Genomic DNA, 72,089 nt, shown 5'->3' with positions numbered 1-72,089 from the left:
ATGAGCATGGTCATTCAGACAGAAGCCAGGCCTTGATTCTTAGGACTTGTATGGAACTCAGTTCCACCCAAACTCACTTTGCTTCACTTATAAAATGTAGAGAATCAGCAGTTCCTGGGTAAAATATCCATTACAGTGTCTACCACCCAGTAAATAACAAATAAATGCAGCTCTCTTGCTGATACCTGGCAAAATCCAGACTCCTTGTTATATCATGCAAGATCTGTACACATGTCCTTGAAACCCATTTTAGATTTCTCTTTCATCTCTGTCCTAATGGACAGTGCTCTCCAGCTTTACTTAAGCTTTAATTGTCCCCTAGGAAAGTAAGTTTTATGATTGTCTTGCCTCTGCATGGACTGGCCTTGGTCTTGAATTCCACCTGGCAACCTTCAAAACCTAGATCAAAAACTATGTCAAGATGGTGGGCTGAATTCACTTGCGTTTTATTCCCTCTGCAAAAAACAAAAGAAAACAAAATATATTCCTTTGGATGACAGGAAAGATATTTAAATTAAGAAAACAATGAATGCTTAATAATGCTGGGAAAGCTAAGAATACATTATTAGTGGACCATGATTTTGAGTTCTATTTGAAATACGGAAAGCAGACAAAATATCTCTTTATCTGTCTCTCTCTGGAAACTGTTTGAAAATCTTGTGAATTAAAAAAAAACACATCAGTTGGAAATGATGGATAAAATGTAGCATCTCTTTCAAGTATATATCTGAGCTTCTGAGAAGATAAAATGTATCTTCAGGGATTTTAAACAGAGGATACCTGTAAATTAAAGCCATGGGGACACTCTTGAACACCCATGCAGAATATCCTGGAAGCATCTTCTATGCTCACTCATCCAGAGGTTTTGGGTTTAATAGCTTCTGGGAAAAAGAAGAAGTCCTTTGGTCCTTTAAAGGTGGAAGTTGGAACAAAGACCCTGAATAAACCTCAAACCCCTAAGGAGCTACAGTATAGATAAAATAATGTGAGAGAAAAAAGTCTCTGCTCACAACAGACAAAAAGAAGAAGTATGTCTGTTTCTGCATGAGCTTTGGGAGGAAGAGTATCTCCCCTGAGCATTTGCAACCACAGCTTCTCCTTATTAGGAATTGGGGTTCTTAGACTTCCCTCCCTCCCCTAAAGCATGGGAGTGCCCTAGTCAGTAGGGAATGGAAATCTCTTTGCAAAGAAAGATGTTTGGTGAATACTCCATAGGGTTCTCAAAGCTGAAGGTGCATTGAAAAGGATATCTAAATTTAAAAAAGAAAACATACAAATGAGAAATCAAGCCAAAGAACAAAATTCAACAGAAATGACAGAGGCAAGAATGAAACCCTCTGAATAACTAATAGAATTATTGGAAGAAAACTTAAGAGTGGAATTTAAAATGCAAGAACTAAACAATGTATAATAAAAATACAAAGTAGGAGCTCAATATCAGAAAAAAGTTTTTGATTCATTTATACATTAAATGATGATTAATTTGGAGTTGTTAGCAGAGCCAACAACTTAAACTCGCCATTTGGGCAGGGTGACTACATGCAAATACTTTTTTTTTCCAGGTGATTTACTTATATCATGTTTCTTAGATATGAGCAATTATTATGTCAATAAAAAATCATTACACCAGCCAGGTCCGGTGTCTCATGTCCATAATCCTAGCTACTCAAGAGGCTGAGATCTAAGGAGCATGTTTGGAAGTCAGCCTGGGCAGACAAAACTGCAAGACTCTTACCTCCAATTTTTTTTTTTTATCAGTAAAAAGCCAGAACTAGAGGTGTGGCTCAAGTGGTGGTGTTCCATCTGTGAGTGGAAAAAGTCAAGAGAGAGTGTGAGGCACTAAGTTCAAATGCACAAAAAGCAGTCTGAAACCTTCACAGACCTTCACTCAAGAAGATATATCACTGATAAAAAGAGATTTTTGAACACCTGCTCTAAGTTATGTGACATTGAAGAAATGTACCTTAAGACAATACTGTGATGCTACTACATAGTTATTAGAATGGTCAAAATTCAGAACACATAACATGGATTGCTGGAGAGGACATGTAGCCACAGGAACCCTCATTCATGGCTGGAGAGATGCCACATGGTGCTTCCACTTCAATGGCTTCTTAAAAACCTAAACCATTCTTACCATCTTATCCAGCAGTCATGCTGCTTAGTTATTGATCTCTAAAATGAGTAGACGACATGCTCCTACAAACATTTTCATATTTATGTTTATAACATCTTCATTCATGATTGCCAAAGCTGGAAGCAAGCAAGATGTTCTTTGGAAGGGAATAAATTAAGCTACATCTAGACAATGGATGGGATATTAGTCAGTGCTAATTAAGAATGTGTCATTAAGCCATGAAGAAGGCTGGAGGAGATGAACTTAAATACATGTTCCTGAGTGGAAGTATAAATCTAAGAAGTATGTGTACAGTAGAGTTTCAATGACATGACTCTGGAAAGGACAAAACTCCATGGTTAACAGAGAGCAGAGATTATTTTAAGGTCATTAAAAAATTTCATGATTTAAAAAATGCAAAGTAGGATGAACTGAGAATCAAACAGATCTTTTAAAAATAAGATGTACATACTTAAATAAGCCATTTAATAAATGGCTTTTAAAGAGAGCAGGTGAATGTTTTTGAGGTGGAATGATTATTTTGAAATGACTTAGGATGCAGCACAGAGAGTAAAAGAGATAAAACACATCAGGCATAGAACACATAATGACCTGAATGAGAAATTGATAACAGACAAGTATCCAATTTCTAGGGAAGAAATGGAGTAATTGAGGACGTGGAGACTGTTCAAGTTTTAATGGGTAAGGATTTTCTACAATTGAATCATATATTCAGATTTAGGAAACACAACAAAATCTACACAGGGTGCATTAAAAAAAAACTGTACCTGAACATGTTATCATAATGTTTATGGCTAAACACTATAAATAAAACACTATGTATAAAACACCGAGGAACTAAAAAGAACTGAGAAAAAATTTGTTTTCTTGGTTGGCAAGGAATGATAGAAGGACAGTTTTTAACCTAAAATTTGTAACTTAGTACTTTTTCAGAAAAGTAAAACAAATTTACCAATAAAAATCCCTTACTAAGCTGGTTGCCAGTGGCTCACTCCTATAATCCTAGCTACTTAGGAGCTTGAGATCTGAGGACCATGGTTCAAACCTAGGCTGAGCAGAAAACTCCATGAGATTCTTTTTTGTTTGTTTGTTAGTCATGGGGCTTGAACTCTGGGAACTCCATGAGATTCTTATTTCCAATAAACTACTCAAAAAACCCAGAAGTGGTGCTGTGGCTCAAGTGATAGAGCACTTGCCTTGAGAAGTTCAAAGTTCAAAGTTCAGCTCAAAGTTCAAACCTCAGGAATAGAAACAACAAATCCCTTACTAAACCAGTATCTGAAATACATTATCAGGAAAAAGTAATTTTGGCCTAGATGAAGAATTTTGTCATCAAAAGAGACAATGAATAAACCAACAGATACATATATAACAAAATAATGATAAAAATCAACAATTAACTTGAAAGAATGTTGAAAACAAGTCAGAAATAAAAACATATTAGGTAATTGTAAAAAATTAATAAGAGTATGTGATAGCTAATTTCTTCTAAGTTTCTTATATCTTCTGAAGATTAAAAATTCCCTTACGGGGCTGGGAAGGTGGCTCAGTGGTAGAGCGCTTGCCTTGCATGCATGAGGCCCTGGGTTCAATTCCTCAGCACCACATAAGCAAAAAGAAAAAAGCTGGAAGTGGTGCTGTGGCTCACGTGGTAGAGCTCTAGCCTTGAGCTGAAGAGCTGAGGGACAGCTCCCAGGCCCAGAGTTCAGGCCACGACAGACAAAAAAATTAAATTAAAAATTCCCTTACGGCTGGGTTCCAGTGGATCATGCCTATAACCCTAGCTACTCAGGAGGCTGAGATCTGAGGATCAAGGTTCAAAGCCAGACATGGCAAAAAAGTTCCCATGAGACTTTTAACTCCAATAAACCACACAAACAAACAAACATCAACAACAACAACAAAAACCAGTAGTGGAGCTGTGGCTCAAAGTGATAGAGTGTAGCCTTGAGCAAAATAGGTCAGGGATAGTACCCAGGCCTGGAGTTCAAGTCCTGAGACCAAAACACACAAAAAACCTACTTTATCAATTAAAACTGTCTAGAATGGAGATAGTACTTTCAAAGTAGGTGAAGTAGACAGAAAGACCAATGGAACAGCATAGAAGAAGAAATAAAACCAAACCCATATACATGTAATTTTTGACAAAGGGACCATAAATATATGCTGGAGAAAAGACTGAATCTTCAACAAATTGTTTTAGGAAAACTGGTTATCTACATGCAGGGGACTGAAACTAACATCTTTCACTCTATTAAAATTCCAGTGGATCAAAGATCTCAATGAAAGATTGAAAACTTTGAAATTAGTACAGGAAAACATAAGGAAAACTCTGGAAGAAAAAAGAACAGGAAGGGGAGGGAACAAGGAAAGGGAGGAGAGGAAATAGAATGATGGGAGATTAGTAATATTGAGACACATTGTATCTATATATTGAATAGCCTAAGGAGTCTCATTGAAAGTTACAGAAAAAGAAAGTAATAGAAGATGTTAATCTAACTAAATTATAATGTGCTTGTGTGAATTACCATGGTGAAACCCCTTTGTACAATTAATATACACTAATATTTTTCTTTTCTTTTTCTTTTATATTATTTTTATTTTTTCACATTTAGTTTATTTTTTATTTTTTTTAATTTATTGTAAAGGTGATGAATAGGGAGGTTACAGTTATATAAGTAAAGTAATGAGTACATTTCTTATTAAAAATTTTTAAAAAGAGAAATGACAGGAAATTAAAACAAGTCCCGTTGGCTAAAGGTACTAGGGAAAGAAGGCCAATGGGCCAGGTGAATGAGTGTGAATATTGTCAAAGTATACTATATTTATGTACAAAAATGATACAAGGAAACCTACAAAAATTGTCTTAAGGGGAAAGGGAGATGAGGGAAAATCATATAGAGAGTGAGTTTTGACTAGGGTGTATTGGATGCATGTATGGAAATGTTGCATTGAAATTCTCTTGCACAATTAGTATATGCGATCAAAATATTTTCAAGTAGACATAAACTCAAGTATTCATATGTATATATTCACATACATACATACATGCACACACACACATATATATGGATTTAAATTATGGATTAAATTATGGATTAAATTACCATCCACTGACCCATAATCCTCAGCACCTTAGAATGTGGCCTTCTTTGAAAATAGAGTCTCTACAAATGCAACACATTGAAATGTGGGGTAGAGTGGGCTGCCACTCCAATATGGCAAGTTCCCTTAGAGGAATGATAACTGTGGACACAAGGTAAAGTACACACAAGTGAACAGCATGAAAAAATGAAGGGCCAAGATTTCAGGTGATATTCCCCTAAGTCAAAGAATGCCAGAGCTCACCAGGACAGAACCAAATGCGAGAGAAGAAATATGTCTTTGCACATCTCTGAGGAGCAAACACTGCGGATCCTTGATCTCAGAGTCTAGCTTCCAGAACTCCAGAGCTGCATGAGCATCCAGTGTACAATAGTTGGCTAAGATGATCCTTCCAAACTAATATATTCAATGTCCTGTGTTTTTATCAGAGACATGAATAAAATGTAAGGGCAAGAAAGCATGAAGGAAAATAATTAGAAAAAAAAAGATGTATGAGATAAATTCTAGAAAAAAGACACCTTTTTTTTGGGGGGGGGGGGGGTCTGGTCGTGGGGCCTGAACTCTGGGCCGCTAGCGCTCTACCACTTGAGACACAGCGCCACTTCCGGCTTTTTTCTTTTTGCTTATGTGGTGCTGAGGAACCAAACCCAGGGCCTCATGCATGCAAGGCAAGCGCTCTACCACTGAGCCACCTTCCCATCCCAAAAAAGACACCTTTTGTTCATTATAGTAATATCAGAATAAAAATTAACCTTAAAAAGCAAAGCTTTGTGATGAAGAAGTGAATATTTATATGAGGCTAATAATGAACCTCACAGGACAATAAGGAAATTCCGAAACTATACATGTACACTTAGCTACAAGCACAATGCACGCAGGTATGTACACACACATAATTTACTGTTAAAAATAAGTGGAATTACAAAATTAAATTGAAAGGAAATTGTTGTGGATAACATTAGAATTTTGTAGTATGTAATTTTCAGTGCTTAATAGAAAAAGCAGACAAAAAATACAAGTGTATAAAACAGTAGGGTAGCTAATTGATATACGATCAACAGAATAAATAAGCTTTATTTGAAATTCCTAATAGAATCCTATCCCTCAAATTAAAAAATGATTTTCTGAAATGTATTATAAACACTTGTAGAAACTGATCAGTACAACGTCATAAAAATAATTCAACAAATTTCCAAAAATCGTTGCCATCTGAGTTACATCACCTGATAAAGTCTAATTCAGTTAGAACATGTTCAAATAGAAATATTTCAAGAATAAAATAATATAATTAAGTAAAAGCAAGCATTACATATCACAATTTACACATTACAGCTAAATGCCCAATTGAAGCAAAACTAATATTCTTTTTAATGTACTAAAAATCTGAAAATTGATTAGACTAATATTCATTTAGAAACTAGAGTAAAATGAAATAAAATAAAAGCAAGGATAATTCAATACAGGGACTAAGAAAGATCACATTCAATGAAATAGAAAGCAAACTTAAAATAAGAGATCAAAGCAAATAGTGTTTTGAATAAAATAGATAAATTGGCATGATTTATCAAGAGAAGAGATAAAGTCTAATAAAGAAGATGAGGGCTGAGTGGAGAAAAGGATACATTTATAGAATGAATGACAATTCAAAAGATAAATGAATGGAATGCATGGGTGTTTTTAGAAAAAGAAGTAAATAGATTGGCAAACTTCTACTAAACCATTAATTTTTAAGCAGATACACACACAGAGCTTACTAAAAATATCACAAAAAAGAAGCCAGAGTAGACTACTATTTTTCAGAATCTTGAGAATAAGTTGAACATATACCACTGCAGTCAGAGTTACAGATGAGTTATACCAAAAAAGAAAATCAAGAAAAGGTAGATCTCAGTATTTTAGGAACTCTTCTAGAAAAGCTAAAAAGGATTACGGTAATATCATTAGTTTTGTTTTAGAAAAAGAGTATAATGCCAATACTAGACAATGATTTTGTGAAAAGAAAATTATAGACCTGTCAAACACATGAACAGAGAGACTTAAAAATAATGCAAATAGTTTAGCAAATGAATATCATTCCTGGTCTGTGTGTCTGTCTGTCTGTCTGTTTCTCTCCACATACACATGTGATGAGTTGACTTCATAAATGCAAGGGGATTCAATTTTAGATAATCCATATTGAAACTCAAAATATTATAAGGTTATAGGGAAAATTATGTTATTGCCTCCTTAAGGTTGAAAGAATATTTGATAAGCCTAATACTGACTAGGAATAAAACCTGCAGTAATTAAGCTAGAATAGAATATGCTTAATTCCAAAACCTTGTAGAAGCTGATGTGGTGGTGCATGTCTGTAACCCCAGCTACATGAAACAGATAGGCACCAGGATCACTTTTGTGGTCCATCACGGGCAAAGGTATGAGACCCTATGTGAGAAATAAATTGGGAAAAAAATGAAGGCTTTGGGAGCATGGCTCAAGCAGCAGAGCTCACTTAGATTAATCTGGCAAGGACGAGACCCTGAGTTCCAATTTCAGTACCACCAAGCAAACACAAAAGCCTACATAATGAGTGAGAACAGACAGATGACAGAATGTTAGAACCCCTTTCTTAGAAAGCAATAAGATCAGGCAGCCTTTTTGCATTGCATCTACTAGATGTCAGAAGACATACAACTGGAGACACTGGGAACTAAAGGAAAATGGATAGTCTCCTGAAGGAAAGATACGGGAATATTTAATTATGTATTAGAGAAAATAGATTGCCAAATCTCTCTCTCTCTCTCTCTCTCTCTCTCTCTCTCTCTCTCTCTCTCTCTCTCTTTAGCTCACTGTTTCTCTTACACAAACATCACATTCCATATTTTGTGTGAATTCAAGACTGAATTTTAAAAGCCTTATATTAACCCTTTAAAAAGGGACTGGTAGAGATATTTTATTATAATAACATACATACAGAAAGAACATACATAAATTATATAACAGTAACTAAAGTCAGTATCTTTTACAATTTGAAAGCTACTATAGAAGAACTAAAGAGATAGATCACAAATTGGGAGGAGATATCTACAATTCAATTTGAGCAATTAGACGGACTAGCAAGAATATATATGGAACCTCTCATCACTAAAATAAGATAATGTTAACTTGTGGATGAGATAACAAAATACTCAATAAAAAATCATCAAAAATACCATTTCTCAGCAGTAACAAGAAAAATAAAGAATAAAGCTGAAATGAGATGTGTTTTCATACCCGTCAGTTAAGGCAAACTTAGCAAGGACGATGAAGATGCTAAACATTTTGATGATGTGGAAGAGTGTTAACTCTTATGTGCTATGGCAGGAAGGGAAATGGTCCAATCTCCATAGAACAATTTGACAGTATCTATTATAGCTGAAGATAAACACACTTGATGAGCCAGCAATTTTACTTGTGGTTGTAAATCATAGGCAAAGAAAATGAAACAAACAAAATACCAAGGAAAGAAAAGTTAAACAGATTAGCACAAAAGAGAAATAGGAAATTTATTTTGGAGAGAAGGAGCTGCGGAAGTTCCGTCCTCTACTCTCCATACAAAGGCCCCAGAGAAATACCAAGAGACAAAAGGAGGAAGAGCTGGAGAGAAACGTGAAGGGAAAAAAAAAAATCAGACAAACCAAGTAAAGGATTAAAATGGGGAACGGCTACAAATTGAGCTCAACGTCCTCTTCCTGTTTTATAACCCTTTGCAATGCCTTTGGCTCATTAGTTAAAACTCTAAGAACCAATACATAAACCAAGGAAAGAACTTTTCTTGAAAGTTTTCTTTTATTAAGGAAAAAATACGGAGAAGCTACCATTTTATGTCAGGTAATGAATATATTTCTCTTTTTGGACAATGTCACCTCTTTTTGGAAGGGTTTGTACCATGAGTATTGGCTCTGAAGGAACAAATGCAGGAAGAGAATTGGTAAGAATATATGTACTTAAGCCAGGCACTGGTGGTTAATGTTTTTAATCCTAACTACTCAGGAGGCTGAGATCTGAAGATCCTAGTTAAAAGTCAGCCTGTGCTGAAAAATGTGAGACTCTTATTTTCAGTTCACCCTGAAAAAGCCAGAAGTGGGGTGTGGCTCAAGTGGTAGAGCAGCAGCCTTGAGCAAAATAGCTAAGGGAGACTACCAAGGCCTTGAGTTCAATCCCCAGGTTCAGCACATATGCATACACGTACACACACACACACACACACACACACACGCATACACACACACACACACACACACACACACACACACAGTGTAGATATGTACCTAGAAAATAGTTCAGTTTTAAAGAGTTGGTGGCAACAAATCTTCAAAGAAACAACTGCCCAATAACTAAGTGGGCTAAAAACTTAAAGAGAAACTTCTCTGAAGAGGAAAGAAGGATGGCCAATAGACACATGAAGAAATGTTCAACCTCTCTAGCCATAAAAGAAATGCAAATCAAAACAACACTGAGATACCACCTCACCCCAGTTAGAATGGCTATAATCAAGAACTCTAATAACAACAGATGCTGGAGGGGATGTGGACAGAAGGGAACTCTACTGCATTGCTGGTGGGAGTGTAAACTTGTTCAACCACTTTGGAAAGCAGTATGGAGGTTCCTCAAAAGACTCCACATAGAGCTCCCCTATGACCCAGCAATCCCACTTTTGGGCATTTACCCAAATGTTCACAAACAAGACCACACTAAAGCTACCAGCACAACTATGTTTATTGCAGCATTATTTACCATAACCAAGATATGGAACCAAACCAGATGCCCCTCAGTAGATGAATGGATCAAGAAAATGTGGTATATACACACAATGGAATTCTATGCCTCCATCAGAAAGAATGACATTGCCCCATTTGTTAGGAAATGGAAAGACTTAGAAAAATTTATATTAAGTGAAGTAAGCCAGGCCCAAAGAAACATAGGTCCCATAGTTTCCCTTATTTGTAATAACTAGTATATGTGTGAGTCAAGGAGAAAAGGTCAGATAAGTTGATGTTAGAGAATGAACCCTAAGATATGTATTCAAATGTTTTTTTTTTCTTCCATGCGATTGTATGTCTCTCCCCCACGGTATAACCCCTGCTTTCACTGTATTTGATATTGGTATAATTTATGGAGGGGAAGGCAAAAAACAAATTGTTTAAATAGGGATACAGGTGGACCCATTGCAACAATGAGATGTACAAGTCGTTATGTCAAAAACAAACTTTACAACTTTGCGGGGGGGGGGGAAGAAGATTGGGTGGGGGGGTGGGAGGATGAGAAGGGATGGGAAGGGGAAACAAAGGAGGATGCTACAATGCTTGATAAGAAATGTACTCATTAGGTGCTGGAAAGGTGGCTCAGTGGTAGAGTGCTTGCCTTGCATGCATGAGGCCCTGGGTTCGATTCCTCAGCACCACAAAAAGAAAAAAAGCCAGAAGTGGCACTGTGGCTCAAGTGGTAGAGCACTAGCCTTGAGCTGAAGAGCTGAGGGACAGCGCCCAGGCCCAGAGTTCAGGCCCCACGACCGGACCCCCCAAAAAAAAAAAGAAGAAGAAATGTACTTATTATCTTGCCCATGTAATTGTAACCCCTCTGTACAGTATTTTTACAATAAAAAAATAAATAAATAAAGAGTTGGTGGTGGTTAATGATTCTAAAAAGATAGTCAGAAGTCTCAGTTTAACATGAGAGAACTATAGGAGAATATGGTTCATATCCAAAGAAACAAAATACTAAAGACGAAGTACCAAACTTTGGCTCTGCATCCCTCCTCTCATTTGTACTTACTGAAATGTTCTTTCAATATCTAGGTACACTGGATTTTGATCTGTGATAAACAAATCAAAGTATGCATTTGACTTAACAACAACAGAGTAAGCTGGGAGTTGGTGGCTCACACCTGTAATCCTAGCTACTCAGGAGGCTGAGATTTGAGGATCAAAATTCAAAGCCCAGCCCACACAGAAAAGTCCCCTTGAGACTCTTATCTCCAATTAACCACTCAAAATCCAAAAGTAGTACTGTGGCTCAAGTGGTACAATGCTAGCTTTGAGTACAAAGGAGCTCAGGGACAGTGCACAGGCCCTGAGTTCAAGCTCCAGAATCAACAACAACAACAACAAAACTCAAAACAAAAAATAGTGTATTCCTTTTCCAATACAGTTCAGTCTAGCTCTTAAGTACAATAGATGCAACCAAGAATGATCAAGTATTTTAAAATAATACACTCTTAAAGAAGCAGTAGTCTGAATAAAACCCAACACTTTCCAACGCAAATTTAACTGATGATATATTTTAAAAAGCTCAGAATAGGTATCCTCAGAGAGATGAAAAGCTGCCTTCAATGAAACAGACCATATTTCTGGAACTTAGAAGTAGGATAATTAGTAAAATATATATTAATAGATAAATCGCAGAATAAAAATAGCCAGTCAGTTAATGAGCTGAAAGATTCAGCAAAGTAATTAGCCTGAAAATATTATGTAATAAAAAAGATGAAAAGTATGAGAGAAGAGCTAAGAAGTATGAAGAATAGATGTAGAAATTCTAGTTCTATCTATTAACATTTCCAGAATAAATTTCATATGCAAAGAGCTTATGGTAGGAGCAATAATGGGTTCCACAAATTTCTGTGCTCTAATTTCCCAAATCAGTAATATGCAATGTCACACATGTGATAGGCTAACTAATGGCCTCCAAAATATGTCACATTGTAATCCCTAGACCCTGGGAATATTACCTTCTATAGCAAAAGGGATTTTGCAGATGTGATTAAGGATCTTGAGGTAGAAGATTATCTAATGGGATGGATGAATTTACCAATGGTCTTTGTAATAGAAATGTACAAGGGGAGTCAGAAGCAAAATAGAAGGTGATTTGACTAAGGCAGAAATGAGAGTGTGAGGGCCAGAAGCCAATGAAGGCTGGCAGGTTCAGAAGCTGGAAGGGGCAAGGAGCCGACTTTTCTTTTGGAGCCTCCAGAAAGAGCTGGGCTTGCTGACATCTTGATTTTAGCCTTACAAGAGTCATCTAGCACTTCTGAGCTCCACAGCTGTCGGTGACTAAATTGTGATTGCTTTAAGACACTAAATGTGTAGCAATTTCTTGTAGGAGATAAAGGAAACTAAAACACATGGGAATTACGTCTACAGATGGAATTAAGGCTGCCAATTGGCTTATCTTAAACGTGAAAATTAATGGGATTGTTAAAGTTTGGATATAAAGTCTCCTCCAAAAGAAATCACAGGTTAAAGTCTTGTTCCCTAGATGGAGCAGTCTTGAGAGGTAATTGGCTCAGGAGGACATTGACTGCATTAATAGATCAATCCATTGATGGACTCAGGGCTGAACGGACAATGGTGAACAGGTCTTGGTTGGAGAAAGTGTGACACAGGAGGCAAGTCTTCAAAGGGCACATCTTGTGTCTGTACCCTTCCTCTCTTGTTTTCTGTCTGCTTCCTGGCCACCATGAGGAGACAGTTTTCTTCTGCTTTGATGAGCTACTATGTCATTATAATCTCCGAAACCACCAGGCCAGGTGACCATGAGTGACCACGAGTGAACCAAAATAAATCTTTATTCCTTTATTGTTGTGGCAGGTATTTTGTCACAATGACCGTGAGTAATTGACACGGCCATTCCACAATATTGACAGACTAATAATGCAGAAAGACATGATAATCTGAAATGAAGAAAAACACTGCAAAATCTCATCCATTCTCAATAAAAGATCTGCCTCAGAAAACTAGGAATAAGTAGTAAATGATATTATGGGCTTTTTTTCTGGTAAATTCCTTTGTATCAGATTAAACTAGTTTGTTCTTTTAAAAATGTATCATTTGGGGGGCTGGGAAGATGGCTCAGTGGTAGAGCACTTGCCTTGCATGCCTGAGGCCCTGGGTTCAATTCCTGAGCACCACATAAGAAAAAAGAAAAAAGCCGGAAGTGGCGCTGTGGCTCAAGTGGTAGAAAGCTAGCCTTGAGCTGAAGAGCTGAGGGACAGCGCCCAGGCCCAGAGTTCAGGCCCCATGACCGGACCCCCCCAAAAAAATGTATCATTTGGGGCTGAGAAGGTGGCTCAGTGGTAGAGTGCTTGCCTTGTATGCATGAGGCCCTGAGTTTGATTCCTCAGCACCACATAAGCAGAAAAAGCCAGAAGTGGGGCTGAGGCTCAGATGGTAGAGTGCTGGTCTACAGCTGAAAAGCTGGGGACAGCGCCCAGGACCAGAGTTTAGGCCCCACAACTGACAATAAAAAATAAATAAATAAAATAAAAATGTGTCATTTAATTCTGAAAGACTAAATGATTTTCCTCTAAGATCAAAAATAAAATTGTCCTCTGTCAGCATTTCTACTCAACATTGTGTTGGCAGTTCTAATCAATGCAATAAAGTGAAAAAATGACATGAAAATTATCCTAGTATGAGAGAAAAAAGTAAAAAGTCTTAATTCCCAAGTAACATAATTACTTCTATTAAAAAAATACCAAAGGAAATACATATCCTCCCAATCAGAACAAATTTGTACTACCAATGTTGCAGGATATAATGACCACATACAAAATGAATTAAATATAAAATTTAATAAACAGTCAAAAAGAGAAAATACTGAAGCTATTCAACTTTCAAAGGAATCACAATATAAAGTACTTATAGGGAGATCTCATCTAGAAATGCTGAAGACATGTACATGGAAATCTATAAGACTTTGCAAAGAACAAACAAAAAGGACATAAAAAATATTTTATAGTTATGGATTGTAAAACTCAATAATTCAAATTATGTGTTTTCTCTTCAACTGACCTAGAAATGCAATCTATCTAGATAAAAATCTCAGTATGTTTTGGAGAAGTTTTTTGCCTTCAAACAAAACCCCAGGCAGGTGCTGGTGGCTCACGCCTGTAATCCTAGCTTCTCAGGAAGCTGAGATCTGAGGATCGTGGTTCAAAGCCAGCCCAGGCAGGAAAGTCTGTGAGACTTTTATGTCCAATAAACCACCAGAACACTGCAAGTGGCGCTGTAGCTCAAGTGGTAGAGTGCTAGCCTTGAGCTGAAGAGCTAAGGGACAACGCTCGGCCCAGAGTTCAAGCCCCACAATGGACAACAACAAAATCAAACCAAACAAAAAACAACAAAGTTCTCAAACCTATTCTGAAAAAGAACTGTGGGTAATTTAACCAACTTGACTTAAAACATTGCAAATCGATATAAATCAAGACTTCATGGTATTGGTATAAAGAGAGACAAATAGATCAATGAATCAGCCCCACACTTACCAGTTAACTTTAAATGAAGGCACAAAAGTGTACAAATAACTACAAAATGTAGTTATTCAAGCAAATAGTATGGTATCAGTTTATATCTATCTATCTATCTAAAAGCTCATAATCATATTTGGCACCAAATACAAATTATTCTCTAAGACAAAATATCACATTTCTAGAAGAAAATACAGGAAAAATGTTTGTGAGTTTGGGGTAGGCAAAAATTTCTTAGATATGAATCCAAATAACCAAATAGAATCCTTTTTTCTTTCCTCAGCAGCCATAACTCTAGGTATGAACCACAATGCTCAGCCTCATCTGTGTATTTTTCCATCACCCTTTGCATTTCCTATCAGAGTAGTAACTACACTTCATTACAATAGTCTGCCTAATTTCACTTTATCCCTTATTAAATTGGGAGCTTCGAGTCGGCAGAAATCATGCTGCTTATCTTTGCAATCATGGGTTCTGAGATAGTAGTTGTTAAATTAATGTTTATGGAATGAATAAAAGTGGGAGAAGAAGGGAAAGAAAGTACTAGCTCTATAATTTTACCAAACATAAACCTCAAAAACACTTGGAGAGGGAATTCCTCCTTTCCTCTAAGATCAAACAACATCTGGCAGGCATCTGTAAGTCCCCTCTGTTGAGGAGCTTGTGGGAAATCAGAAATGCATGTAATAAAAGGTTTGGGCTTTTTTCTTCCATTGGGTGTTCACTGAGCTCCACGGAGCAGCAGTGGGAGGGGCTCCAGAGAGCAGCCACGCAGAACCTGATTATAGATCAGCTGTCAGATTGCAGAAGAAATCTTTCTCATGCTGGACAGATTGCTTGCTGAGGATCATTAACCATTTAGGACACATTAAGTTTTTTTCTTTTTCCTCCCTTGAAATTGCTTTCTAACCTAGTCCTATGAAAATGAAACCCCATTATGATAAAATCATCTTTCATCTATTATCAGAATCGCATCCTTCAAGTGTGACTAGGTTGAGTCTGAGGTTGTCCCCACTTCGTGTATTAGGCCAGCCTGAAAAAAAAGTGGTGATTCAAGTTGAGAGGGGTGAGGATAAAGCTTAGAAGGAAAAAAAAAATCCATCTAATGATGCATATGGGTCCTTTACCGAGTGCAGAAAAAATGGTCTATCTATTACTAGATTTATTCTTAATATGTTGAAGTAGTTACCACTATGATGAGAAAAACAAATCTCCAGCACAGAGGTAGTATGACAGCCAGGACTTGGCATTAATGAATTTATTCATGCAATGAGTACATAATCATTGACTGTATAAGATACTTTTGTGTCCTAGGAGTATAGCACTGAGAAAACAATCACAAACCATAGCATGGAACAACTTCCAGCCCCGTAAAATCAGATGAGACTATGGAGCATGAATTACATCGGACTTGGGTCTTCTATCTACTATAGAGACATAGACTCAAGAATGCTTTTCTAGATAAGAAAAACCAGCAAGTGTAGGTCGTGGGATTGAGGAAGAATGAGCCTTGAGGATAAATGGGGAAAGAGAGGTTGAGAATCAAAGCTGAAGGACCAGAGACAGTCAGGGAGTGAGGGGGCGGGGAGATATAAGCCTGGGCATCAGCTGGAGGTCACACCCCCTTAATGAGAAGTCACTAAGGAGTTCAGGATAGCCGACATGATAATGTTCCAGGCACTTGACTTTTCCTGGGCATGGACAGACACTAGCACTTTAGCTTCCTGGTCGTATGATTCATATTCTAGTCAGGAACACTCCTGATAGCTCACTGTGATAAAACCAGGAGGTAATCATTCTCATGATCTCCATTTTGTAGAGGTGAATACAGAGGCAGCCCAAGGTATCTAACTTACCCATAGGCACAATTAGCCTCTCAGACCAGTGATCTGCCAGTTTTGCCTCTTTCCAGAGATATTTCCGGGGCGGAGAGGGGGGTGGGAGAGTGGGGGGGGGATCATACTAGGGTTTGAACTCAGGGCCTGTTTTTTCTAGGTAAATACTTTACCACTTGAGTCATGCCTCCAGCCTTTGGGGCTTTAGTTATCTTCAAGAAAAAAATATTTTGCACTTTTTGCCTGGGGCAGCCTCAGACTAACATCTTCCTGCCAACACCACCTGTGTAGTTGGAATTATATGCCTGGTTTGTTCTTTGAGACAGAGCCTCCCCTAACTTCTGGGCTGGCTTCATACTATGCTTTCCATCTCCGAAGTAACTGGGAGTGAGCTACCATGCTTGAAAAGATCTTTTAATTGAGACAACAAATACTGCGTTTCTACTCTGTGCAGGTCCTTAGGATACAGCAGTAGGCACACAAGACAAAGTGTCTGCCCTTGGGTAGCTTCAGTCTAATGGAACGCAGCTTGTGGAATTACAGAACACACAGTGCATGTGTCTAGCAGAGGAAATAAGTGGGTAACATAAAGTTAAGCAGCAGTAATTGCTAAACAGGTAATGAGACAGATCAGTTCTCATCCCTGCGGGATGTTTGGCAAAAGATAAAAACATGTTTGGTTGTCACAAGTGAAAGAGGTGGTTCTTGCCATAGAGGGTAGGGATGAGACCATGTAAGGAGTGCTGGACAGACACTCCCCACCCCATAGAAAAAGAATTTTCTAGCCTCAGTGACACATAGTATACACACATGCACACATGTACACCTACACACATACACCTACACATATACATGCATACATTCACAGACACATCTTATACTCACATATACACTCACACATTAGTATGCACACACAGTCATACAAATGTATATACACATACACATACAATATAGACAACGTATACAATATACAATATATATACAATATGCAATATATACACAATAACAATATACCTAGCCCATGTATTTATAACCAGCACCAAAAGCTATTAACCCACAACCAGAGATTCATGTGTAGACACCCCTCTCCCCTTCCTTATCTACTACAAGATTATTTTGGAGTACATTCTAAGCAGGATATTGTGATCCCTGAAATTTTAAAATATGCATTTCTAAAACGAGCCCCATTTAAAATACAACCATACCATAATAGTACTTAAAAGTAGTAGTGATCCATCTGGGTGTCAGTGGCTCATGCCTGTAATCCTAGCTACTCAGGAGGCCGAGATCTGAGGATTGCGGTTCATAGCCAGCCTGGGCAGAAAAGTCCGTGAGACTCTTATCTCCAGTAAGCCACCAGAAAACTGGAAGTAGCATGGTGGCTCAAGTGGTAGAGCACTTGCCTTGAGCTGAAGAGCTGAGGGACAGCGCCCAGGCCCAGAGTTCAAGCCCCATGACTGACAAAAAAGGAGTAGTGATCCTTCGGTATAATTAAATACTCAGCCTTAACATTCCTCAAATTCATGTCATATTTTATTTTTGTGTATAAATACAGTCTTGTTGAATCAAGGCCCAAAGATAGCTCTTCATCACTGGAGGCCAGAGTTTTGTGTCTAGGTGTTTGGAGGAACTGAAGCTGGAGGCATTGTTAGGATCCAAGGATGGGATGGGTGGGAATTCTAGAACCCCCTGGGAACTGTGACTGGGTGCAGTAAGTGTGAGTGGATCTGTTCATGGAGAATGCCTGATGTCCGTGGAAACCTGCTGGCAGTGTGATTACCTGGTCTTGTGTCTGAGTAAAGACACAGGATTCTGAGTGTTTGACATTCCACAGAGATCCTGTCAAAAGACAGCGTGCAGTGCATGCCTGTGTGTCACCTTACTGCTTCCTGGTGTCCAGTTTCCTGCCCACTGGAATGTGCCTTTGATCTGTAACAGAAACCTGCCCCCAGGCAAACCTGTATTTTCCGATCCCTTAAAAGCAAGAGGCACTATGTTGAAAGTGAACTATACAACTTGTGGGTGGAGCTGGGAGGGAAGCACTGAGAGAGAGCAAGGGCTCCCAGGCAGGGCTGGCATTGTCCAAAAAAAAGTCCTCTTCACCTGTCTTAAGTAACTGTAACCCCATCTGCGTATCTCCTCTATAGTAACAATAAAAAAGCAAAAACAAAACAGTTTTTTTTCTTAAAAGCAGAGGAAGGGAAGACTCTTGGTTTAATCCTATCTGCCAATTAAACTCATTCTTTAGCTTCCATGGTGATGTTAAGTAAAAAATACATGCTTATCACTGCATGGATGGACAGTGTGGCATCATGGCGTCTTGCTGGATAGAAGCAACGGGGCCTTGGACGTTGCTGATGGAAGTGTTGATACAGAAGGACAGGCAAGATTGACATTGTGGTGGGAGGTGGAAAACACAATGATTGGTGTTTTAATGGCCTGATGAGGCACTCATGTCAATATTTCCAGTTGGAAGGGAGAAGAAAACTTAGAAATGAGCCCTGAGAAGGAAAACATTTGAAGGAGGAGGAGGAGGAAGTAACGAAGCTGTCAGAGTTGTCTAACGAGATGCAGGAAAGGGAAAAACCAAGTGGAAAAAAATGTCATGGAGGAAAAAATATAGGCTTACATTTCATATGCTATAATTATATGCAATCAGCAGGCAGCCAGGACATTGATCTCTGATAGATGCAACACCAACAGTGAGCTTCACTGTCATTATAGCCTATTGACCTGTAGATAGAGTTGACAGGCCATGACACAGGAATAAAAAAATTAGAGCTCAGGGGTCCCCAAGAAACAGAGATGAGCAACCAAGGATGCTAAGATGAATGGGATGGAGAGATGCAGAGGTCCATGAAGAATCTCCCTGGACTTTTCAGCAAGGAAAATACTCAACAACCCAAACAGTCACTGGAAGAAGCACTGAGAAGAACAGAACCGTCCCTGACATAGCACACAGGAGTTCTGATTTCTACTAGCTGCAGTAGAAAAAGCCTGTCACTCACAGAGCACTGGAAGGGCATTGCCTGGGCTGGGCAGAGGGGGGATCAGCTATCAGGACTGCTGTTTGTCTAAAAAAAAAAGCTAAGAAAGAAGCCTTGAAAAGATTGAATTATTTTCAAATAGTTCAGTTGCATCCCAAAACACAGCCTTGGGAATATTGAGAGGAATATAAAAATTTCCAGAACCAAGTAAGGTAAAATTCACAGTGTATAGTATAAAAACTTAGCAAGCAAGCCAAAAAGTAAACAAAAGCAAACACAACAACAATGACAAGAGAGACCTATTTGGTTTACTCGCTACCATCCCAATCACTAACTCTCCAGCCCACTTTCTACTGGCCCACTTTTATAACGATTTCAACATTGACATAGGTTAACACTACATCAAGAAAGTTACATTTTCAACCAGGTTATACATGGTCTCATGTTATGACTGATAAATCAGAAGTAGATAAAAACTGGAGTTTATGAGAGGAACCAATGTTAAAATTCCTCTAAGTAATTTCCCATGCTGTTAATAATTACAAAGTTAAACATTATAATTACCTCAAGAAGTCAGAAACAGAACTGTGGGTTGGGATTGGAGACATGGCCCTGTTGGCACAGTGCTACTCAATGAGCCAAAGCTCAGGTACCAAGTTCAAGCTCTAGTATTGGACCAAAAAATAAAACAAAAATCTGTAGTGATTTTGTATAGTCTAAGGTGTTTTGGCTTGGGATTTAGAAGAAAGCTTTTGCTACGGGAATTGAAAAGATACCAAGGCTTTCCTGCCTAGAGGAATAGGGAACAGACCATTTTTTTGCTCACTTTATAATATATAACAAGATGAACAGCAAAAACAGTCCAACCTTACTTTTATATCCTAGGAGATAATCTTTAAAGAAAACATACAAACTGAAAATTATCTGGTATTAAAGTCCACAAAATGTTCATCCAATTCAAAACTGAGTAGTTACAAAAATCCAAAGATATTCATTAATATATGGCTCTATGTAAATGCATTCCTCAAAAATTACCCCAAATTCTCAATCATCTACTCTTGTGTATTGAAATAAATAGATGGTTCTAGAATGAAGTACAAATGGTGTTCATTCTTACATGAATGAGTTGAGAGTTTCACTGCTTGGGGAATAGTTCAGAATAAGGGCAAAATGTTACACAAAAGTATGCAACCAAAGCTTGAATACTGGTTCTGTCATTTTGTTGTTTGATTTTTATGAAAGTCCTTAACATTGTCTTTGCCCCATTTCTTTAATACAAATATAGTATTTTACATTTTTCTCATAAGTTGACATGTTAAGTTGAAATCCTTTTATACAACTACCTAAATATAATAAAGTATAGTATTTAGAGCAGGGATTATCTCATACTAGGTGTTATATAAACATGTATTATTGTTATAGATATTATTGTTATTATTATAACTAATATTAGTGCTAGTACTAGGGCTTGAACTCAGGTCCTGGGTGCTGTCCATGAATTTTTGTGCTCAAGGCTAGCACTCTACCACTTGAGCCACAGCTCTACCTCTCGCTTTTTTGGTAGTTTATTGGAGATTAAGTCTCAAAAGACTTTCCTGCTATGGCTGGCTTTGAACCACAGCCCTCAGAGCTTAGTCTCCTGAGTAACTAAGATTACAGGCATGAGCCACTAGCACCCGGTCTATCATTATTTTTTTCTAGCTAAATAAATTATTTAGTCAGTTTTAATAGAGTTGAGGTCTTTAACAGGACCGAAGAAGGCGAAGCAAGGGACTGGAGCCATTGTGTCTGAATTTGCCTCATCTGACTGGACCGCCTACTTTGATGAATTACCCATTCCTTCAACTTTTCGATTCCACTCCAGAAGAATGTTCTAAATCTGTACCATCGTCATTTCCAGTTTACCTCTTAGTGACACTCTGCCTTTGCTGTTCCACTCGCAGGCCCAGTTTCTGCACGGAAGCCTTTCCCACTGTTTGGGAATGCTGCTGGAGACTTCAGTGGGACAGCCCTGACCAGCCCTGAACTGCTGGCACCTTCATCTTAAACTTCCTAGCTTCTAGAAGGGTGAGCAATCCATTTCTATTACTATAAATTATCCAGTCCAAGGTGCATTGCTGCTGCTGCACACACAGAATAAAAGTGTGTATTCATTCACTACGTCATCCACAGTCCTGACCAATATGTCCTGTCTGTCTGCTGTGTTTGGGGCCCTGTGGAAGAGCAATGAAATTTGACCTCTGCCCCTTTCCACCTAACATTCCATTTCCATCCCATTCTCCCTAACTGTACAGAACTCTTTCAGACTCTGCATACTATTCCCAGTGAACAGTAATGAGTAATAACTATCTTTACTGAGTGCCCTGTTCTAAGAGCACTGTATGCATTTATGTCACTTAGCTTTTTATAACAACAGAATAATTTGAGTGCCATTAGCTTCTTTATGCTTACAATGGAAGAAACAAAGTCTCAGAATGGAGAAGTAAATTGCCTAATGTCATGAAGGTAGCAGCAACACATTTCTGATCTAAACAGAGGCCATTTGACTCTGACAATTGTCCTCTCTGGTAACTGCTGTACAATGAGAAAGCACCCATTTATACTCTTTAAACACACTTCATCTTACATGTATCTAAATTAGGATTTATGAATGCCACTGTATTCAAGAACCAGGTAGGCAATAAGAATATGTGAAAATTGGTAGGCAAAACAAAAGGTATTCAGCCAGCAGGAATTTGGAAATTTACCCACTTTTGTATACTACATGAGTCAAGCAGAAGGTGTTTTTGCTGGAGACAATCCACGGGTGGCGAATTGACAACACTGCTTTGGATATAACTCATATTTCCAAATAGCATTACTCACTCCCTCTTTGGTGTTCCATTGCTTTTGAGTTCGCAACATCTCATCTATGCTAGGATAGTACTGGATAGCAGTGCCTGACACATACAATAGAGTGTTGCCTCAGGGTCAGAACCATGGACTCCTGAAGCTCGGATTATACATAGAAAGATGCTACCTAATGGTCCTTAAGTGGTTTGGTGACAGTTTGTTCAGTATCACACAGAGAAACAAAGGAGGGAGGGTTGCAAAGTCCAGTAAAGGCCTCAAGAGGAGCAGAAGAGTACATCCCATGAGGTAATAGAGGGGACAGAGGCACAAGGGTATTCCAGGTATCATGTACTATGTCATGGAATATGCAGACAATCTAGAATTACCAGTGAGATTCAGGATCACCCATGTTGTGAGAACTAAGGAGCGATAGGGGCTAGGCCAAAGGATCAGCAGAGCAGGAGGAGAGGCAACAGAATTTTCCTGGTTATGTAATTGGCCCTGTTGGCTAATGAAATGAGTGCATGGGTTTATTTTTTAATCTATTTTTATTCTCTGGAGGTAGTTGTACAAAGGGATTGCCCTTTGACAGAGCAGTTTATGAGTTCAGTGCCTCTGGATCACCCCTCCCACCCCATCCTTTCCCTCCTTTTTCTTAATTTTTAGGTTATGTATTGAATTTAACACAGCGATGTATGCATACAATTCATCTTGATCTGTGGCATCCCTTCAACATCTTTACCCACCTTCCACCCAAGCCCTTCCTTTATTTTTCTCAGTTCTGTGGCACAGGAATCCTTTCTGCTCATTTCCCCCATTCATTCTTCTACCCCTTTCCTCTTAACCACTCCCTTTTGCAAGAACCTGTTTTCTAGTACTCATTTTGTTAGGTTTTGACTTAGTTTTTCTAAAGAATTATGCTATCTGAACTCTCCATAGTCTATTATACTTCGGTTAATTCATTTATAACCTCCTACATACTACCCAGTGTGTTTACTTATAGATTTATAGGCACATTCTAGCTCCCACAAATGAGGGGAAACATGCAACCTGTGTTTCTCTGGGTCTGGCTTACTTCACTTAATATATTTTTTTCCAAGTCATTCAATTTCCTTACAAATGGCACAATATATTCTTTCTGATGGATATGTAGAATTTCATTGTGTATATATACCACATTTTCTTGATCCATTCATTCATTCAGGGGTATCTGGGCTGATTCCATATCTTAGATATGAAAAATAATGCTGTAACAAACACAGTTGTGGTGGTGACTTTAGTGTATCTTTTTGTGTTCTATTAGATAAATGCCTGGAAGTGGAATTGCTGAGTTATAGGATAGTTCTATGTCTAGTTTTTTGAAGCCCCCTCCATTTTAATAGTGACTAGTAATACAACCAGGAAAGCAGGGCACAGAATGATTTCAATAGGTAGCTGGAGATAACCTAATTTTGAGCTTTTCTGAATGGGAAGGAAACATTGGGAGACAAATTTTAGAGGTGGAAAACATAGAATCTCAAGGATTTTCTAATTTCTTGTGTCCAAAAGAGGGTGAAGAAGTCTACAATGATGGCCAGATTCTTGGTTTAGTCATATACAAAGTCAGAGAGCTTGATTGGGAAAGAAGAAACTGATGGGATGCATGCTGAGATCAGTGGAACTTGAGGTACATGAAAAATTACCTGGGTGGAGATTCCTAACAGACAATCTTCGGTACATAGGTCAGACACTCAAAATAAAGCTCTTAGTAGTTGAATCTGTAAGAGAGGAAGGTTAAGGTGCATGCAAAATGGGTCAGGAAGGATAAATAGGGCAGGATGGGATGCTGGGGGAAATAAGATCCATAGAAAAAGGTAAGCAAGCTTGCAAAAACATCTGAAGAAAATATGCCTAGTGGCAAAAGCAGAATTGTGACAGTAGGACCTAAAATAGCATTACTGAGGTTCCTGAAGTAGCCATTCCACTGGTCAACATAGTGCTCAACATGACTGCTGCCAAGGCAATGCCAGTCAGTAGAGAAAATGAAAACAGCAAGAGTTGGGGATTCTTCTGGATGAAAGACAGAAGTGATTGGAAGGGACATAAAGAACTGAGAATGTTTTTTCACCATGGATGCAATTTGAACAGGTTCCTTGTCTAAGGGAAAGCAGCCAAGATGGCAGAAGAGTGTAGAACTGCATATTTTCATTTTAATTTTCCCCTGGATTTCAACTTTTATTCCGACCTTCTTCTGTGTCAGCAGCCCCAAAGAAGCAGCCTTAGCTGTCCCCGGTATTAGCCTGGCGACTCTACAAAACCCTGCTGGCATATAAATCAGAGTAAGAGCAAGGAGAGAATAGAGGTGAAGAACATGTTTGAATCTGAAGTTAAGTCGTATGTGGAACTGACATGATTTTGAAAGAAAAAAAAACAGGTACAGAGCATAGCATTCTTTTGGTAAATATTTATAGAGCAAAATCTATGTACTGACCATTGGTCCATTTACCAGAACATAGTAGTAGACAGGACAAAGATCCTGTTCTCCTGTAGCTAATGTCCAGGTGAGGAGTGACAGCACATAAATTAATGAGCTAATGAGTTAACCGTGCCAGAGGTGACAGGTACTCAGAAAAACTATTAAGTGGACAAAGGGCCTGGAGAATGATGAAGAGCACTCTTTCATAGGAGATGATTCAAGAAAGCCTTTCTGAGGGGGCCACGGTGGAGTAGAGGGTGGGCGGGAGTGATAGAGCACACCGCGAGCTAGTGTAAGAGGGGGTGTCTTGTGGAAAGAGGAGCCTTGATGTGCTTGAGTAAGTTAAGGAAGCTGGTGTGGTGGGCATGAATGGAAGACAGTGGATGTCAGTATAACTTGTGGAGGAGATGGGGAAAAACAAGTTGTTTAAGGATTCAGGTGGACCTGTTGCAACAATGAGAAGTACAAATTGTCATGTCAAAAACGAGCTTTACAATGTTGGTGGGGGGGAGAGGGGGAAGGATTGGGTGGAGGGGGAAGGGGGAGGCTGGGAAGGGAGGTGAAGGGTAAACAAAGGAGGAGGCTGCAATGCTTGGTAAGAAATGTATGCATTATCCTGCCCATGTAATTGTAACCCCTCTGTACAGTATGTTCACAAATACAATAAAAAAAAAGAACTGGAATCAGGAAACATAATATACATAGCCCAAATAGGCTGTATAAAGACTTGAGATACTATTTTGAGTCCATGAGGGATCAGAAGACGGTCTTATTAAGAAAGTGTCATCAACTGACAAGTATTTTAGAAGGACTTTTCCGTTTGCTGGGTAGAGTGTAGATTCTTAAAGAGCATGAATGGAAGTCAAAAAAAACAATCCGTCAACAGCCAGTGTTGATGGTGGTGGAGACGGTGAGAGGCTGTCATATTACAGACACATTCGGGTCAGCGAGGGCTTAGTGCTACCCTGGAACAGAGTGTGAGTAAAGAAAGGAGCCAAATATAATTCCAAGGTTTCTAATTTAAGCTTCTGGAAAGATTAAACCCTCACAACTCCCTGAGAAAAGATAAAGAATATAGAAAGTGCCCACTGGAGATGGGGGTCAAGGGCAAGTTATTGCAGGTGCTAAATCTGACGTGCCTGCTGGATTTCTGAATGGAGTCAACAAGTAAGCCTGGTACATCCAAGTCTGGAAAGAGAGCTCTGAGCTGCAAGGCGAAATTTAAGAGTTTATCGGCCTACAGATTATGTTTAAAGCTTTTGGTGAAGTAGAAGCACAGAGAAAACATATAAAAGTGAGTCTAGGAGCCTCACGGGAGGGAGAACCTGACATCTAGAGTTGCGAAGTAGCGAAGGATCCCACAAGGCAACAGAGATTTGAATCTTCTGTCCTATAGCCCTAGTGAAATGGAAAAGGCAGGGGCTGGGAATGTGGCTTAGTGGTAGAGTGCTTGCCTAGCATGCATGAAGCCCTGGGTTCCATTCCTCAGTACCACATACACAGAAAAAGCCGGAAGTGATGCTGTGGCTCAAGTGGTAGTGTGCTAGCTTTGAGTACAGATAGTCTCAGGGACAGATTCCAGGCCCTGACCTCAGTCCCCAGGACCAACCAAAAAGAAGGAGAAGGCAGAAGGAGGAGAAGGGGAAGGGGAAGGAGAAGGGCAAGAAGAAGGGGAAGAGCAACAGGAAAAAAGAATAAGCAGAAGAAGAAGCAGGAAGAGGGGGAGGAAGAGGAAGAGGAGGAGGAGGAAGAAGAAGGACTGCTTCGCTGACCTCTATGTTCCGAGTTGACCAGCATGTGGTGAGGAAAGACAATCACTCTATGGTGTATCCAACTGCCAGGACTCAGGGGACCAAGTCCATCTTCTCTATCAGGAAACAACCAAGGCACAGAAAAATCAGAACAACTTATCTGACTCATAATCAACCACCTGGAGCAGAGCCCTGGGGACTTACGATTCTCTCGGGATTACTCCTGCTCTCATGAGATTTCTAAGACCAGTGGTTTCCAAGCCAGTCCTCAAAATATCCTCCCAATGACAATGAAAAGTGTATTCAGGGGATCTGAATATTTTGGATGAGACTTTGAATCCTACTAAACATCATTGCTATCAAACCTTTCAGGTACTTCAGTTTCCATCATCTAGAGTCTCCTAAGTGCCAAGGAAGAGTTTAAGATCTGTCTTTGACCAAGGATGGGCAAAGGAAATAGGAAGATTCTGACCATCACCGGTGAATAACAGAAACAGGATGGGGATGATCTGGAAAGCACTGAACTAGTCCAAGCTTGAATCTGTTTGGATGGGAATGCCAGCCAAACACTAGACCAGGCATATCTGGCTTCTAAGCCAGACCACGTGGTTTGTACACTGATTTATTTTTTTTCATAGCTATGGAAAGCAAATGCAAGACCTCAGGCAACCAAGCAAGTGTTCTACCACTGAGATACATCCCAGACACGCTAAGGATCTTGGATCAGTTTTGTGCCCTCTTCACATGTTCAAGATAAAAATGGCAATCCCTTATAAAAGAGTTGTTCTCAGAACAGAATACTATTTAATATTTGTTCAAAATTATTCAGTAGAACTGTTTTAGGAGGGGCTGGGAAGATGGCTCAGTGGTAGAGCGCTTGCCTTGCATGCCTGAGGCCCTGGGTTCCATTCCTCAGCACCATATAAGCAAAAAGAAAAAAGCCTGAAGTGGTGCTGGTAGAGCACTAGCCTTGAGCTGAAGAGCTGAAGGACAGCGGCCAGGCCCAGAGTTCAGGCCCCACAACTGGACCTCCCCCCCCAAAAAAAAAAACAAAAAAAAGAACTGTTTTAGGAATTGGGCACATATAGAATTGTGTCCTGAAGTCAAATAGTGGATTATAGTTCAAGTAATAGCCAGTTTTGAATATCATCCTCCTCCTCTTCCTCTTCCTCCTCCTCTCCTCTTCTTCCTCCTTTTCCTCCTCTTCTTTCTTCTCCTTCTTCTCCCTTTTTCTTCTCTTTTTCCTCTTCTCCTCTTTCCTCTTCTCATTCTCCTCCTCCTCCTTCTCCTTTGTCACCATCTTCTTTCTTCTTCCTCCTTCTCCTCCTTTGGCTTCACATTGAAAGAACAAGAGGAAAAGCATCATTTGGAATTTCTAAGCCATTTCAAGTTGGCCAATTAGAAGCAGAACTTTGTAACTTAAAGTTTCTTTTAATTGACAGTCGGTCTGAAGAATGAACTACTCTGAAACTGAGCTTGAACCATATAGGTGGAAAATGTGTAGTCACTTTCAACTGGCCTAGCAACATTTAATGGGTAAATTAAAGCAATCACACCTTACCGCCCCTCTTTTTACTTGTATTGATTGCTTCACAAAGAAAATATCCGAATTGGTGTTTTATTTATTTGTTTTTGCTAATCCTCCACTGTAAGTGATAAATATAGTTTTTTTTATAAAACACATGCTCTAATTAATTCTTTTGAGAATTGTTCTTTAAAGATCTGGTTACCTCCAGTTACTCTGTAATATGTGACAAATTCATACACCCTAAGGAAGTACAGGGATGAGGGCATTGAAGAGCACCAAGCATGTCTTGCTAGGAGGGAACAGAATGGCACAATTCATAACAATACTTAGAAGAACCTGCAACTGGAAAGAAATTGTTCATCTCCAGACAACAATGGAAGCACCCAGGTGCACAGGCACTATTCTAGCCTGTACTACCACTTAAATTATTTCACTTTCATAATGACCTTCGAGACAGGACTTCTTTATTCTATAACCAGTGAGGTCTGTGAAGCACCTATGTTAACGTCAGAGCTGGACAGTACCAGAAACCAAAATTTAAGTATGCAAGCCTGAGTCTCTCCTCTTTGCCTCTGAACTCTCTCTCATGCCTAGATTGAGATAAATTTGTCCTCAAAGGAGGCTGTCTATCAATCACTTCTATAAATCAGATCACATTGCTTGCCTTGAAATCTGTCATTCAAGTTAAGGTTGTCCCCTAGTAATAGAGAACTTGCCTAGTATGTAGAAGTCCCTAGATTTTTATCCCAAGTGCTATAAAAATACAACAAAAATAATACAAAACATCATGGAAGAATTCACAAATAATGCTTATCACCTTTGAGGTAGAATACAAAGTTCTTAAGTTGACATTAAAAAAAAGGCCAGTGTTTATCTTCAGAGCCTCATCTCTTTTCCTATTGTCCCACCCCAACTCTCAAACTCAGAGGAGTAGAAATCAATCAAGATTCCACTTTCTCTCTCATTTCAGTTTATCAATTCGAGAAAGAGAGGTCTAGCCTTCCCTCTGGGCATTTGGCTAGGAATCAAATACTGATAAGTACTGTGGAGACTGTTAGTGCTAATGACAGGCCTTTATTGTAAGCAGCTACCAGCGTGTATTTCTCCTTTCAAATAAACTAAGTGGCACAAGGCTGGCCAATTTGATTCTTAAATTTATAGGCCATTTCTTTGTGTGTGGCTATCTTGAATGGGGGGTTGTTGGTTGAGCAGCTCCTCGTTGGCCTGTCATCATGATATCCCCACTGCTTTGAAGGTTTCACTGACAATGTGAGGGAACTCTGTACCAGCTGCAGGGAATGCTGACATTGCTGTTGCTGAAGCCATAGGCTTCTGCTTCTGTAGGTCACGACTTCTCTAGGCAACTTACAGTGGCTTCAAAAGACTCCACCTGAAGAACATAAAGTAACTCGGCTCATTCTGTAGCTGTTGTCACTCAAGGTAGGAGAAAAGACATCTCACCAGTGAGTAGCCAAAAGCTGGTGAACTGAGGATTGTGATTGGTTCGTAAGTGAGGCTTGTGAAAGGTACATGCATGAGGCACATAAGCTGGTAGAAATGGAAGCTGTGCATGTGCACAGTTGTGGCTTATGAGAATGATGATTCATGCATAGGCACACCGGGTCTCTCCTCTGGTTACACAAGCAGGATGTTCCCCACTGTTTTCAAGTCTATCTAGTGAACTTCCACCCAAAGTTACCACATTAAGTCAAATAAAGCCTTTTCCCAAATGGCATCCCAAATGATCTTTATCCTAAGGAGGGCAGGCCAAGGTGGTTCCATAGATAGCAGACAAGACTCCGGGCAAACAGCCCTGATGGAGGTAGTGGTAGCAGCAGGAAGAAGGGGGCTGAAGAGTTCCAGACAGTGATGGAGGGCAGAAGCTAAGTAGCTATGAAACTTCTGCAAAAAAGCAAAGACCCTGAAGGACCAGGGAAGAACTAAGAAAGTGAAAGAAATCTGAAGAGCCAAAGGGAGCAGCTGAGAGTGCAAAGACTGTACGCACCAGTTGGTGGAAGGGTTTGAGAAGAATCGTCCAGGTTCTCAAAGATCTTAGCATCCCAAGCTCAAGAGCTGTATTTCTAGCAATAAGTCTCTGACCCTGACAGGAAAACTATAAACCTCTTGTTTGCAACTAGGGCCATTTGGTATGAAAGCCCAGCTTGTGAATCTCTGGAACTCAGGACCACCTGAAGGGAGCTGTTTTGTGTCTATCCGCAACTTCTTTCTGGCTAGAGCAGAACCTCAGCCAGTCCTTTGTGAAAACATGACCCTCTCTTCAGCCTCAGCACCCCACTTCCTTCATCGAGGTGGAATAAACTACTGAATTAAAATAATATTATTGAGACAAAAAAATAAGAAGTCAAGGTGACCTTCAGTGCAGGAGTATCTGTTCCCTTTTTTTCTGAGAGTCACACGATGTGCTACCAGTTTGAATTTGTTATCCAGATTTCCAGCTTGCTCAAGTGCCCATTTGACTGACAGATTGCTTCTTCATCCTCTGCTCCTCAAAGCTGCCTATTCCTGTTTCTCTTATTTCATTGGGGCCCAGTTCAGTTAGGCATCAAAGAGCAGCAGGCAAAGGAAGCACTTCCTAACAGGCAAGTGCTGTTTCATTCATGACTGCTTCTTCCTCTTTCCTGCCTTTTCCTGGCAGCAATTCAGAGGCTGCGGAGCACTACCTAGAGCCACATAGTCGCTGATCAAATCTCAGAAAGACCAGGGCACCTCAGCCTTATGGACAGAAAATGCCTTTATCTTATTGGGTGCTCTTGAAACTGCCATGTGGAAATGGAGTTTGAAGAATCGAACTAATTTCCTGTCCAGCTCTCGGTCATGTCAGGGTAGATATAACAAGGGTCATCTCCACTTATAACTAAATTTCTGATTGGTCTTCAGTGTCATAGAGATCACATTCAAAAGCAATGCTATTTGTATGTGTGTGGTTTGGGGATCAGCTCCTTCCATTCATCATGGCTTATCTTCGTCATCCGTAAAATGGGGATAAACTAATATCTTCTTCATAGTTAGACTTAAATGGAGTAAAAGGTATAAAGTGATTAGAAAAGTACCTGGTATATAGTAAGTGCTATTGCTAGCAGTAGTAGTAGCAGTAGCAATAGCACTTACTAAAAAAAATTTCAGGTTTAGTTTTCTCTTACCTAGCATGTCGGATAAATTCTTTTAAATGCTTCAAATTGGGCTGTACTTCATAATTTGCAGGGTGGCAACAGGCATCTTGTAAGAACTAGGGGTATATGTTTGCTTGCATTTAACCATTTAACAAGAGCTCAAATAAGAGTCACTGAAGCAAAATGAGTTTGATCTCTTCTCACATAAATATTGGAGCTAGAATAGCTTTTCCTCGAAACCAGCGGTATGGCAGGCTCTTGTTTCTTTTTATTCTGTTTCCCCAAGGATGTCACTTATGTGTGCCCAGTCCAATGAGTTCACTGTCCCTTCATCCTATTCCAGCCTGGAAACAGGAGGAAAGAGGAAAGGCAAGCTATAAGTTGGACATCGTGTTCATTCACTCTGCTAGCCTCCACCCGCTTAAATTTAGTCTGTGGTGCTAATTCTTTGTCACCATATGCCTGTGCTCAAAGTTTATTATTCTGGAAGAAAGAATGAATGGACCAAGTCTCTTCTGCCAAATCCATGGAGTTAACAATAGAATATTCATTTCCAGATTTCATACATATGGACCATAAGGCAGAAGCGTCAGAATCTGGAGCCATACGGCCTAAATTTTAATCCCTAAGTTGCCACTCGCAAGATGTGTGACTTGGCCATGCTACATGAGCTCTCCATGCCCTATTTCTTTCATTTTTTAAATGCACAAAATGGCTGAGCACTGGTGGTTCATGCCTGTAATCCTAGTTACTCAGGAGGCTGAGATCAGAGGATCATGGTTCAAACCAGCCCAGGAAAGAAATTCCATGAGACTCTTATCTCCAATGAGCCACCAGAAAACCAGAAGTGGAGCTGTGGCTCAAAGTGGTAGAGCATTGGCTGCTAGCAGAAGAGCACAAGGACAGCACCAGGCCCTGAGTTCAATCCCTATGACCAACAACAACAAAAAATTGTACAAAGTGATAACACATGATTCATAACAACTAATTATATACACATTGACATGCTGTTTTACATGTAGCTTAGGATATGCACTATTTATAGGCTATTTGTCAAATATTATTGGCTTAATTATTAGCATATATTATAAGCTTATTAAATAAAGGCACACAGCGAGCCTCTCCCAAGGCAATGGTTTTGTTGGTGACATATGAAGTGTGGTGTACTACATAGCATAAGCTTTTTACCAAAGATATATTAATATATCGTCAAATAAACCCCTAGGTCCCCAGATTTTGTGGTGAAGGTTTTTAGACATGAATGTCTTATTCATATCATCTTAAATGCCATCATTGTAAGAAACAATATCTAACCTACAATCAGAAGACTGATTCCAGTTATTTCTTTTCTTGTCTTTGTTTGATCCAAGACCAGGACTTGAATTCAGTACCTGACCCTTTTGCATGTTGGCTAGCATTCTACCAACTGATCCATGCCTCTGACACCTTAGATTCCAATAATTTACTATGCAACCCTGGCTGTCTTTTCTCCATTTTGAGTCTTAGTTTCCTCCACTGCTACTCCAGGAGATTGTATAGTCTCAGGGAATGGCTGAAAATACGGAATAAAAGAATGTGAGGGAAGAAAGACATCAGGGCTTCTTCCTGGCAGTGAATGGGTGTGTGGCAAAGTCCGGCTACATCTGTATCCTCCCCAAAGTCAGACTATGTCCCTGTAGGTCTCCAAGAGAAGCCAACAATTGGCAACTTCTTCATGTGAAGAATCTTGGAGAGTATGTAGCAGTTTCAGGAGTCAATGGCCCCTGATAATTACCCTTGCTGAATTCGTTTTTAAATGAAGAGCATTTCCCTTGAAGAGTTAAATACTCAACCTGCCCGTCAGTTGTCTGCTTCTGATGGACAATGAAGATCAAGTGCATGGTGACATCCAGAGATGAGGATGACCTTGAGGTCATCTGCCTATCTTCCCCACCTCTCACCTCCGTTTCCTCCTGCCTTCCTGCTTGGGTTTTGGAGGTAGATTACATCTTTCATGACAGAGTTTTTCTTAGCATGGAGGAAAATGCTTTATTAGAAAGAAGCAGCTGCTTATCTCAGTTCTGTCTCTGTCGCCTCCACCTCATTCTTATTGCTCCCTGGATGTCCCTGTTCTCCATCTCATCCCATGTCTTTTGATTTCTTTCTTCCTTTATTCTCCCTCTGCTCATGTCTCCTGGGTTTGCTTTGCAAGCTTAAAAGAAAGTAAGTTTACTGTCATAGCCCCAATGTGACATTTGAGTCTCCTCTGTCTTTTCAAGGAAGTTTAGTTCATTTCTTTCAATCTTATACTCTCATCAGGTAACTTCCAAAGTTAGAGAGGGAAAGTTCTGGATTCTAACCACTGCACTGGTTATGTGTCCTTGGAAAAGCCATATTACCACACCTCTCAGAGACCCTATGTTTTATTCTGTAAAAACAGAGGACTTTGATCCTCTATTCTAGGTGAAAATAACATCAGGAGATAGACTTAAGGGATTTAGCACAATTTCAGAGTAGGCATTCAGTCAAAGTTTTGTCTCACCTTTTCCTTCTTTCAGTTTTGCTCTCTCTACTTCTCATTCCTCATGACCACAAAAGATATAGAGGTTATCCACAAATAGCTGAAGTAATTGGGCAACCAAAGAAAGAGATGAATTCTTGTTAATATCAAGGAATCTGATCCAAGGATACTGTGCACCTTCTATGTGCCAGGTCATTTATGTATCATGTAAACTCACTTAAAATCCTCCCAATGAACCTCAGAAATGTATATCCCTGTCACTGGCCAGAGTGGGTTGGGGGAGAAGACTCTTTATTCAAGAGAAGCAGCTGATCTGCTGGAAGCAAAGGTCAGAACTTGACCTAACCCAAGGCATCTTTTATGACTCAGGTGAATAGCTGGCATACTCCAGGTATTCAAAGTGGAGGAAATTTAGCATAGTGAGTTGGTTCCAACAGGGATAGGACTGAAGAGTAGAGAGGGTTGTAATAGCAAGAAGCTGCAGGCAAGAAGTTTCAACTGGGATTTAAGGTTATGGGGAAATGATGGTGCTACTAGTGACCCTGCAGGGCAAATGAGAACCACACCAGGAAAATCCTTGTAGAGATGAATCCCAGAAGAGATGGTACTGCACTTAAAATGTCTGAGAGAGAAGTGAGAGGAGAGAAGAAAGAAAGAGAAAGAGCACAGAAAGAGAAAGAGAAGGGGGTGGCTCTAGGTCTTCTCCATCTTTGGCTCAGTGTCTCCCATTGGCTAAAACTAACTGGTCTTCCAAGGACAAAGGGACAAGAAGAAGGAGAGCGAGTTTGGAGTGAGTTTTGAGGGGGGAAAACAAAAGGTTGGCCAGGGTGCCCATGATGGAAGAGGAAATGAGGTTAGAAAGGTCGCAGGGATCATGAGGAGCATGTAAGTGGAGGCACAAAGGACAGGCGTTTGATAGAAGAGGGAGGCCCAGTTGTGTTTCAAGTGATTCTCAGCTGGCCTGTGGGATTTGACTGGAATCCTAAAGACCAAGCAGTAGCGGGGAGGCACCGCTCAGGGGAACTCCGTGGGAAGGTGCTGTATTAAAGAAAACATCCAAACCTACACATAATGGGGGTATGAATACTGGAAGAAAGGCTTGCTATGGACACTGGGGAACCACTGAGGGATTTGGAGAAAGGAAGAGTTGGTCAGAGACGGACAGAGTCAACTTTCAGGACTGCAGTGGTAATCTTTTATATTCATTGCAGTTTAAAATAAAACAATTGGAAAACTTTAGGAAGACACCATGCACTCAGTACCTCCTATGTAAGAGTGCAGAGAGGGGCCTTTCTTGCAAGGGTTAGACAAATGCGGGACTAGATGCTCTCATAAACAGAGAGGGAGCTTCAATTCTTTCATAGTGAGTCATGCTACAGACAGCATTCCTCTATTCCCCTTCAGAGTTAGTGAGGGTTGATTATATCAGAAGTGACATAGGTTTATATCTAGAAAAGAGAATACAAGGGTATGTATGAGAGAGATCTAATATATGCCTTGCCCATTGCCTTTGGTTTCTTTCTTTTTTCTTTTTGTCAGTTGTGGGGCTTGAACTCTGGGCTTGGATGCTGTCCCTGAGCTCTTCAGCTCAAGGCAAGTGCTCTACCACTTGAACCACAGCACCACTTCTGGTTTCCTGGTGGTTAATTGGAGATAAGAGTCTCTCATAATTTCCTGCTGGCCTGGCTTTGAACTGTGATCCTCAGATCTCAGCCTCCTGAGTAGCTAGGATTACAGGCGTGAGCCACTGGTGCCAGTGCCTTTGGTTTCTATTTGTGCCTTTAGATTATGGTTCTGATAGTATCTTCCTTAAGTCCTCATGTATTGAGGACTTAGTTCCTGATGCATGTAGTTTTCAGAGATGGGACTTTAGGGGAAGTGATTGTATCCTAAGGGCTCTGTCTTCACCAGTGGGTTTATCCATCAATAGCTTCAATATCTGAGTAGACTAACGGGAGGTAGTGGAAGTATGGGCAGTGTGGCCTGATTAGAAGTTAGTTACCTTGGCTTCTTCTTACTTTTTTCTCTATTTCCTATCCACCAAGAGGTGAGCAATCTTGACATATGTTTGTACTTTCATGATACTTTTGCTTTGTCGCAGGCCCAAAACAACAATCATGGAGTTAAGCCTCTGAAACCATGAACCCAAACAAGACTTTCTTCCTTTAAAAAACTAAAGCCATTTCCTCTTAACTCAGGAACAAGACAAGGATGCCCACTCTCTCCACTTCTCTTCAATCTAGTATTAGAATGCCTAGCTACAGCAATAAGACAAGATGCAGACATAAAGGGGATCCAAATAGGGAAAGAAGAAATAAAACTCTCCCTCTTTGCAGATGACATGATCTTGTATTTAAAGAATCCCATAGACTCCACTCCCAAATTACTCAAGCTGATTCAAAACTTTGGCAAAGTAGCAGGTTATAAAATTAACCCCCAAAAATCAATGGCTTTTCTGTATGCCAACAATGAGAAAAGTGTGGCTGAAATTAGGAAAGCAACTCCATTTGTAATAGCCCCACAAAAAATAAAATACCTAGGAATTAACTAAAGAAGTGAAGGACCTCTATGATGAAAACTTTAAAATCTTGAAAAAGGAAATCAACACAGAACTTAAAAAATGGCAAAACCTCCCATGCTCCTGGATTGGAAAGATTAACATCGTGAAAATGGCAATACTTCCCAAGGCTATCTACAAATTCAACGCAATACCTATCCAAATTCCAACCTCATTCTTCAAGGAAATAGAAGAGGCAATCCAAAAATTCATATGGAACAATAAAAGACCCCGAATAGCAAAAACACTCCTGAATGGAAAGAACACTGCTGGAGGAATATCAATACCAAACTTCAAACTCTACTATAAAGCCATAGTAATCAAAACAGCTTGGTATTGGCATAAGAACAGACCTCAGGACCAATGGAATAGAATTGAAAACCCAGAAATGAACCTACAGACCTATAGCCATCTAATCTTCGATAAGGGAGCTAAAACAATAGAATGGAAGAAAGACAACCTCTTCAGTAAATGGTGCTGGCAAAATTGGTTAACTACATGTAGAAAACTTAAGCTAGATCCTTATATATCACCCTGCACCAGAATCAACTCCAAATGGATCAAAGACCTTGAACTCAAAGCAGACACTCTGAAAACATTACAGGATGGAATAGGAGAAACCCTGGGTCTCCTTGGCTCAGGCCGAAATTTTCTGAATAGAGACCCGGAAACACAACAAATCAAAGAAAGGTTGGACAAATGGGATTGCATAAAGTTGCAGAGCTTCTGCAGGGCAAATGACATAGCTAGCAAGATCAATAGAAAGCCCACGGATTGGGAGAAGATCTTTACTAGCCATACAACGGACAAGGGTCTCATATCTAAAATATACTTGGAACTCAAAAAATTAAACCCCCTAACAACAAATCCTCAAAGAAACAACTGCCCAATAAATAAGTGGGCGAAAGACTTAAAGAGAAACTTCTCTGAAGAAGAAAGAAGGATGGCCAATAGACACATGAAGAAATGTTCAACATCCCTAGCCATAAAAGAAATGCAAATCAAAACAACATTGAGATATCACCTCACTCCAGTTAGAATGGCAAAAATCAAGAACTCTAACAACAACAGATGCTGGAGGGGATGTGGACAGAAAGGAACCTTACTTCATTGTTGGTGGGAATGTAAACTTGTTCAACCACTTTGGAAAGCAGTATGGAGGTTCCTCAAAAGACTTCACATAGAGCTCCCCTATGACCCAGCAATCCCACTTTTGGGCATTTACCCTAATGTTTACAAACAAGACCACACTAAAGCTACCAGCACAACTATGTTTATTGCAGCATTATTTACCATAGCTAAGATATGGAACCAACCCAGATGCCCCTCAGTAGATGAATGGATCAAGAAAATGTGGTATATATACACAATGGAATTCTATGCCTCCATCAGAAAGAATGACATTGCCCCATTTGTTAGGAAATGGAAAAACTTGGAAAAAATTATATTAAGTGAAGTAAGCCAGGCCCAAAGAAACGTAGGTCCCATGGTTTCCCTTATTTGTAATATCTAGTATATGTATGAGTCAAGCGGAAAAGGTCAGATAAAGTGATGTCAGGAAAATGAACCCTTAGATGTGTATTTTAATGTTTTTTTCTTTCATGCATGTGTTTCTAACACATTTATAAGATTATCTCTTTGTTGTTTTGTATGTCCCTCCCCCACAGTATAACCCCTGCTTTCACTATATTTGATGTCAGTATAACTTGTGGAGGAGATGGGGAAAAACCAGTTGTTTAAGGATACAGGTGGACCTGTTGCAACAATGAGAAGTACAAGTTGTCATGTCCAAAACGAGCTTTACAACGTTGGTGCGGGGGGGGGGGGGGGGAAGGGGGGGAAGGGGGGGAAGGAGAAGGATTGGGATTAGGGGGGAGGGGGGAGGCTGGGAAGGGATGTGAAGGGTAAACAAAGGAGGAGGCTGCAATGCTTGGTAAGAAATGTACACATTATCCTGCCCATGTAACTGTAACTCCTCTGTACAGTATGTTCACAAATAAAATTAAATTAAATTAAAAAAAAAAGACTTTCTTCCTTTAAACTGTTTCTCTCAGATATCTGTCTCAGTGATTTTTTTTAAAGTCTGAAACATCTACCACCCATTTTATAGTAAACCTCATATAGACTATACAATAAACCCACCTCATTCATGCATGTATCACATGTTAGTTTTGATCAAGAATGGTCCAAAAATAAATAAATTTCAATAAATCAAAAGAAGTTTCACAAACAAAAGCATTTTAATTCCTACACATGCATTCCACAGCCAGTCCTGTATGATTGGCAGTTGTGTTTGAATCATTACGTAACTCCCTTCCCTTAACTTCATTATAAGAAATATGCCTTCCCCAAAGCAACTGATATCTCCAAAGCAAAGCAAAAGTGAATGTATTGAAGTGAAAAAGTGAACATTTTAGATCTGTTTTTGTTCTGGTTCTGGGGCTTGAACTCAGGGCCTGGGAAGACTAAGAGTCTACAGTGGAGCCACAGTTCCACTTCCACCTTCTCTCTCGGTGGTTGTTTGGATCTAAGAGTTTCATAGAATTTCCTTCCCTGTCTGGCTCAAACCTTGATCCTCAGATCTCACCTTCCTGAGTAGCTACAATTGCAGTTGTGAGGCATCAGCACCCACCAGAAATTTTAGGTTTGTTGAAAGATGGCACGTCTTTAGCAGAAATACAGTGCTGAGTCCTGTGCATCTGGAGTATTTTTCTACAACAATGGTCTCCTTGGAATCACACCTGAGGATACCACAGTAAAAATATTGCCAAGGTTCTCTTATATCCTGGCTTCTGGGCTGGTTCAGACACTGGAAGTTATCAGCCTTGGTGTGGTGACGGAGGAGAGGATGGTATGCAGATAGAGACCCTTCTTGCCGCCTCCCTGTCAGCCACACATGGCTCCTGGTCCTAAGGTTACAGCTCTTCAAGTCTGGCGCAGTAGTGTTCCAGCCTTTCTAGTTTCTAGATGCTTTACTTGTCCTTTCTGGTCCTTATAACTTCACCTCAACTTCTTTTTTTTTATTGTGAAGATACTGTACAGAGGGGTTACAATAACATGGGCAAGATAAAGAGTACATTTCTTATCAAGCATTGTAGCCTCCTCCTTTGTTTCCCCTTCCCATCCTTTCCCATCCCCCCCCCCGACCCCCCACCCAATCCTCTCCCCTCCACCCCCCCTCCCCCACACCAAAGTTGTAAAGTTGGTATTCGACATAACAACTTGTACATCTCATTGCTGCAATGGGTCCACCTGTATCCCTATTTAAACGATTTGTTTTTCCCCTTCCCTTCCACAAATTATACCGACATCAAATACAGTGAAAGCAGGGGTTATACTGTGGGGAAGGGACATACAAAGCAACAAAGAAATCATCTTATAAATGTGTTAGAAACAATCACATGAAAGAAAAAAAAAACATTTGAATACATATCCTAGGGTTCATTTCCCTAACATCAACTTGTCTGACCTTTTCTGCTTGTCTCAGACATATACTAGTTATTGCAAATAAGGGAAACCATGGGACCTATGTTTCTTTGGGCCTGGCTTACTTCACTTAATATAATTTGTTCCAAGCCTTTCCATTTCCTAACAAATAGGGCAATGTCATTCTTTCTGATGGAGGCATAGAATTCCATTGTGTATATATACCACATTTTCTTTTTTTTTTTTTTTTAAATTTTATTTTATTTTATTTGAGAACATACTGTACAGAGGGGTTACAATTACATGGGCAGGATAATGCATACATTTCTTACCAAGCATTGCATCCTCCTCCTTTGTTTACCCTTCACCTCCCTTCCCAGCCTCCCCCCTCCCTCCCACCCAATCATACCCCCCCTCCCCCCCCCTTCACCGACATTGTAAAGCTGGTTTTGACATGACATTTTGTACTTCTCATTGTTGCAACAGGTCCACCTGAATCCTTAAACGACTTGTTTGTCCCCGTCCCCTCCACATGTTATACTGACATCAAATATAGTGAAAGCAGGGGTTACACTGTGGGGGAGGGACATACAAAGCAACAAAGAAATAATCTTATAAATGCATTAGAAACACATGCATGAAAGAAACAAAAACATTAAAATACATATTTGAGGTTTTGTTTTCCTAACATCACATTATCTGACTTTTTCCGCTTGACTCATACCTATACTAGATATTGCAAATAAGGGAAACCATGGGACCTATGTTTCTTTGGGCCTGGCTTACTTCACTTAATATAATTTTTTCCAAGCCTTTCCATTTCCTAACAAATGGGGCAATGTCATTCTTTCTGATGGAGGCATAGAATTCCATTGTGTATATATACCACATCTTCTTGATCCATTCATCTACTGAGGGGCATCTGGGTTGGTTCCATGTCTTAGCTATGGTAAATAATGCTGCAATAAACATAGTTGTGCTGGTAGCTTTAGTGTGGTCTTGTTTGTGATCATTTGGGTAAATGCCCAAAAGTGGGATTGTTGGGTCGTTGGGGAGCTCTATGTGGAGTCTTTTGAGGAACCTCCATACTGCTTTCCAAAGTGGTTGAACAAGTTTACATTCCCACCAACAATGAAGTAAGGTTCCTTTCTGTCCACATCCCCTCCAGCATCTGTTGTTGTTAGAGTTCTTGATTTTTGCTGTTCTAACTGGAGTGAGGTGATATCTCAATGTTGTTTTGATTTGCATTTCTTTTATGGCTAGGGATGTTGAACATTTCTTCATGTGTCTATTGGCCATCCTTCTTTCTTCTTCAGAGAAGCTTCTCTTTAAGTCTTTCGCCCACTTACTTATTGGGCAGTTGTTTCTTTGAGGATTTGTTGTTGGGTGGTTTAATTTTTTGAGTTCCAAGTATATTTTAGATATGAGACCCTTGTCCGTTGTATGGCTAGTAAAGATCTTCTCCCAGTCCGTGGGCTTTCTATTGATCTTGCTAGCTATGTCATTTGCCCTGCAGAAGCTCTGCAACCTTATACAATCCCATTTGTCCAGCCTTTCTTTGATTTGTTGTGTTTCCGGGTCTCTATTCAGAAAATTTCGGCCTGAGCCAAGGAGACCCAGGGTTTCTCCTATTCCATCCTGTAATGTTTTCAGAGTGTCTGCTTTGAGTTCAAGGTCTTTGACCCATTTGGAGTTGATTCTGGTGCAGGGTGATATATAAGGATCTAGCTTTAGTTTTCTACATGTAGTTAACCAGTTTTGCCAGCACCATTTACTGAAGAGGCTGTCTGTCTTCCATTCTATTGTTTTAGCTCCCTTATCGAAGATTAGATGGCTATAGGTCTGTAGGTTCATTTCTGGGTTTTCAATTCTATTCCATTGGTCCTGAGGTCTGTTCTTATGCCAATACCAAGCTGTTTTGATTACTATGGCTTTATAGTAGAGTTTGAAATTTGGTATTGATATTCCTCCAGCAGTATTCTTTCCGTTGAGGAGCGTTTTTGCTATTCGGGGTCTTTTATTGTTCCATATGAATTTTTGGATTGCCTCTTCTATTTCCTTGAAGAATGAGGGTGGAATTTTGATAGGTATTGCGTTGAATTTGTAGATAGCCTTGGGCAGTATTGCCATTTTCACGATGTTAATCTTTCCAATCCAGGAGCATGGGAGGTTTTGCCATTTTTTAAGTTCTGTGTTGATTTCCTTTTTCAAGATTTTAAAGTTTTCATCATAGAGGTCCTTCACTTCTTTAGTTAAGTTAATTCCTAGGTATTTTATTTTTTGTGAGGCTATTACAAATGGAGTTGCTTTCCTAATTTCAGCCACACTTTTCTCATTGTTGGCATACAGAAAAGCCATTGATTTTTGGGGGTTAATTTTATAACCTGCTACTTTGCCAAAGTTTTGAATCAGCTTGAGTAATTTGGGAGTGGAGTCTATGGGATTCTTTAAATACAAGATCATGTCATCTGCAAAGAGGGAGAGTTTTATTTCTTCTTTCCCTATTTGGATCCCCTTTATGTCTGCATCTTGTCTTATTGCTGTAGCTAGGCATTCTAATACTAGATTGAAAAGAAGTGGAGAGAGTGGGCATCCTTGTCTTGTTCCTGAGTTAAGAGGAAATGGCTTTAGTTTTTCACCATTGAGTATAATGCTGGCTGTAGGTTTGTCATATACAGCCTTTATCGTATTGAGGAATGTTCCATGGATTCCTAATTTTTCCAAAACCTTCATCATAAAGGGGTGTTGGATCTTGTCAAATGCTTTTTCTGCGTCTATTGAGATAACCATGTGGTTCTTATTCTTGCTCCTGTTGATGTGATGAATAATATTAATTGATTTGCGTATATTGAACCAGCTTTGCATCCCTGAAATGAATCCTGTTTGATCGTGGTGTATGATTTTTTGGATGAATTGTTGAAGTCGATTGGCCAAAATTTTGTTGAGAAGTTTCGCATCAATGTTCATCAAAGAAATGGGTCTATAGTTCTCTTTCTTTGATGAGTCCCTACCTGGTTTTGGGATGAGGGTTATGATGGCTTCATAGAAGGTGTTCGGTGGTGAGCTTTCTCTTTCAATTTCATTGAAGAGTTGGAGGAGAATTGGTGTGAGCTCTGCTTTGAAGGCCTTGTAAAATTCCGCTGTAAAACCATCTGGTCCTGGACTTTTCTTAGCTGGGAGGTCTCTTATTGCTGTTTCTATTTCAATGCTTGATATGGGCCTGTTAAGATAGTTTACCTCATCTTGGTTTAGTTTTGGCATGTCAATATTTGCTAGGAAGAGGTCCATTTCTGTCAAGTTCTCAAACTTATTAGCATAAAGTTTTGAGAAGTATTCCCTTATAATGTTCTGAATCTTGCTTGTTTCCGTGGTGATGTTTCCATTCTCATCTCTGAGTTTATTAATTTGGGTGTGTTCTCTTCTTTTTCTGATAAGATTTGCTAAGGGTCTGTCAATTTTGTTAATTTTTTCAAAGAACCAACTCTTTGTTTTGTTGATTCTTTCTATAGTTTTTTTGGATTCTAATTCATTTAATTCTGATTTAATTTTGATTATTTCTTTCCGTCTACTGGATTGGGGTTTATCTTGCTGCTCTTTTTCAAGGAGGTTTAGATGTGTCATTAAATTGTTAGTTTCAGATCTCCCCAATTTGTTGATGTAGGAGCTCAGAGCTATAAACTTGCCTCTGAGTACTGCCTTTCCTGTGTCCCAGAGGAGCTGGTATTTTGTGTGTTCATTTTTGTTGAATAGCATGAACATTTGAATTTCCTTTCTAATCTCTTCCATGACCCACTCATGATTCAGCAGTGTGTTATTCAGCCTCCATGTGATACCGGACTTTCTTTGGTGGCTTTTGGTGTTGAGTTCTAACTTTATTCCCTTGTGGTCAGAGAGAATGCAAGGTATAACTTCAATGTTTCTGAATTTAGACAAGTTTGCTTTGTGGCCTAAAATGTGGTCTATTTTAGAAAACGTTCCATGTGCTGCTGAGAAAAACGTGTATTCTGATGCTGCTGGGTGAAATGTTCGGTAAATGTCTGTTAAGTCTAATTGATCTATGCAGCTGTTTAGATCTGCGGTTTCTCTGTTGAGTTTTTGCCGAGTTGATCTATCTAGTGGGGAGAGTGGTGTGTTAAAATCCCCAACGATTAATGTCTTTGGATCTATATGGGATTTGAGGGAAAGTAGTGTTTCTTTGATAAATTTGGGTGCTCCATTGTTTGGCGAATAGATATTTAGAATTGTAATATCCTCCTGAAGGAGAGATCCTTTAATTAGTATGTAGCGACCTTCTTTATCTCTTTTCATGAATTTTAATTTGAAGTCTATTTTATCTGATATTAGGATTGCAACTCCCGCCTGTTTATGCGGTCCGTTTGCTTGGTAGATTTTGTTCCAGCCTTTAACATTGAAAATGTGTTTGTTTTTATGGGCAAGATGTGACTCCTGCAGGCAGCAGATAGAGGGGTCTTGTTTTTTAATCCAACTAGACAGTCTATGTCGCTTAATTGGAGAGTTCAGTCCGTTAACATTAAGAGATAGGACTGAGAGGTATTTGGGAGTTCCTGCCATGTTATCTACCTTCTTGGGGGCTGCGAAAACTGGGTTCTTCCTATGGTTCTTGGATTCTCAGTTTGGGTGCAGTTTCTTGGCCTTTATTGAGGTCTTGTTGGTTTTCTATGTGTAGGACATCTTTAAGAATCTTTTGTAGGGCTGGTTTGGTGGAGATGTATTGTTTCAATTTTTCTTTGCTATGGAAGGTTTTTATTTGGCCTTCAGTTATGAAGGAGAGTTTAGCTGGGTACAGTATTCTTGGTTGATAGTTGTTTGTTTTTAGGGCATGGCATACATCATTCCAGGCTCTTCTTGCTTTGATTGTCTCTGCTGAGAAATCTGAGGTGATTCTAATTGGTTTCCCTTTATAAGTGATTACCCTTTTCTCCCTGACAGCTTTAAGGATCTTTTCCTTATTCTGAGTTGATCCTGTGTGGATTATAATGTGACGGTGGGATGTCCTATTCTGGTCTGGTCTATTTGGGGTTCTAAAGGCTTCTTGTATCTGGACAGGCCTATCTTTTTGCATGTTTGGGAAGTTCTCTGCTAGGATCCTGTTAAACAGATTTCCTAGACCATTAACTTCTGTTTCTAGGTGTTCCTCTACACCCATTATCCTTAGATTAGGCCTTCTGATGGTGTCTTCCAGGTGTTGGATAGATCTATCATATTTCTTGGACTTGTCTTGGATGGTTGTATGTTCTTTCTCTATAATATCTAGGCTGTCTTCAATCCCTGAGATTCGATCTTCTGCATGGTCTAACCTGCTGTCAAGACTCTCTACTTTGTTTTTTATCTCTTTTCCTTCTAGTTGGTCAGCTTTGATGGCTTCAAGTTCTTTGTTGAAGCTCTGTTTTAGGTCTTGTATGAATTTCTTTACTTCCTTAATTTGGTGTTCAGTGTTTGTCCTCAAATCACTTAGTTGATTGGTTATGGTTTCTTTGGGCTCCCATTCCTTCTGTTGGGTTCCATTCAGCATTCCCTTTGTGGTCTCCCTGACTTCCTTCAGCTCTTTGTTAATGGATTCCATGAATGCCTTTAGTGATCTTTGTGTGTTCTCTACCTGGTCTCTCAATTCCTGTATTACTCTTTGATTAGCTTCCTCCCGTTCGTGGGATTCCTGCAGATCTCTTTGAGTGTTCTCAGCCTGCTCACGCCATTCCTCCCTTTCTCTTTGAGTATTCTCAAGTTGTTCACGCAAATCCTGTATCAGTTTTTGAGTAGCTTCCTCACGCTTATGATATTCCTGTATAAACTTCTGGGATGCCTCCTCTCTCTCCCTATCACGCTCATACAGAGTCCTTTGTACGTTGTCAAACTTTTCATTTATCATGTTTGCCACCAGTGTTTGTAGAGCTGTTTGGGAACTCTCCTCTGGATTATTCATTATCTGTTCTAACCCCTGATTATCAGGATTGGGAATTGAGATACCCGAATTTGCCATTTTTCTTGTGTTTTTCCGGCTTACTCTGCCCATTTGAGATGAAGATAGCACCAGTTTTGTGCTAGAACACTATCTTAAGGCAACCATCAACCAAAGTTTGCATTTGTACAGTCAATAGTCTACAGATACAATCTAGTTCAACAGATACATCTATTCGACATCAAACAACTATATGTTAAAGAACTTCGAACCGCAGAGAAGAATTTGGAAAGCCAGAAATTATTAGGGTTAGGAAGAGATGTATACCACATTTTCTTGATCCATTCATCTACTGAGGGGCATCTGGGTTCATTCCATACCTTAGCTATAGTAAATAATGCTTCAATAAACATAGTCGTGCTGGTAGCTTTAGTGTGGTCTTGTTTGTGAACATTTGGGTAAATGCCCAAAAGTGGGATTGCTGGGTCATAGGGGAGCTCTATGTGGAGTCTTTTGAGGAACCTCCATACTGCTTTCCTAAGTTCACCTCAACTTCTATAACTAATTTTTTCCTTCAGCTTCTCAGTAATGCAAACAGAGTTTCAGTCAGTTCCCATCAGACCAGTCCAGTGTCTCTTAGGTACTGGCCCAATCACAAAATCTTTATCAACAGGACAAGGGAAAAAAATTCCAGATGGTAGCAGCAGTAAGAAGGAATGTGAGCGTTCATCATGGGGTCCACCTTCTTCATTTTGCTGTTGAGGGAGCTCAAACCCAGGCAGGAGAAGCCACTATCACAGCTAAGTCACGGTCACATAGAAAAGAAAAGAAAAACATAAAACATCCCAGAATGTTTTCCACAACATTACACCATTTTTTTGGCTTTGACTTAAGTAAAAATATTTTTTCTGTATTCAATTACCTCTTATAACCGAAAAAAAATGTTTTCTTACCATAGCAGAGGTGCCTTACATAATAACACGGAGATTCAATAAGATGCTATTAAGCAAAACATGCTCTGATGATAGCAGTCATTTATGTGATGCCACATCTCCTCGTTTACACTGAAATTTGGTGTGTTTATATAAATATAACATTCAATTTATATACTCTGTGTCTGTCCAGTCTTTTTTCCTTGACGGTGTAATTTGAAAAGACATCTAGCATTATAAGTGGTGGTCATTTACTAGGATCACAAAGTAACAGGATCCTGATCTTATCTTGCAGCTTCTGGGAAAGATGACTCTGTACTTGAGGGGGAAGCTTGATACTTCTCCCCTATCCTTATGAATATTAATATCTCTGTAGGTATGAGAGCTGTTCCGACAGCTCTCAGTGAGCTCTCCTCCCTCCCACTTTGTCTGGGGAACCTGGGTCTTGGCCATGAACAATAGACTGAGGGATGGGAGGTGCTTAACTGCAGCCAGCCAATCGATTTAGGAATTTGGAATAGGAGGAGATTGTAGGAGAGAGAAAAGATGAGAGAGAGAGAGAGAGAGAGAGAGAGAGAGAGACAGACAGACAGACAGACAGACAGACAGAGACAGAGAGACTAAGCCAGAGAGAGCAAGAGAGAGACAGAGACAGAGAGGGCCAGGGTATGAAAAACTCAGGTGGGAGGCTATTTTCCATAATGTGGGAAATTGGCTTCACAAGGTCACAATGGTACTTCGGTGTCTGTTAACAACAGTTCCTGCTGGGTTTTGACTGCCTTCCTGCCCCAAGATCATGGTGCACATTTTGTATCTCAGGATTTCTAATTTTATTTTGTTTAAAGTTTTGGGTGGTGTCTATGGTGGTTTTTTTTTTAAGTGTCCTTATTTTTCACATACTCTTCATTCAGCTATGAGGGGATACAGCTTCCTTGAGAGAGAAATTCAGAGGCTCTGGGCTCAGAAACAGCTCAGTATTTGTCCCATGGGTCCAGGGAGTGTTGATGATCAGGTTGACCTGAATAAAGAGGATCACCAAAATCGTAAAGAGAGATTTCTTTTCCTTTAAAAAATTTGTAATATGTCACACATATTACACCTATGAATATATTAACATGCATATGCAAAATAGAATATGCATAAGCATTACATTTGACCATAAGGATGAGATCAGAGATTTAAGAGGTGAATCAATTTATCAAAAGACAGCCACTTCTCACACCTTGCATCATTCAATTCCCAGAAAGCTCAGAAGTTAATGACTTTAACTCACTTTACATCTCGTAGATGGGGAAATGAAGGCATGAGTTCAGGAAATACAAGCCAAGATAAGCAAGTAGTAGAGGCTGACCGTGAATCTGGACACTCAATGAATGAGACACTGATTCATCACTCGGCTGCCAGCTTTCTGGAATCACTTGATCATCCTTTCAATTTCCAGCCTTACACGCTGCTTTGGGCTGATGTCATCCTGACATCCACACCTGTCAGAATTTCTCCCAGAATTCTATGTGCTAATGGTGCTAGTCCATTGACTCTCAAACTTCTGCATTGTGAGAATTGCCTGGAGTGTTTAGTTAAACATCAATTGTTGGGTACCACTATCAGAGTTAGATTCAGAGGTCCAGGATGGCTTTCTATTTATTTGTAACTTCTTCAGTTTTTCTCATGAATATTTTATTACATTTTAGTGTTTAAGGTCTCTCCTCTCTATGATATAATGTATTCCTAATGTACTTCATTTTCTTTTCTGTAGCTTTTGTAAATAGGACTGTTTTCTTGATTTTTCAGAGAGCTCGTCATTAGTGTACAGAAACACCGTTGGTTTGTGTATGTGGACTTTGTAGCCGCCAAGCTCACTGAACTCGTTTATTAGTTCTAACAAAGCTTTTTGGTCATGCAGTCTTTGAGGTTTTCTGCATATAAGATCAGGTCGTCTGAAAACAGGGACAATTTCATTTCTGCCTCTCCAATTTGGATGTCTTTTCTTTATTTCCACTAAGTGTTCAAGAGAAGAACCTAAGGCCAGAACTTGGTGAGGAAACTTGTGTTTCAGTTTGGCACACTCTCCCTGCATCTCCTGAAATATGCAAGGCAATGCACATGCACACGTGGCTGAATTTGGCCTGGGGAACACCAGTTTACACAGCTTTACCTGGATCAGATCCTAGATGTTAATTTCCCTTTGGTAAGGACTTGAGTTTCAGAAGGGAAGCTGTGAGTGAGAAACAAATCGGAGGTAATATAAAAGCTGGAAGCTGGGTTTCCTAACTCCTGGATCTATACATCCTTTCTCTGTTTTGTCATGAGAGTACTGAGTTCTGGGAGGGAAATCATTGTACTTTTGAGAAGTTGGACAAGTATCCACTTCCCTGATTCCATGTCCTCATCTTAATTTAAGATGGTATAGATCATCATTCACCAGCAATCTGAGTGTTTGTTTAGTATTGGGCATTGGGTTTGTATATACAGTAGGAGCTGAAATACATATATGATTCATAAAGGTAATGCTTACAGTTTAATAGATCACCATAACCTTCATCATCATCACCACCAGCACTTTTATCATCAGCATTTTCATCAAACATAGAACATCTATTATATTTCAAACACTTTACTAGTTAATTTTTATCCACTCATAAGTCTTTGTGTTTGTGTGTGTGTGAAGGCCTACTAGGTGGAAAGCACTGAGCAAGGCACTTGGGAAGAGCAGAAAAGGTGCACACCAAAGCAAAGAAAGTATGTCTGCCCTTCTGAGTACTTAGGCTATTTGGAGAATGTAAGATGTATATAGCTATATGTGAGCAATGGCTCCTAAATACTTAGCATGGTGAGTATTTTTAAAAATCTTTTCTCTCATTTTATCCTACAGCAGCTGTGTAGAGGGCATAAGCATTCCAACTTTATAGATGAGATTTGGTAACTTGCTTAGACTACTTAGCTGTTAGTAGAAAGGACTGATATTCAAGTTGAGGCACTCTATCCCCTTTAAAAAGCCTCACTGTCTACTGTATGTATTGTAAAATATTATCAAAAATCATCATGAGGTATGGATAACATCCTGTTCTACTGGAAAATGGGAGAGTAAAAGAAAAGTGTTTTTCATTATCATGATAGAAGTACCAGCATTACACTCCAGTCAGAATGTCAATAATCAAGAAAACAAATAAGAAATGTTGGCAAAGGTGTGGGAGGGAAAGGAAACCTTATACGCTGTTGAGGATGATAAAATTAGTGTAACCATTATGGAAACCAGTATGGTGTTCCTCAAAGACACTAAAAATATCTTACAACCCAGCTATACTCTTTCCGGGAATATATCCAAAGGAATGTTAGTCTGCATACACAAGATACCTGCCATTCATATTTAAAGTAGCATTACTCACAACAGCTAAATATATAGACACAGCCTAAGTTTCCATCAACCGATACATGAATAAAAATACTTTTGTACACACGCACACTTTAAAGAATGAAATTTTGTTGTTTGAAGAAAAATGAATGGAAGCAGAAATCATCCTGTTAAGTGAACTAAGCCATACTAAAACAGCAAATATTACATATTTTCTCTCACATGCAGAATATAGCTCTAAAGGAAAAAATACCTGATATAATCATAAAACAGAGATGGGGAATGTTTGGGGATGAGAGCCAGAAGGAAAGGGCAAAGTGAAAACAGAGGGTGAAGGGGTTGATAAATATGCTCAAAGTAAATCATGGGCATGTATAAAAACACAATTATGGAACCCATTAAATGTTTTAAAAGGAGGGAGGATGGATAAGAGTAACGGGATGAAATTGATCAAAGTATAATAAACACGTATAAAATATGGCAACGAAACTTTATGATTGTGTATCATACATGCCATAAATCATATATTGATATGATACATTATACCAGAGAGAAAGATATGGAGGGGAGGCTAATGTCAGACTGAATTCTAAGGAAGATGGTCAATGGAAGCCGAGATCATCCAGGATCCAAATGAATGAATATACAAGTAAATATACAAGCGAATCTGCATTGCTGCATTCTAGAGCATGAGGAAATCTTGAAAGCATCAAATTAAGTGGAGAAATCCAGTCACCAAAAGTCACGTTTGTGTCTTTTTAATTGAAGTTCTCACAATAGGTGAAACTGCAGAGATAGAAAATAAGTTGTGATTGCCCATCGCTGAGGGACAGTACCATGCATGGTTGGAGACTTGTCTTTAAGGGCAATGAAGATATTCCAAGATCAACTGTGAAGATGGTGGTATAGTTCTTTTCTCATTCTTGAAGACATTGAAATGTGTACTTTACCTGGATAGATTATATGGAACATGGATAATATCTCAACAAAGCTATTTAGGAGAGAGGAAGAGAGAGGAAGAGTGTGTGGAGGTTTTGGCCTCTTCTTATATGGCTAGTTACTCTTAAGATGAGAAATTTGATCTTGTAACCTCATCTAACTATCGTTCCTTTCCCAGAAAGCTCAGCTCCAAAATTCTATCACATTGTAGGGTTAATGCTTTGATGCATGGATTTCAGAGAACATAGACATCAGCCCTTAATTGCATGTGCTCTAGGCAATAGCACCAGGTGCCATGCTCAGATGATCTACACACTAGGCTTAACATCCATGCTGAAATTCTTAATGAATTTGGAACACAGCAAGACCTCTACGTTATTTACTTACTGACAAATGACCATTGTATATATTCAAGGAATACAAGCCGGTGTTATATTTTTTGAGTGTAATATGGAATGATCAAACCAAGCCAACCAACCTATCCATCACCTCAAATATTTGACAGTTTGCACAATGAGAATATTTGAGATATTATAGCCTCCCACCTTGGGAATATGTAGTACTCAATCATCACCATGCTATACAATAGATCTGGAAAGGAAGGAAGGAGCCACGGGAGGAAGGAGGGAAGAAAGGAAGGAAGGATAGAAAGAAGGAAGGAAAGAAGGAAGGGAGAAAAAGAAAGAAAGAAAGAAAGAAAGAAAGAAAGAAAGAAAGAAAGAAAGAAAGAAAGAAAGAAAGAAAGAAAGAAAGAAAGAAAGAAAGAAAGAAAGAAAAAGAAAGAAAGAAAGAAAGGAAGGAAGGAAGGAAGGAAGGAAGGAAGGAAGGAAGGAAGGAAGGAAGAAGACAGAAGCAAATAAAATGTCTTCTTCTTAATTCAGGCTTCATGCTATTTGATTATCACTTTCCTACCCTGGAAATTCTGCCATTTTCAACAAGAGAGATGGAATTGAAGAACATTCGGCTTAGTGAAATTAGCCAGTCACATCAAGACAAGTATCATACATTCTCATTTATATGCAGAATCAAAAATAACTTATAGAAGCTGGGAATTCTAACAACAGTTACTCAGATTTATTTGGCACACTCTCCTGAAAATTATGTAGCTCAATCCCGGAGTTAAAAGAAACAAAGATTTTCAATTATGTAAGATTAAATGTTCCAAAGGGTCTTCAAGTGTCATCCAGCTTAATCATTAAGTAGATCCCTTAATCTTGTTCATAATGTTCACACTTTCTCTTGGAATAGCTTTCATGGTAAGAAATTTATCTACCAGGACTAACACCGCCCCTGAGTGGGAGCATCCAGAGCTTACCTGGGTGGTGGCTCATGGACCTGTATCTTCAGTTGTGGATATTCAGGTTGGTTTGACCTCAAAGTCACCTCCACATTCATAGGGTACTACACAAAGTTTACATGTGCTCTGACATTTCCTCTAAGATGATAGATGTGGCAGGTCTAGTTGCTGGAATGTGATGGATTAGTTGTCATTATGGAATGGCTTATTTGGAAATAAAGGCTTGCAGAAAGTAGAATTGATAGTGCTGGAGTTCTTTTGAACTTGCGGTAGTACCTGGAAACTTTTGGAATTGTGTCTTGTTCAAGAAAAAAGCCTTTGAAGGCAGATAAGTCATCGATTCACACTTTGGAGGCTTTGCTGCTTACTAACCGTGAGCGATCTGGCCAATGTATTAATCTTAGAACCTTCTCCATTTGCGTATGAGAAAGAAGTGATTAACATGCCCCCTTCACAGAGTGGTAGGGAGCATAAAATAGTACCAGACAGAGGGGTTCCACTAGAGCCCCTGGAAGAGAGGAGAAGCCCAGGGAATATGACTTCATTCCTCATCGTCTCTGTCAAGAACAGAATAAAAATAGTTTTAGATTGCTACAAGAATAATAGATGAGGGCAAGAATAGAGTGTAAGACCATAGGGATCATCTAGTTCAACCTAAGCATTTTGCAGCCAGAGAGATGGCAGCATGAATAATGAAAGTGGAGTATAATGGAGAACTTTTCAAGTAGGAGCTTGTACAAGTTCCTCTACAGTTTTTCCCCTTGTCTTCCCAGAATAGAGTGCAATGGCTCTGCCTGAAGGCTGAAAATTAGATCAAAAGAATCCTCCATGTCATTCGATAATGTATTTTACAAAACACCTGTAAACTAAAAGATAGATGGTAAACTTACATTTTTAGCATCTCTTATATGTCAGATGTTATATTTATATCCTTTACTTGTTTTATCCTGACAGCATCTCTGTGTGGAGGATATTGCCTCTCTAGTTTGCAGGATGGGGTTTGAAGGATGGGGAGTTAGAGTAATGGGCTTGGAGGACACAAAAGCAGGACGTGACAGAGGCAGTATTTAAGCCAAGTCTGCGTGGTTTCATAACTCCTACTTCTGTGTGTTCAGGCTTCCTACTCATTGTCATGTGTATGCATTGATGCCCCAGATACACTAACAACCACTTCTCCATCTGGCACCTAAGCAAGGATGTTCTTTGCATGCACTTTAAGCGAACATTAGGATCACTGGGCATCAAAGCCACATCCTCTTTAGAGCCTTGAGAATCAACTACTGCCTTACAGATGACATCAAGATGTAAAAGAGCCCTGGCTTTCATCCGTACCAGTGCCTGTATCTTAGCTGCTGCCCTGCACTGGCTATGCACACTGGCTATGCCTGGCGCATCTTAGATGGAGCAGATTAACAGTGGTTTTCTTGTCCAACCTGAGCACTAAGCATAAAAGTCAATTACAGAGAAACAAACACTTGGGGAGATCTCCTTCCTTTAGGTTATCAGACCTTGACCTAACTACGTAACCACAGGGAATTGTAGTCAAGTTGGAGAGATGTTACACAAAAAGAGAGTAGGTTTTGTTAAATTTATTTGATTTTGCCCCTAAGGGATAGAAATAGAACCCTGAGTCGAAAGTTACAAGGGGTGAGACTTACCTCTACACAGAGAAAGCCTTTTATTCCTCAAAAGTATGCCAAGAGGCTAATATCATATATATATACATATATATGTATAGATACACATATATATACATATATGTGTATCTATACATAGATACACATATATAGATGCATATATATATACATATATATGCATCTATCTATCTACCTATCTACCTATCTATCTATCTATCTATCTATCTATCTATCTATCTATCTATCTATCTATCTATCTAGGGAGCTCAAGAAACTGGACTCTCCCAAACCTAATAAACCAATCAGTGAATGGGCAAGGGAGCTAAGCAGAGACTTCAAGAAGAAGAGGTAAGAATGGCTAAGAAACACATGAGGAAATAGGCATCATCCCTGGCTATAAATAACCCTGAGATTCTGTCTCACCCCAGTTAGATTGGCCATTTTGAATTCAAGAAATAATGAATGCTGGCAGGGATGTGGGGGAAAAGGAACCCTACTGCACTGTTGGTGAGAATATAAATTAGTACAATCACTCCAGAAAGCAGTCTGGCAGTTCCTCAAAAAACTAAACACAAACCTTTCCTACTATCTAGGCATACCACTCTTAGGCATCTACCCTAAGCATCATGAACTGGGATATGATAAGGATACCTGTGCATCCATATTCACTGCTGCACCATTCACAACAACCAAGATATAGAAACAGCCCAGATGTCCCACAATAGATGAGTAGATCTGAAAAATGTGATACCTGTATACAATGGAATTTTAAACAGCAAATAATAAATAAAATAAAATAACAAAATAATGCCATTTACAGGGAAATGGATGGAACTAGAATAATTCATGTTAAGTGAGGTAAGCCAAGACCTGAGAGACAAATGGCACATGTCCTTCTCTCTGATATGCAGAAGTGAGATACAACAAATCATATAGGATTCTAGATACTCACATACAGTGAGACCCAAGGAGGAAGTCTTAGGAGAGAATCACAAAGGCCCAATGCCTAAGCACCTCTTCATGTTTATATAAAATAATATACATATTGAAAAGAACTCCAAGATATGGAAACAAAAGATGTTGGGGTTTTTCTTTTTTAGTTTTGAGTTTGGGATGATCTGTCTTCTTTACCTTATAAATGGTTATTCATGTGTACATTTTTGGGAGGGTGGGAGAGAGGGAAGACAGAGAGGGTGGGAGAGAACTGGGGGGAAAAAGGGTGAAGAAGTGTTTCAGTAGAGCTCACTGGACATTGATGAACGTGAACTATACAACTCATGGGTGGAGACGGGAGGGAGTGGGAAAGAATGAGGGAACAGATGACACTGTACAAAAGGAAATGTACTCATTACCTGACTCATGGGAATGTAACTGTTCTGTACATCACCTCTATAATAACAATAGTAAAATGTTTAAAAGAGAAGCTTTGTAAAACCATGAAGTCTCTGTCTCTGCATGAATGGCTTTAGAGGGAGGACTGAATGATATCCAAGCATCAGATGGCTGATTGTATTACATAAGATTAGAAAGTCCTTCTTTTCCAACTAGGACAAGAAAGCCAAGAATGCTCAAATTCTAGCCTCATCCAAGAGACCCCTTCCCTAAGAAATTCTCCAGTAATCCTCTGACAAGGTGAAAATGAAATAAGAAATAGTATTAGTATTAAATAACATTGATTTACTATGACTACAAATTGTAATTATAGAATATTGTAGTTGTGATCATTATTGGCATATGATATCAATGCTATCAACATTTTATGATTGATGTGGCCATTGTGTTTATCCCAGGAGAGACTCTCAGCCAGAGCAAGTGACTTATCTATAAGTCCATTAGGATTTCCACCTTCCATCTAGTCCCAATAGATCTTAAGATCACCAGCTCTTTAACTTGCTGCCACAGTCACAAAATGATGGTGTGCTTATGAGACACACATGGAAGGAAGAAAAAAGAGACCCCAGTACTAGCTATGAAGTGGCTATCGCTTGCAGCTGCATGAGAAAGCATGGTAAAAAGGGTCTTGCACACTGAATGTTTGATGTATGATGACTCTACATCAGGAATTGCACTTCAATTTATGGTCTGGAACATCACCTATTAAACTGGAAACTCCCTAGCCTTGTAGAAGAATTAGTAAGGATAGGGGAGAAGCAGGATCCTCTCTCCTACATATTCTCCCTCTGACACATAATAATGTATTAGACTATGAAGGACCCAAATGAATAAAGGTTGCAAAGTGATGGATTCGGTGCTCTGTTCTTTCGTATTGACACATAATAATTGTACATATTTATGGTGTGCAGCATGATGTTCCTGTACATGTATAACAATCAAATCAAGGTAATTAGCATATCCATCACTTTGAGCCCTTCTCATTTTCTCGTAAGAGGAAATCCTCCTTGCTAGAATTCTTTGAACGGACATCAGGAAGAGTTGTAATAGGGTTTCTCCAAAACAGAACAGGCTGCCTATGGCAGCACCACTTATACCTGAGCAAGGACAAACTATTGTCTTTATACCCTTCAGGCTGCATAGCACAAAACCTGTGGCAGAGTCAATGCTGGGGAGTTGTTTGTGAGCTACAAAGTAGCCACAGAAACAGAACAGTGTTCAGAACTGGTATTGGCATCGCACTATACAGCCTCAAAGTCTGAGGCTTATTTGTATATTTCAAAATGGGTTGGGAATGTTTTCATCCCTTGTAGTAGTTGAATCTTCATCATGGGAACAGTTTAGTGATGGAGAAACTGAGATTCTTTGGAAAGGCAGAAAGAGTTTGTTTGAGAGTCTGAGAGAGCTTGGTTGCAATCTGAATTTCATGAACTCACAGGAGTAGATAGACTGCAAAAGAGAGTTGCACAGAGACAGTAGGGTGAATTCCAACCTTGCCATTGCTGAAAAAGCAGAGTCCAACTGGGAGGCTTAATCTAGGTTGTGTGTAAGCCAGAAACAAGTGTATAGATTCAAAATTGTATAGATTTTCACTCCCCCCCCAAAGTGTACAGATTGCAATTTTATTCCTGAGACAAATCTCTGGTCACCATTTGGGAATTGTCTAACTGGTGTGATCCTTGTCTTTTAGGGATGAATGACCACAAAGGTAACTTCTGAAAATCAGATCTAGTTCTGTGTCCTGTCCCCTCTGCCAAGGCCATGTTCAGCACCATTGTCTTTCAGATCCTAGCATCTACTCCTGGACTCCAGTCCCTTTGACTTCCTTGTACCCTGGATATGCCAAGGGCAATGATGGCTCTGAACCTTCACACTTGCTGTTTTCCTGTCCAGTTCCCCTTCCCTTCCATATACTCAGAGCTTCGCTGTCACTCCTTTCTAGGCTAGGTTTCTGCCTCTCACCATATTCTTCTCAGTGCTTTCTCTGCTGCTACTAGTCCTGGTGTTATTAATGTGATTCTCATCAGACATACTATGTATTTACTTTATATTTACCGCCCGTCTTCTCGATCTAAATGTAAGCTTCCTGAGGGCAGATGTTTGTTTTATGAATAGTTATATTATTTAACGTCTCTCAAATTCTAAGTAACAGTTGGATCAATTAAATACCTGCTGTGTGGACAAGTTAACGTTTTTGTAAGAAGAAAAAAAAGTAGGGTGGTGTAAGGAGCAGAGAAGAGAATGCACTTATTTCAAACTGAAACTTAGGGTGGGGGAGACAAAGTCACACACTCATCTCAGATTTCAAGATCACATAAACTGATGCACGCTTGGCTTCTTGGTGATATTCATCTTCTCATTGTGTGCTCAACAGGCATCCTGTATAGTCAGCACACAATTATTTGTTTCTCACTGAAACAAAATTCCTTTAAAGAACAGTTCTCCCTATTCTGCTAATAGCAGTAATAAAAAATAAGTCAGAGTAAAAAAAATCACCTTGTTTTATATTTCTACAGCACTTTATAATTCTCAAAGATCTTTCATGTGTTCACTGCTTTGGTTTTCAGCCATGTTATTGAGGAGTCTTCTGCATTCCCATTTTACAAATAGGGAAACGGAGGCCCAGTAAGAGGAAATGACACTTGCACAAAGCCAGGGCAAGAAAAGAAGAAGCAAGGCTGCAGTTTTAACTGAGGCTCCCAGAGACCAAGGCTGGCGATCTTTTCTTCTCTTCAACCTCTCTCACCTCTGCAAGGAAGCAGACAATGAAACAGTATCAGCAAAAATCCCTTGCTATGCTAGAGTACCCGACAAATGCTCTTTCCTTGTTTTTCTTTTATTTCTGCTGCTACTAATGTTACACAGAACTTTATGTTGGAAATCATGACCTTATAGGGGAGTGGAGAGTCTGGACAAAAACATCTCCCAGGGTCTTTTTCAGGGCTGAATACTCAATGATTTATTTTCCTTTAATATGCTCTGGCATGACTAAATGAGTGTGGGCAAATCTTTACAGAAAAGATCAAAGGAAGAGCTGTCAGGGAAGAGAGACAAACATGAGAAAGTTCAGCACCTCAAAAAACAAAAAGTAATTATTTCAGAGCCAGAGAAGCCAGCCAACAAAAACACCACGCTTGAGGGTTCCAAATGAAAGCGTGCTTTCAACCATATCTTTAATGGAAGGCACTAATGAACCCAGGCACCTAGCAAGGGATAAATAACCGCTTCACACGAGGTGAAGGCTGATCTCAAGGAGTCAAACAGGACATGGAAGGTTGGTTTTACAGTGCCAGAAGGAAGTAGCTGTGAGCATATTTATGACGTATAACCTTTTGCCCAACAAATGCTTATTGAGGGTCTACTTTGTGTCAGGCATTGTTCTTACAGACAATTCACTTACCAGTTGTGATAAGTAAAAAAAGAAGCTGACAGGGCACAAATTACTCCAGATTTTGTGACATGTCGGTCTCTGAAATATTCATCTTCCTTAAATATTAAGGACTCGAAAGAAGCTATAAAGGGGGAGCTGGGTGCCTTAGCCAAATGAAAAAAAAAAAAAAGATGCATGTGTTGGTAGAGACCCAGCTCATGGGAGTTTATTAGGATGCTATTACAAAGTACTACCAAACAAATGTCGTCATAGAAAATGTATTATCTCATAGTTCCAGAGAGCCCTGAAGGTTGAGTTTTCCTGGGAGGATATGATGCAAAGATCTGTTTCAGGCCTTGCTCTTTGGCTTGGAGATGACTTGCATTCTTCCTTCACGCATCTTTCTGTATCCAAATTTCCTCTTTATCCAGGGATACCATTCATACAGGATTAGGGACCATCCTAATCACATCATTTTAACTTTAAACAAAGTTATGCCTAGAAATGTGTCTCATTATATAAAAATCATTTCATTGTTTATCTAAAGTTGCATGCTGAGGTACTAGATACTAAGGTAGGTCTTCAACTTAAAGAGTTTTGGAATTCTACTCAGCCATCAGAAAGAATAATATTTTTTTTTCCTTTCTTTTTTTTAAATTTAATTTTATTTTATTTGAGAACATACTGTACAGAGGGGTTACAATTACATGGGCAGGATAATGCATACATTTCTTACCAAGCATTGCAGCCTCCTCCTTTGTTTACCCTTCACCTCCCTTCCCCCCCGCCCCCCCACACCGACATTGTAAAGCTCGTTTTTGACATGACATTTTGTACCAGAAAGAATAATATTGTACCATCCCTAAGGAACTGGAAAGACTTGGAAAAAATTATATTTAGTGAAGTCAGCCCGACCAAGAAAAACAAAGGTTGCATGGTTTCCCTCATTTCTGGTAGCTAGAGTATGCCTATAAATCTAGAGGTAAACACACTGGGTGATATGCAAATGATTACAAATGAATTATTCAAAGTGTAATAGTCTCTATGGAGAGCTTAAGTTGTTTAATTCTTTAGAAAGACTAAATCAAAGCCCAACAAAGTACCAGGAAGTGGGTACTTGCAAGCGCGGGGGGGGGGGGGGGGGGGGGGGGGGGGAGGGCTGGGCCAAGGGGAGAGTTGTAGAAGAATAAAGGGGGAAAGGGGAGAGAACGCAGTTAAGAACTGACTGTCTATACCACAGAATTAAGGCAAGTAAAGGAAGGTCTGGGTAAAAAGGGGTGCTGAAGGGATGACGCAGATCTAAATGCATTGTATAGATGAACTGCTTTGTTAAATGGCAAAACAAATTCAATACCTACCCTAAAACAATTAAGAAACGGAGAGAAGGGGTGGGTTGGGAGGAGTAAGAATGCTGAAAGCGTTGACAGAGATCAAGATGTACTGTATTCCTGAGTTGCTTTATTGAATAGCAATACCTTTGTGTAATTACTTAGCGATAACAAAAAATTTAAAAGTGGTAACTTTGAAAAGTCGATGAAAACTATAATTGAATTAAAAATAGTTTTGGATGGACACAATTCAAATCATCACACATTCCTGTCTATAACCAGCCATCGATAAGAGGGGATACTAGAATAGTCTAGTTCAGCATAAGAAAAATTGAGCAAAAAACCTTGAAATACACCTGATACTGAGTATATTTAGGGAAAACTAGGACATGATCCTGATCTTGAGCAGAAATTACACTCATGTTGTAGTCTCGATAAGCCAGCTGCTCGCTACAGGCCAGGCCTCTGCTAGACATGAGACATAGATATATGATAAAAAATGACCTTTAGTTGTCAAAAAAATTATTACTTAATGTGAAATATGTGTCTCATCCAAGGTTGAGACTCCAAGGATGATACTGTTTTTGGAAGTGACATCTGAACTTGATCTAGAAGGATGAATGGCAGGAGTAGAAGTCTGGTCTTTCCACTCATTGCCAGCAGGTAGAGATCTATAGAAGAAAAGTTATTACAGCTGACTCCAAAGACAGACTGCAGTAAGAATTCCCTCTTCTTTGGGGAAGTCACATTTTCTCATATATGTGTGTGTATATATATATATATATATATATACACACACATATATGTATATATGCATATGTATATACATATATGTATATGTATATATACATATATAACGTATATATATGTATGTATATACGTATATTTATACATATATACGTATATGTACATACATATATACGTATGTATGTATATACGTATATTTATACATACATATATGTATATATATTATAAAGGTGATGTACAAAGGGGTTACGTAAGTCAGTTTGAACAGTGTCACCCCTTTCCTCACTGTCTCCCAGTTCTCTCCCATCATTACCCACAAGTAGCTGAATAGTTCATTTTCTGCAGTGTCTGGTTCATGCCACTGCTGCATTTGTTTACCCTTTATACCACCCTTTCTGTGCCCTCCTCCCTTATCCTCCCTGAAACAGATAACCTTACCAACAAGACAAAAGGTAAAGAAAACAAAGACAGGGCTGGGATGTAGCTCAGTGGCAAAGTGCTCCTGGGTTTGCTCTCCAATTCCAAAAATAAAACAAGAAAAAAAAAACCCAGCGACAAAGAAAAGATAAACCACTTGTTCCCATTTCTCAGAGTTCATTTGGATAAATATCATTTTATATGATCATAGGCACAGACATTTTCTCTTCAGACTCAGTCAGTGTTCTCATGAAGTCCTCTTCAGTTATGAGTAGAAATCTGTTGCATTCAGTCAACCACTTTGAATGTTACTACTTTGAATATGCATGTATTCTAAAATACTTTTTTTTTTTTTTTGCTGGTCCTGGTGCTGTCCCTGAGCCTCTTTGTGCTCAAGGCTAGTACTCTACCAGTTGAGCCACACAGCTCCACTACTAGCTTTTCTGAGTAGTTAATTGGAGATATGAGTCTCATGGGGACTTTTCTGCCGCAGCTGGCTTTGAACTGCTTCCCTCAGATTTCAGCCCCCTGAGTAGCTAGGATTACAGGCATGAGCCACTGTCACCTAGCTAATTTAAAATACTTTCACATTCATTCTAGTTACTAAAGAGTAAGTAAAGTGTGAGGCTCTTATCTCCAATTAAGCGGAAAAAGAGCTAGAAGTAGAGCAGTAGCTCAACTGGTTGAACACCAGCCTAAGCAAAATAGCCAAAGGACAATGCCCAGGTCCTGAGATCAAGCTCCAGTACTAGCACATATACAAACAAACATAAATATTTTCACAGTAGTATCAATAATAGTGTTTGCAAGAGGTTTTTATCTTTCTTCCTATTGTTTTTAATGTACTTATAATGTACTATGTGATTTTTTTTGGTTTCTTTTGTATGTTCTTCCCCTATGATATAACCTCTGTTTTCACTGTATTTGATTCTGGTGACCTGCATCTTGTATATACATTTTTCTAATTTGGAGAGGGGAAGGGAAATAACAAAATGCTGAAATAAGGATACATGATGACCCATTGTAACAATGAGATGTACAAGACACTATGTTGAAAATGAACTTTACAACTTTGGAGGGCGGATGGGGAGGGATACTAGGGGGAAAACAAAGGAGGGGGTAACAATGCTCGATAGGAAATGTACTCATTACCTTACTCATGTAACTGTAACCCCTCTGTACAGCATTTTTACAATTAAAAAAATATAAGGTGAAATGAACCCCAAGATAACTATTCAAATGTTCTTTTCTTTCTTGTGATTGTTACTAACATATTTATAAGATGATTTCTTTGTTGCTTTGTATGTCCTTCCCCCACGTTATAACCCCTGCTTTCATTGTATTTGATGTTGGTAAAAACAAATCGTTTAAATAGGGATACAGGTGGACCCATTGCAACAATGAGATGTACAAGTCGTTATGTCGAAAAACAAACTTTACAACTTTGTCTGTGGGGAGGGGGGGGGCAGATGGGAAGGGATGGGAAGGGGAAACATAAGAGTAGGCTACAATGCTTGATAAGAAATGTACTCATTACCTTGCCCATATAATTGTAACCCCTCTGTATGGTATTTTCACAATTATACACACACACACACACACATGAATAGTGTTTGTATTGATAACTGTCTCTATCGCACTGTCCCAAGCATGTCACCTCTGAAGACTGGTCCTGATGCACCATAACCATTTCCTGTGGTCCTCTATAGTAACCTGAGTAGTGTGGACCTACCTTCACATGTGGTTTGTCGTTGGGGTGTAAAGACTCCAGGCTCATGCAACTTTACACGTACATGGAAACATGCAACTTTAACATATACTTGGAAAGATCTGAGTGGCAGACAAAGTTCCTCCCTCCCTGAGATTCTCAAATGCTTCATGTGAAAGATCTGAGCGCAGAGGATGATATGACTCTACATGGTCGATGGCTTAGGGAGACAGCCTTCCAGTCGCAGTGTAGGGGTGGTTTTTCGAATCTAAGGCATCACCCAGATACTCACAGGAGACCTGTCTCCCTACTGGCCAAGAATTTTCTTTACTCCCTACCAAATTGGACCATTCCTAGGAGAAAATAATCCCATATCTAATTTTGTTAATAGCAACCAACACTGCTTAGCATTAAAGTAGTACATTTTGTCTTTTCCCCTCATTAGCATACAAACTCCGAAGGCTGACTTTCAAGTCTTTTGTTCACTGTCAATTCCAATGTCTAGAAAAGTATTGGCACATGGTCACTCAGGAAGTAATTATGGAAGGAAGAAAGGAAGGAGGAAGTAGGGAAAGGAAGAGGAAGATGGTAGAAAAAGATGAAAGAAAAAAGAAAAATGGAAAGAAGGAAGGAAGAAAGGCAAGGAAGATGGGGAGTCTAACACTGGTGGGCTGTGCCTGTAATCCTAGTTACTCAAGAGACATGGATCAGAGAATTGCAGTTTAAAACCAGCCCAGGCAGGAAAGTCCTTGAGACTCTTATTTCTCCTTGAACACCAGGAAGTGAGAAGTGGAGCTGTGGCTCAAGTGGTAGAGTGATGGCCTTCAGCACGCGTGCATGGGCACGAGTACACACACACACACACACACACACACACACACACACACACACACATGAGAATGGGGGAAGGGAGGAAGGGCTGATGCTCAGACTTGGTGCCCTTTTCCCTAACATTTTGTTCCCAGCATAATTGCATCAGAACATACCTCCATGTGGACTTGATTAACGCTAATCAATTGTTTGTTTGCTTTGCGCCTAGCACCATCCGAAGTGCTTCAAGGGCTTTATAGTAAATCCTCGTAGTAATCCTTTGAGGCCACTGTGATTATCATCAGCCACGCTTTGCAAATCACGAAACAAACAACTAAGGTACAGAGAGATACGAAGGTTGCGAAGGTTACAGAATTAGTATGTGGCAAAGGTTGTGTTCGAACTAAGGTCGGTCGTCTGAATGAGAAGTCTGTTTTATAACCATTACCTTACACACACACACACACACACACACACACACACACATGCACGCACAAAGATGTGGGCATGTACATATATGCACACATACACAATCTCTATATAAAATTCCTTGTCCCTCTCCACCTTTCATTGTAAAGCAGGCCCAGCTTCTCTGGGACAGTCCTTTACCCTGCGTTACCTAACTGTAAAGGCTGACAGACAGAGGGACTTGCTAAGGCTCTGAAAACACCACATACTGAGTGATTTCTCAGTAGGTGATTGAGTCACTGCTCCCCACTGCTGGACAATCTGTATTTACTAGTCTCTCACTGTTGGAACTAGCAGTCCACCCATATAATTATGTTATAAATTGTACTGACATGGTGGAAGGACCTTAAGACTCACATTTTTTTGTTCTCTTATAGTTAAGCCATATGCTTTGGTCTTATGTCACAAAAGTATTTATCCTTGAAGTACTTTTATTCTTACTCTGTACATTGTATTTGACAAGCTACCAATGTACTTAATAGAAAAAAAATTTAAACATTTTAAAAATTGTTTGCATCTTTTTCATAGTGCCCAAACCAGGGTTGAGTACATAGAGTATATGGTAATTGGGGGGAAAAAAAACTAATAAGGTTGGGTGCTGGTAGCTTATGCCTGTAATCCTAGCTACTTAGGAGGCTGAGATCTGAGGATCATGGATCAAGGCCAGCCTGGGCAGGAAAGTCTGTGACTCTTGTTGCCAATTAACTACCAGAAAATGGGAAGTGGCATTGTAGCTCAAGTGGTAGGGCACTAGCTTTGAGCAAAAGAGCTCAGGGACAGTGCCCAGGCCTCGAGTTCAAGCCCCATTATTGACAAGAACAAAAACAACAACAACGAATAAATAACTGTATAGCTAGGTCCTGAATTAATGCTGGCAGGAGACTGTAAACTTTAGGCAGTGGGGGACCTAATGAGACGCTAAGGCCTTTTGGGGGTATGTCCTTAGGAATATCCTGTTCCCTACCCCTTCCTGTTTCCCTCTCTGTGCTTCCTGTTCCCCGTAAGGTGACATATTTCTATCAACTTAGTTCATTAAACTTTTAGGCTATGACTAATAAACATGAGAATTCAAAAGAAAGAAAAGAAAATGGACCTGAAAGTAAAGCAATGTTACTCAGGACTAAGGATGGTACTGGGGAGAGACTAGGTACTGGTACAAAAAGGTGAACACATATTGTCAACATATACTACATGCCTGTATGGAAATTCCATAGGGAATCCCAGTAATATGAACAAATATTGTGTTAAGAAAAACAGATATTTAAAAAAAACAGATATTTTTGCTATAAAATACTTATTAGAAACACTAGAGATAAGTAATTTTCCTCTGTCTGACTATAAATAAGTTTTTGGTTCCTAATAATTGTTGGCACAGCATGTAATATTCTGTATTGTGATCTTGGAAAGAAGCCATAAATTTCTCTATCCCCTTATTCATACTACTATCCAGTATGAGCTATGTATCCACAAAGTCATTGTCCACAAAGTCCACAATGTGCTGTGATATTCTTTTAGAGTATTCAAGCTGATAAGGAATGGTGTATGGACTACCCTGATACTTGGTCATAAGGCTGCTTTGAATGTAGCCATTTAATGTTAACCATGTTTGCTTTGGATGTGGCCATCTAAACACTAGGAACTACTTACTGTCTGGTAACTAAGCATAGAAAATATTGGACATGTGGAACAGGTTATAGATTTTTTAAAAACTAGGCAGGAAATGTACTTAAAGCTCCCAAATTCTACTGGGTTAGATTTTAAGACTTAAAATGTTACCGGGGTGCTAGTGGATCATGCCTGAAATCCTAATTAATCAAGAGGTTGAGATCTGAGGATCATGGTTCAAAGCCAGCCGGGGCAGGAAAACCCATGAGATTTATCTCCAATTAATTGTCACAAAGATCAAAAGGCTCAAATGGCAGAGTGCTAATCTTGAGTACTAAAAGCTCAGAGACAGTCTCCAGGCCATAAGTTCAAACCCCAGGACTGGCACCAAAAAAAAAAAAGACCTAAAATATTTTCCATTGTCAACCTAAAAATACAACTGTCCTTTTAAAAGTACATTTTTATAATATCTTTTTAAGAGTTATTTTTCTTGATAATAGAATGGCTTCCCACTATTTCCATGAAATTAAAAATACTACAGTATATATAGGAGATGATAAAAAACAAACTATGCAATTATACATTCTTTAAAACAACCATTATGATGCAATTTATTTTTTCTAATAGTATTTTGTATGAAGAATTAATGACAGAATTCAAGGAAAGTGTTTACTATTTCTATTCTTTTGAGTGAGTCGTATATTTTGGGCTATTTTCCAGGCCATTAAATATTATTTGAAAACATGACTTTTTATGACAAAAAAATACTTTCTGCTCATGTCTGTTTTGTGTCGCTCCTGGGTTGCATATTTAAATTGTTTCCTTGTTCTTTTGCTTCTGTTCACAATGCTGTGATGTATGTTCATGAGTACAAAGTTCTCTCCATCATCAATTTGCATAAAGAGGTAGGATTATCCCTTTTAAGATTATAGTTCTCTTGCCAAGAGATGATGTGGGTATAAATTTATGGACTGTATTTATTCTCTGGACTCAGTTTGGAGGAGTCTGATCATTGGCTATTCCTGACCTGCCTAGCCAAAGGGAGGTCCTCAGGAGAGGGAACAGTATGAGTTTATATGTGGGTGTTCCTTAATCCTGAGATGAAGGCCTCTGGTACCAGGAGAATAGCACACCTTTCTCTTTAAGGGAAAAATGTCATGTGATCACAAGAGTTTTATCCTCCTTTGGGATGGGTTAATCTGCAGCTGTAGGTCTCACTGACTCTTTTTCTTTTTGAAGTAGGGAATAATTCTAGAGCCAAACAAGAATTCAGATAAAAAGCAACAACAGGGCTGGCAAGGTGGCTCAGTGGTAGAGTGCTTGCCCTGCATGCATGAGGCCCTGGGTTCAGTTCCTCAGCACCACATAAACAGAAAAAGCCAGAAGTGGTGCTGTGGCTTGAGTGGTAGAGTGCTAGCCTTGAGCTGAAGAGCTGAGGGACAGCACCCAGGCCCAGAGTTCAGGCTCCACAACCAACCAAACAACAACAACAACAACAACAACCCCCTGTAAAACAGCAATATTATAATAGCTGATGGTTCTATAAGCAAAGCTGGGGTTCATTTACAAAAAAATCCAAGGACAATAAATGTGTAACCACTGGCTTTGCTTTCTCCTGTGTGACTGGATTCCAACTCTGGCTTTGTCTTTTGCTAGCTGTTTGTTTGACCTTTGGTCTTGGGCAGATCTATGGTAATATCCCAACCTCCTCATTTTAACACCGCAAATAGTCCCTACTGTGACTTGTGAGAAGGGTTAGAAGGGGTTTGTAAAATCATCAGAACTGTGCATCATCTGTAAATAATAGTCACAAGAAGAAGTGAAGTTAGGAAAAAACAGAGAAAGAGAAGAATTGTACTGCATAGATTCACTGGGAAACAAACTCTGGGGCAGGGTTTCCTGGGCAGGAGGTTTGTGGGGAATGAGTTCTGGAACAGCAATTCAAGAGAGTGCAGAAACCAGGATGGGGACAGAGGGAGAAGGCAACTGCCATGACAACAGAGACTCAGTCAGTCCTCGAGGAGACTCCAGAGCTGGGAATGGACCTTCCCATTGTCTGGAGTCAAGACAAGGGCCTCAGGCGTGGCTCTCAGGTCATGGCAAATCACTGAATGCAAGCAGACCCAGGGAGATGTGACTTTGAATGAGATAACTCCCCTCAGCCCAATCTCCCAGAAGCAGGGGAGGGAGTGTGTTGACCCCACAAAAGGGCATCTGTAGACAAATGATGGCATCCATTAGACACATTAATGTCTAGTGGTGATCAAATTCATCACAGTGCAGTAAAATACTTTGAGTCTATCTGGTGTCCCAGGCCCAGTTCCCAGTCCCAACTGTCAACTCATTCACTCCTTCAAACAGCCCTATAAGAACAGAATAGATGTTTTACTGATGGAGATTGATGCCATAGCATCATCAGCGCATGTCAAAGGCAAGATTTGAACCCAGACAGTTTAATTGCAGTCTGTACTTAATTTCAGTCATCATACAAAAAAAAAATCCTCTCCTCTGGAGAAACTCACCATTTTGACTGATAGGAGACAAATTCTTGTTAGAGGCAGTCGGTTCGTTTTCTGTTGCTACCATCATCATTTCTCACAGATTCAACAGCTTGAATGATCACTGATGTATCTCATTGCTCTGTGGGTCAAAAGTCCTGTGTGGCCCAGGGCATCTAGATCCTCTGCTTGGAGTGTCTGAATTGGGATTTCAGGAAGGCACTGTGGATTTCCCTAGCCCCTGGGGAATGAAGGGGTACACTTCTAGTACATTCAGTTTGCTAACCAAATTTGGTTCCTTGGGGTTATAAGATTAAGCCCCCTATTTCCTAGGTGTCATCAAGTGGGGTTGGTCTTTGTTTCTAGAGAGTGCTCACATTGCGTACAGTTGTCCCTCCTTCAGTAACCAAAGGTTTAGTCGCTCTCATGCTTCAATACTTTCCAAAAAATCCCCTTGCTGTAGCCTTTTCTCTAATTTCACATCCCATGGGACTCACTCGATAATCCAGGATCCTCTCTATTTGAAAATCCACCAACATAATTGCAACTGTAAAATCTCCCTTGAGTCATGCAACTTCACTTATTCATAGGTTCCAGGATTCACTGGGAGATGCCTTTGAGGGGTAGGTGGTGATGATGGGTCACTCCGGATCTGTTATCATGACGACCACTTGCTAGCAGCTTAACCTCTAAATCGGAATAAAACACGTAGCCACCTAATTAGCATTCAGTCATGATCAGCTAGCTCTCACAAAGCAACTATATTTATTATTATAGTTATTAGCTTGGCTCTTTTCCCTCTTGAATATATACTCCCTACTTCGTTCTTAATTTGCCTAGACTTTGTTGGTCTTGCTTTTCTGAAAATCTAATTTTTCTAAATCTGCCTTTGTCCCTTGGGCTTACTGAAGAATGAAGCGTTCTTGGTTGTTACTTGTGTCATGAGCTATGACAAGGCTCTTTCTGTGATTGGCTAGTTCAAGATACCTCTCCACCCAATTGCACTCTCCCTGTAGTTCTCAAAGACCTACATTGCCAGGCCACTGCCCAACTCTCTAGCTCCACCCACTTCACTCTTCACTACCCTGCAGAGCACAGATTATGTGTCATTCACAACTACAGACTCAGCTTCCAAGATGGTGGCCTGGCTTACAGTAAGCCACCAATAGCAGCTTGTTGAGTTTGAAAGGGATGAAAATGATGGATAGATGGATGGCCAAGTAGATAGGGTAGTGGGTGGATTATACAAATAAAAGAACCCAATTAGTTATTATCACTGTCCTTTCATAAACGTGATGATTCATGAGTTAGGCCAGCAGGGTGAACCCCAAATGTATTGTACTTTATAGTTTATTTATTAAACAAATATTTTCTGAGAGCTTACTATAAATTAGATTCCATAATAGGTTCTGTGGGTGATGAATAAGACATGCTCTCTAATCCAGGGGAAGTTTACTTTCCATCAGAGAGGGGAGCTATGTACACAATTGTTTCTGTTTCTCTCCCTCATGTCTTCTGACCCATTCCTTCTTCATAGAAATTGTCTCTGTTTCTGCCATTCTGCCATTCCTTTCTAAATCATTCCCAGCTCCTCCCCCACCCCAACCCATGCCAATAATTTTCTAAAGATTGACATTTCTAATACCAGTTTATATTGAGCATTAGGAAGTTCGGGAGCAGTCCACGTCATTATTGTTCAGAAAAAGAAAGTAAAAAGAAAAACACAATACAAAACAAAAAAACCTCTAAGAAGTTTTATTTTAACCGTTTGATGATTACTCTTTCTTTGCTTTTAACTCTGTTTCTTGGGTATGAGTAACCCAATTTGGGCGCTGATTTCATCATCAGAATCAATTGAAAGAAGCCATATGGACATCGCAACGCAGGAAGACTGCTTTGGGACCAGAGTGGCTGGAATTTTCTAATTCTTATTCTTTTCTCTTTTATTGGAGCCATATTCACATAACAGGAAATTAACCTATTTTAAACTAGGCAATTCAGTGACACGTAGTACATACTCACACTACTGTGCAGTCACCATTTCTATTCCTAAAATATTTTCATCAACTGTAAATGAGAGCGGTCACTCCTATTTCACCACTGACAATCACCACATTATTTTCTTCCTCTTGGATCTTTCTACATTAGCTATTTATAGAAATGGATTTGTGTACTGGGTAGCTTTTTGTTTCTGCCATCTTTCACTTTGTATAATGTCTTTAAGGTTCATGAAGGTACATTTTAGCTGGTATGAGTACTTCATTCCTGAGTCTAGTAATAATCGTACATACCACAACTTGTTTACTCATTCGTCCACTAATGGATTGTTTCTACTTTTGAGTTATTGTCCATTATTCTGCCATGATCATGCATGTGTGTGTATTTGTGTCTCTGTTTTCAATTCTTTTGGGTAGAATTACTAGGTGTGGAATTGTTGGGCCATACAGTAATTCTGTCTCACATTTTGAAGAATTACTGAACTCTTTTCCACAGCAGCATTGATATTCACACTAGCAATGTGCAAGAGTTCCAATGTCTACACCTCTTTGCGAACACTATTTTCTTTTATCAAAATGTCATAGCTGTTCTAACGGGTGTGAAGTAACATCTTTCCCCTTACCTTTCACCTTTCCCACCCTCCTTTCTCACTTTCCCTCTAGCTGGAAAGGGCTCCTTCTTTCAAATTTTTACCTCTTTCAGGCAAACATGGGTATTGCCCTTTCTAAGAAAGCCCACAATCTTTCCATGCTCCATACTGGGTGTTTTTTTTTTTTTAAATCTTTAGTAGTTATACAAAGGAGTAGCCATTCAACAGAACAATTTATGAATATGGTAAATCTTGATGCATGTCACACCTTTCAATGTGCTCACTCACCCCTCCCAACCCACCCCTTCCCTTTTGCTTTTCTTAATTTTTAGGTTATAAATTGATTTTTTGCCATGTATATAATTCATCTTGATCTGTGTCATCCCTTCAACATCTTTGCCCCCCCACCTTTGATTCACCCCTTCCCTTGTCTCAATTCTGTGGTATATACAGTGCACTCTTGCCTATGTAGAACATTCTCCCTTTATTCTTCTATCCCCTCTCCCCTTGACCCCACACCACTCTTACAAGTACCTGTTCCCTGGCACCTATTTTGTTGGGCTTTGACTTAGTCTTTCTAAAGAATTATATTATTTGAGCTCTCTATAGAGTCTATTATACTTCAGTTAATTCATTTATACCACTCAGTGTGTTTACTTATACATTTATAGGTATATTCTAGCTCCCATAAATGACAGAAACCATGCAACCTGTGTTTCTCTGGGTCTGGCTTACTACAGGAGATCATTTTTTCCAAGCCTTTCCATTTCATTACAAATGGTACAATTTTTTTCTGATGGATGACTATAATTCCATTGTGTATAAAACCCACATCCCTTTGTCCATTGAGGGGCATCTGGGCTGAATCTATACCTTGGTTAATGTGAATAGTGCTACAGTGAACATTGTTGTGCTGGTGGCTTTACAGTATCTTTGTTTGTGTTCTATTGGATAAAAGCCCAGACGTGGAATGGTTGGGTCATATGGTAGCTCTGCATTCAGTTTTTTTAGGAACCTCCATATTGCTTTCCAGAGTGGTTGAACAAGATTACATTCCCACCAAGAGGTTTTTTTTTTTTTATAGAGGAAAGAAAGCCTCTGGGTTATTGTGAGACAACAGAAGTTTCAAATTCCAGCTTCTGCCACACTCCTATCTGGGTAATTTGAGGAAAGGTATTTCATCTTGCAGAGCCTCTGTTTCTTTCTTATTTATTCTATAGACAAGCCCTTCCTTAGAGGATCACTGCATCTAAAGTAGACTGTTAATTGAAAATGCTTTCTTGTGCTTCTGTTTTCACTGGCCAAAAAGTGGGGTCTTATTGACTGTGTTTTCCTAACTTGCACAATAAAGGAGCAATACTAAATTAATAAGTGATTATTATTATTAACTCATTGTTAAAGATGGAGAAGGCATTCTAATTTTTCCTCTAAACAGAGAAGTTAGGTTCAAGCTGGAAAGTTCATTAACTTTGCAAAAGACGCTTGCCTGATTCTTAATGTGTGCCTTGCACATTTCAAGAAAGTGGCCAGCATAGAGTAAAGTATTAACATAAGCGTGTTGAATTTTGGAAGTGAAGAG

Source organism: Dipodomys spectabilis, unplaced genomic scaffold, assembly GCF_019054845.1.
Source record: "Dipodomys spectabilis isolate Male_0828 unplaced genomic scaffold, ASM1905484v1 ptg000163l, whole genome shotgun sequence".
In the NCBI taxonomy this organism is placed as follows: domain Eukaryota; kingdom Metazoa; phylum Chordata; class Mammalia; order Rodentia; family Heteromyidae; genus Dipodomys; species Dipodomys spectabilis.
The sequence above is the reverse complement of the archived record's forward strand: the minus strand, read 5'-3'. Positions refer to the sequence as shown.